Here is a 59,343-nt window from a genome sequence, read left to right as displayed (position 1 = left end):
GCTGGTGTCTTCAGACCGAGTTCAGGGGGGATCTACGTCGACTTCTCCCTCCTCACCTCGGTCGCTGACGCCTTGGGGTTCTACGGTGGAGTTGCCTCCCCTTTGTCCTCAGCCGACGCACCCTCCTCTGGTCCACCAGCCGGAGATGAGGAGGAGTGGGCATCATGCGATGGCTGCGGATGGGGCGGGGGCTACAGACGAGGATATGATGCAGAAGGCGATGCGCCGTAAGGCGGCAAAGAACCTGGATGCGTCAGGTACGAAGAGTTCCTCCACATCTTTTACTAGATTTTCTGATTCCAAAATTTCTTCCACGTTGGGTAGTATAGGCATTTCTTTGGGTCGCTCTTCGGAGGAGATTTCGGTTTCGGCCAATGTCTTGAGGCACTTGGAATATGACCACATCACAATAATTCCAAAGGCTTCGGCGGAGGCTGGACTATCTTCTCTAGAGGAGGAAGAAGATGATGTCATCTCAGATGGTCATCTTCTTTCTACTCTAATAGGAGGTATTTCGGATGTGGACTTAGAAGTTAGAATAGTCGGGGTTAGAGTCATTTTATGACCTAAAAGCCTCTCGACGGTCCTCTAAGTCTTCCGCTGAAAAGAAGAAGAAGCATAGGACATGTCTTTTTTTTAGGGTAAAACAGTGGGGAAAAAACCCCACTGCAATTTATTATTAAAAGAAAAAGAAAGTTTTACAAGTGTACAAGTTGTACAAGGTGTACAGGGAGAAAAAAAAGACAGAAAGAAAGAAAAAAGAAAGAGAAAGAAAGAAAGAAAGAAAAGAAAAGAAAGAAAACTAAGCTATTCTATTAAGAAAGAGTTGTAGCCAAGCTTTGAAAGGAGCATCCCATCTTTAATCCATTCTGTAAGACAATAATTGTAGCTCTTGTCGAAACACTGTCTTCCAAGCATTTATGGAGGGAACTTGATCTTCAAAAAAAATTCCTGTTTCTAATTATCCAAATGGCTCAGGCCGCAAGCATGATAATCTCCACTGCAAAGGGAAGATTTAGTGAATCTTTTATGTCATAAAAAGCCTCCAGGACCGATTGCTGATTCAAAACATGAGGGCAAACAAAAGCCCAACATTGCTGAGCAAATGGACAGCTCCAGAAAAGATGTGCCAGAGTCTCTTCCTGGTTGCATTGTAAGGTGACACAGTTGAATGATGGGAGGTGACAATTTTTCCTCTTAAGGAGATTCCTTGTATTGAGCCTGTCATGTAAAAGGAGCCAGAAAAAGAATTTGTGTTTTGGCTGACAGGAAGATTCCCATATCCATGTGAAAAACTTTGGTGCATGTTGAACTCTAATCATGAATTTATAAGCACTGGTTGTAGAAAATTTGTCTGACCCCCAAATGTAGCTCCAAGAATCAGGCTGCAGCTGCTGTGTCACAGTTTCTACATTATCACATAAGGTTTCCAACTACTCAAATTCAGCAAAGGCTTGTTGAGAAAGTGGTAGGTGAAAGAGGTCTTGGAGAAATTCCATGTGAAGAACTTTGCTTACGGAGACATCAGTCCTTTTAGCAAAAGAAAGAAGATGTGGAATTTTTGGTGTAAACCAGAATCTCCCCAGAGATCAGTCCAGAATAAAACAGACTTTCCATTCCCCAAATGACATCTTGCCATAGCTTTATATGTATCAATGAGCTTGAGGTGAGCTTTCCACCAGAATGATCCTTCCATTTTAATACCAGGTGGTCTGTCTTCATCATAGTAAGTATCCCTTATAAGATTCACCCAAGGAATATCTAAATTGTTGTAGAATTTGTCCAAATTTTTTAGGAGTAATGCTTTATTTTGAACATCAAAATTAAGGACTCCCAAACCTCCCTGATCCTTGGGTCTGCTAATTTTCTTCCAGGAAACTAGAGCACTTCCTTTTGGCTGAACATCTGCAGTCTTTTTTCTCCAAAGATAGTGCCTCATATATTTGACTACTTGGTCCGTGATTATGACAGGGACATCTAAACAACACATAAAGAAAATAGGCAGAGAGGCTAAAACAGATTTGACCATTTGTAGTTTCCCTCCATAATTGAGGAAATCTGCAATTCCACCAAGTCTTGATTGAACTCTTTGTACTATTGGTAGAAAATATTCCAGATATGGCTTTGTGATGCTAAGTGGAAGACCCAAATATGTGAAAGGAAGAGTCCCCACTTTACAGTTAAGTGTGGCAGCAAAGTGAGCCAATCTTTCTGGTGACATATTAATAGGCATCATGCTAGATTTCTGATAATTTACTTTAAGTCCAGTGGAGGCAGCAAAAGAGTGCAGAATAAATTTTAGGCAAAGCAATTGAGTTGCATCTGCCTTCATGACAAGAAGTGTGTCATCAGCATATTGGATCACTGGGAAATCAGGACATGGTGGGCAAGGAATTGGTTTTGAAAGGAGATTCTGACCCATAGCTTTGTTCAAGATAGATTGAAAAAAATCAGCTGCAAGCACAAATAACAGAGGAGATAGAGGATCACCCTGTCTTACTCCCCTTCTGCAGTAAAATTTCTTTCCAAGGACACCATTTAACATTACAGCAGAGTACCAATACTTAGAATCATAGATATCCAATTAATACACTTTTCACCAAAGCCTTTTGCCTTAAGGATTTGGATAATAGTTGCATGCTCAATCTTACCAAATGCTTTCTCAAAATCCAGCTTAAGAATTAAAATGTCCTCCTTTGACTGATGACATTGGAATAAATACTCAAAAGCCTAGCCTAGGCAGTCTTGTATGGATCTTTTCTTGAGGAAACCATATTGATTTTTGTGCACCAAAGAGAGGATAATCTCTTGAAGTCTATTAGCCAGTAGCTTTGTGATAATTTTTAGGACACAGTTTAACAGAGAGATAGGTCTGAAATCTCCAGGAGTGCTTGGATTGTCAAGTTTTGGAACCAAACTAATAAAGGAGGAATTTATACTCTTCGGATTAAGATTCCCAGCATGGAAGTCTCTTATTAATTGTTTGACATCTGTAGCAATGATGGACCAGCAATGCTTGACAAATTCATTGTTAACTACAAAATCTAAAATAGTTACAAAATGAATGGCATGTTTAAGAATAGCAGAGGTCTTCGCGACTTGGCTAAACACTCTCACATTGCCGACTGTTGTAAGGACTATAATTTAGATTTTATTGTTATTTCTGAGATGGGAAAGCGTGATTACTCTCAAAGTTTCTTAAACCGGCTATCCGGCGGATTAGACTTTGAATGGTTCTCGCCCACCTAGAGGTAGGTCCGGTGGCTTGCTCATTGGAGTCCGGACAAATTCCATGGAAGTACTGGCTAATTCTGATGGTGAGTATCATATCAAACTCACTATCCGGAATAGGGTTGATAACTTCATTTGGAGTCCGGTCTCCGTTTATGGTGCGAATCATGATAACTTTAAGGCGGACTTTTTACGTGAGCTTGTGAATCTTGCAAAGGATGATCCATATCCTATTCTCATAGGGGGTGATTTCAATTTGCTTAGGTTCCGCCATGAGAAAAGTAAAGGCCCCTTCAATAGACATTGGCCTTTCTTGTTTAATGATGTCATCGATAGCTTAGACTTGAGAGAGGTGGAGATGGCATGCCGACAATACACATGGTCTAACAGTTTACCTGACCCAACATACGAGAAATTAGACCGCGTGCTGATGGACACCAGTTGGGAGGATAAATACCTGATGGTGTCAGTGCGCGCTCTAGAACGTATTGAAAAACTGTCGGACCATGCTCCCATACTTTTAACTACTGGTTTAACAAGACCGCTGTCTAAGAAACCATTTAAGTTTGAACTTGGATGGTTACAGCGGGAATGTTTTCACGAGATGGTTAAAAATGTATGGGAAAGATCTCTATATGCCAACAATCCGGTTCTAAGGTGGAATAAAAAGATGCGAGCAGTTCGCAAACACCTTTCTGGATGGGCAAGTCATACAACTGGTATTCTTAAAAGGAAAAGCTTCGCTTATCAACTATCATTGATGAGTTAGAAGCGCTTGCCGAAGTGAGACCGCTTACGAGCATTGAATTGGAGTTGAAAATCAATCTAATACTAAAATAGCGGGTCTTCTTCGGGAAGAAGAGTTGAAATGGTACCAGTGTTCTAAAGCCCAATTCATTCTGGAAGGGGATTCAAATACGAGATATTTTCATGGGATTGCCAATGGCCGTCACAGGAAAAAGTGTATTCAATCCCTAGTACAAGATGAGGGTCTAATTGAAGGCCATGAATAACTCAAATCCTACATTACTAATTATTACAGGAGCTTATTTGGTCCTCCTGAAGAGAGTTCAATTCCTGCTCTCTCGACGAGTCCCAAGTAGCAGATATACCCCAAGTGTCTCAAGAGGAGAACGATCTTTTAATGGCCCCTTACTTGGAGGGGAGGTTAAAAAAAGCGGTTTTCCAAATGGAACATAACAAAGCCCCGGGTCCAGATGGTTTCCCTGCTGAATTTTATCAGACTTTCTGGGATACCATTAAAGAGGATCTTCTAGAAATGTTAAGTGTTTTACACGCTGGACAACTAGAATTATTCCATCTAAATTTTGGTGAGTTTATCTTGTTACCCAAAGTTAAAGAGGCAGAAAGGATCCAACAATATAGACCCATCTGCCTCTTAAACATAAGTTTCAAGAGTTTCACGAAAGTGGCCACCATTAGACTGAATTCAGTGGATGATCATGTGGTCAGACCGTCTCAAACCGCCTTCATGCAAGGACATAATATCCTAGACGGAGTTCTGGTTCTACATGAGGCGGTTCATGAGCTGCATACCAAAAAGATGTATGGGGTAATTTTAAAACTTGACTTCGAGAAGGCTTATGATAAAATTAATTGGTCTTTCCTTCATCAGACACTCACGATGAAAGGTCTTTCACCCGAGTGGAGAGCGTTGATCAATAATTTTGTGTATGGAGGAAGCGTTGCGATTCGTGTCAATGATGACACCGGACGCTTCTTTCACACACGAAAAGGCTTACGCCAGGGCGATCCTCTATCACCACTGTTATTCAACATTGTGGCTGATATGCTCGCTATCTTTATCGAACGAGCTAAATCTGATGGCCAAATTGAAGGTGTGATCCCACATCTTGTTGATGGGGGTTTATAAATTCTTCAATACGCCGATGATACAATCTTATTTATGGAACATGACATCGAAAAAGCTCGAAATTTAAAGCTAATATTGGCAGCTTTCGAACATTTATCGGGTCTCAAAATAAATTTCCATAAAAGATAATTGTTCTGCTTTGGCGAAGCTCAGGACTCAGTCACCGAATATTCGGAACTGCTTGGATGTGGACAGGGCCAGTTTCCTATCAACTATCTGGGTATCCCGATTCATTATCGAACATTAACTATAGCTGAGTGAAACTAGTCGAGAAAAGACTTCAGAAGAGACTTAGTAGTTGGAAAGGTAAAATGCTATCCCTCGAAGGAAGACTGGTTCTCGTTAATTAAGTACTCACTAACATCGTGTTGTATATGATATCCTTCTTCATCATGCCAAAAGGTGTGTTACACAAACTCAATTATTATAGATCGAGGTTTTTTTGGCAAGGGGATAGTGAAAAAAGAAATATCGACTGGTCAAGTGGTCTGTTGTATGCCGACCCAGAGATATGAGTGGGCTAGGGGTTCATGACCTTGAGGTCAAGAACTCGGCCTTGTTAGGTAAGTGGCTATTTAAGCTTCTCACAGAACATGGCGTATGGTAGACTATGGTTAAAAGAAAGTATATTGGCGAGAAAGAGTTATCCTAGATCCATTGGAAACCGGGAGATTCACATTTCTGGGCTGGCCTAATGGCAACGAAGAAATTTTTCTTCAGATCACTACAACAAAATAGCCATATAAAAACGTTTTACATAGGACGCTTTAACATTCATCTCTTAATTCGAAACCTATAAACATGTAGAGACGTTCTTTGAGACGGTGTACATGTCGTCTCATATGCTCACGTTCTTTGAAATAAACCATATTATGTATTAGGTCAGCAAGCCGCCCCATTAAAAACCTTCCAGCCTCCTTAGGTACCCTGGAACAAAAAGAATGCGTAAGAAACTTGCCGCCTTACTGTCACAGGAGAGTTACATCATCGAGGAGAGGTTGGAGAAGAAAGCTAGGGGGTTCATCGACCCAATTACAATCAGTCCGAGACTCAAGGCAAGACCTAGCAATATCATGAGCTACTTTGTTTCTTTCCCTCCTACAATGACTATATTCAACCGTACCAATACTTCCCGCCACAGAAAATATCTCAGTATAAATGGCTATTGCATCATTCCAAATTCTCTCCGCACCTGAGCAGTACTGAATAACCTCCAGAGAATCAGACTCCACTTCCACCATAGTAAAACTCATATTCATCGCTAATTTTAATCCGTGGAGCAAGGCCAAGGATTCAGCTATAGACGCTGATCCCACATGCGGTATAAAGGCCGCCGCAGCTGCAATGAAAAGACCTTGATCATTTCTTAGAACGGCCGCTGAAGCCCCTACATCCTCCTGTTCCAGGAACGCTGCATCCACATTAACTTTTATAAAACGGTGCCGGGACTTTGGCCATTTATTAGGCGTCATAAGATTACCCTGGGATTTTGCTTTAAAACCATTAGTTGTAATCGCCCGAATAGAGGTAACACACCTGTACATGGGTGGTATTTGTTCGTCATGAGAGCGCCGCCGCCTTAGCCACCAAATATACCATGCTGATACCGCAATAAGCTCTCTCATATGAATCGAGGTAAAACCTGGGACAAGACCTTGAGGCGCATTAAGTAGTGCCCCAAGGATTTCAGAACCTAAGCGTCCTGGCACCATAGCATAATTGATTGTATCCTCAATGCCTGGCCCCTTCCAAATTTGCTCAGCCGCATTACAAGTAAACAGCATATGTCTCACATCTTCACTTTCTAATTTGCAAACTGGACATAGCCCATCAGTACCAATATGCCGCCTAAACAAAATAGCTTTTAGTGGCAAGACACCATGGAGAATCCTCCAGCAGTATATTTTGAATTTTGCAGAAACATCAAGATTCCAAAGGATTTTCCACGTCGAATTGTTTAGAGGAGTACCCGCTATCAGCGATCTACAAGAAACCCCATTTAACTGATGCCTCCATTCTGTGTGATATGCAGACCTGACAGAAAAGGAGCCCGATCTAGTACCCCTCCAGGCAATGAAGTCCTCAAAACCATTGTCATACAAGGGAATCCGGAGGATTCTATTTGCATCAATGGGGTGAAATATGTTGAGAATCAACTCTTGATCCCACTGTCCCGTGTATGGATGGATTAGTTCAGAACCTCTTGTAAGAATGCAAGCACCCCTGGGGGATATAATTTTCCTGTTTGGGCTCGTTGGAACCCAGGGATCAGACCATATCTTAATGTTTTGACCACTTCCCACTCTCCAAATATAGCCTCTTTTAAAAGTTTGGATCCCAGCAACAATGCTCTGCCAGGTGAAAGAAGATCCATTCTTTGGCCCAGCCATTAGAACATCGCCATTGGGATAATATTTAGCTTTGAGGACTTCAGCACATCAAGAATCTGGGTTATCAATGAGTCTCCACACTTGTTTTGCTAGCATAGCCAAGTTAAAGGAATGAAGATCCCTGAAACCCATACCCCCCTCCTTTGGGAAACACATTTTCCACCAGGCATACCAATGCACCTTCTTTCCCTTGTCATCATCTCCCCACCAGAATTGAGAAATGATATCAGTAATTTTCTTGCATATATTCTTTGGAAGGAGAAACACAGACATAGCATATACAGGAATAGACTGAATAACTGCCTTGATCAGGATTTCTTTACCTCCAAGAGATAGCATTTTTTCCTTTCATCCCTTTATTCTCTGTAGAACTCTCTCAACAAAGTGCTGAAAACAATCACTCCTATCTGCACCTACCATTGCAGGGAGTCCCATGTATTTATCAGAGATAGCTTCTGTATTAATATTAAGAATATTGCACATATCAACTTTGACTTAAACATTGGCATTTAAATAGATGCTGGATTTATTCACACTAATCAATTGTCCCGAAATAGCACAGTAAGAGTCAAGAGCCTGCTACAACGAGATTGCATTGTTCATATCTGCCTTCAAGAGAATCAAGGAATCATTAGCGAAAAGTAAGTGAGAAACTGATGGTGCATTTCTGCACACCTTAACCCCTTCAATGCCACCAATCTTCTCGGCGTGCAACAACACACTTGATAGACCTTCTGCACATAAAAGGAACAAAGGGGACAAAGGATCCCCTTGCCGAATACCTCTAGTAGGAGAAAACCCATCTGTCAACTGGGAATTATAACGAATAGAGTATGAAACTGAAGTGACACAAGCCATAATCAGCTCAACCCAATGCTCATGAAAACCAAGCCTGGTCATCATATGCTTGAGGAAATTGCATTCCACTCTGTCATACACCTTATGCATGTCCAACTTCACCGCACAAAGCCCTGCTTTACCCTGTCTTTTATTCTTTATTTTATGCACACACTCATATGCAACCATGACATTATCAGTGATCAACCTACCGGGAACGAAAGCACTCTGAGTTGGAGAGATAATATCTGGAAGAATAACTTTCAATCTTGAGGCCAACATCTTCGATATAATTTTATAGACCACATTACATAGAGAGATAGGCCAAAACTGTGCAACTTCCTCCGGGTTATCAATTTTTGGAATAAGAACAACAATTGTTTCATTCCATCCATTCGGTATCACTTTATCGTTGATATCTTTAAGAACAGCCGCTGTGATCTCCTCCCCAATAACATGCCAGAACTTCTTATAAAATATCGCATGTAGTCCATCCGGTCCAGGGGCTTTAAGACCCCCTATACTGAAAACCGCCTTTTTCACATCATCAGCCGAGAAAGGAGCAATCAACATATCATTCATCTCCTGAGTAACCTTGGGGATAACCTTTTCCATAAATGTCGGATCAATAGCAGGATTGTCCGAAGAAAACAGGTTAGTAAAATAATCCACAATCATAGGATTTAATAAATCAATACCTTCCACAAAATGGCCTGTCGGATCCTTAAGTTGCTTAATCTGGTTTTTCTTTCGCCGAGCCGAAGCAAATCTGTGAGAAAAACCAGTATCCTGATCACCATTTTGTAACCAGTTGGCTCTAGATCGCTGTTGCCATTTAATCTCCTCTTGCTCCAGAATTTTTTTCAATCTGCTTAGCTAAATGGTGCTTCTTCTGATCAGTTTCGGTTGTGATTGGGCCTCTCATGAGCATTTCCAATTCCCTCTGGGCCTTACCAAGGGTCTGCTTGGGCCCCTTGAGCACCGTAGATCCCAGGCGTGCAGCCCACCATGCATGGATCTCAGGCGGCCATGCAAGTCGATCACGGCCGTCTGCGCTGCTTCCCATTGTTGAACAACAACATCATTGAAACCTTCTTCCTTTAACCACTTCTCTTCGAAGCTTCTCGTACTCTGATTTATCAATCCCGGAATAGGCACATAGTACTCTGTATCAAGCATAATAGGGCGATGGTCTGAATGATTGTACTCAAGGTGGATGATAGCTGCGGTATCATGTAGATTAATCCAACTCTGATTAGCTAATCCCCTATCCAACATTGCTCTCATAGCTCCTCTATGCCATGTAAAAGGAACACCAACAATACCAGCATCCTCCAGGTTGCATTCATCCAAGGCATCATGAAAAGCCTTAATGAACCTCTCTGGTCGGGCTCTTCCCCCTTGTTTTTCATGATTGTATAGTATCTCATTCAGATCACGCATAATTAGCCAAGGAAGATTGTTGTGTTGATGTATACTCTGAATCCTGTCCCATGTCATATATTTGTCTGCCCATTTAAATTCCCCATACATGCCAGTAAATCTCCAGGTTTTATTCGGTCCCTCATCAATTGTAACAGCAATATAATTAGGGCAAGCATAATTCTGACTCAATTTCACCTCCTTCTGCCAGAACATAATGATACCCCCTTTTCCGCCGTCACTTGGTTGAATAATAGATGAATCCATTCCCAATATTCTCCCCAAACACTCTGCCGGATATCTCTCGAGATGGGTTTCCAACAAGAATACCACCTCGGGGCAATGACGCCTCTTTACATCAAGAAGCGCTAAGACTGCCGCGGTATTACCCAACCCGCGACAGTTCCATACTAGGATCCTCACTGCAACCGGACATACCCGTCAAAGCGAGCCCGCCGATCCGAGCGAAGGGGAGTTAGCTCCATCCTTCTTTGGCCGTTTCTTCCTCTCTTTCTCCTTCTCTCCAGCCGCAACCTTAGCTAGAGATTTTCCACCAGTAGTATCAAGAACCTCCATGCCATTTTTTCCACGAAGCACTCCTGTATCCTGAGAGACCACCACATCCTTTCCATCAAAGCCTAATCCTCTTTTAGCTAGTGGATTTGTAGTATTTGTATTGTCCACTTCCATATCATTTATTTTCCCAGGACTTGTAGCCGTATCCTTCAACTCCGGATCATCTGAATTAGACACAGGTATGATTGCATTATGCCTCCATGGTGTTGCTTGGTAGCCACGGCCCCTCTGGTCCCTGCCACGTGCATGAGGGGGTTCAGCTCCACGACCAAATCTGCCACCGCCTCGTCCTCCACCTCTGCCAAAGTTCATACCCCAGCCATGCCAAGTTTCCCATTCAGCTTTAAGAAACTCCCCCCATTTCAGACTGGCTTCATCATGTTCCCCAGAACCACACTCAAGATGAGAATGGCTAAAGTAACCACAAGCACCACAAAACTTTGGTATTTTTTCATATTGCAGATGATAGATCTCTCTCTCTCCACCTCTGACAATTAAAACGAAACGGGCTAGGATATTTCTGACATCCAGTCTTGCACGTGTACGAACAAAGTTACCCATCCCCATAACATCAGTCTCAATTTTGGTGATTTGTCCAACCTTCTTTGTGAGGTTTTTGATTAGAGACTCATTCCGATACCCTATAGGAAGCTTATGAATCTACACCCAAGTTTCAGACTGATTTAGATCAATGAGATCTGGTGACATCAGCGCATCATACTCTTCAGTACAAACCGCGTTTTGCCGAAACAACCACGGTCCTCCTTCTTTGATTTTGATCCAATCTCCCAGACAGAAGCATTGGACAGTAAAGAGATTACCCTCAAGATGATTGAAAGCAATATTCTGTGCAGGAGCTCACACGTTTCTCATATGTTGCTCGAACGTAATAGGGCTAAACGGATTTGTAGTATGTACCTTAACCAGGGCGAGCCACTTCATCCCTTGCTTGGGGGCTGTCTCCTCATCTTCGAAGATTAAGTCATCGAATTCATCCTCCTCAATCCCCAGACGTTGCATCAGTTCACCGATCTTCTCCTCCTTCTTGCTTCCCGATCCACTCGCGTTGTTTGTTGAGTTTGCAGGCTCGCCATGGCCTCAACCCTAGCAGAGCCGAGCCGAACGAGAGAAACCCCACGAGGAAACAGACCTTCCGAGACCGCTCCGCCAATAGGAAAAACCTTGCCGACGTCTGGGCTCCTTCTCCTCCGGGCGCAGCCGGTGGCAAAGTCAGGGAACCCTAATCGCCCTGGGAGTCGCCTCTCAGGACGTTAGGTCGAAACGTTTTTAGACGTTAGGGCGGATTTCACACGTTCTTTCTTCTTACTCCATGCCTTCTTTTTTTGGGGGCAAAACTACTCCACGTCTTGAAAACCCTATGTGCTCTGCCCCACCTCGTGCGTTACAAAAAACAGATCACGAACCAGCATAGCCTACAGCCGCCGCCGGTCCCCAGGCTTGCGAACCTGCCGATCGATATCTTCTTTCGGCATTTTTTCTCTCTCCCTCTCTCTCCATGAACCATGAACGCCCAGAATAGGAGGTTGCACTCTTCGTCTCTGCAGCAGTGGTCACGGTGCTCCGGCGGTCTTCGTCTCCCCATCATTAGTCACGGCGCTGCGGCGGCCGCTTCAGATGAATGTCGTTCGCAGGCACCTTCTGAATTTTGCTGCCCACGATGTGCCTGGGATTTCTTGTTCACGCAGGTGTACATCATCAGGTTTGACTAAGGTTTCCATCTATCCTATATACAACATGCAGATAGGGTGTTTGATATATTTACCATGAGAGTTTTTCAGTCTTGTAAACTTGCATCAGGTTTGCCGAAACTGACTTATCCTAGTCTTTTGTTGTTACGAAGTTCAGTGACTATGCAAGGTTCCAAATAGCCTCCAAACCCTCACATAAACATAGATTCTAGCTGCATTACTGGCACTGATGTCATGGTTTTTTGATTAAATAGTTCTGAATTGGTTGATTATGAAATAGGCACTCGGCAAGATTGCAAGGTCTATTGTCCAACTAAGGTGCTATTCGGTATAGATGTACATGCTTAGATGCTCAATCTCTTGCATTGTTTCATGTTCTGCCACGACGCTAATTTCTAGAGCATGCCAACATGTTGTTTTATGTTCAGTATTTCTTTTCTGTAGGTGTGCACTATGGAAACAAGAAGCTGGAATTAGAAAGTGAGGAATTGGTGCTCTACTGCCGCTGATGGTAAAACACTGCAATATATATGTACTTCAGTTGTGCTGTTTTATGTTGATGGTTTAATAAGAGCCTATGGACATTAAATTTCGTCTTTATTTGATTAGAACATAGATGGCTCCAAAGTCTCAAAGTAAATTTCTATACAGATGTGGAAATGATAATCATTCGGTTCTAGGATGTCATATCATGCATGTTCAACATACTATTTACTCTTCAAATACACGTGCATATGAAAAAGTGAGATTTACTAGACATGTTTTTCTAGCTAATCTATTTATATTTCATTTGACTTTGTGTGCAGACTAGTTGTTATCGAGGAGTCGACACAACAAAATACCATGGATTTATAAAGTGGTTTGGACGGTGTCCTGCAAGTTTATGTGGCATTATCTGCTTTATGTCTAGGTATAGGTTCTAGCTAGTTTGGAACATAAAGTTTTTTTTTTGAAAAAGAGGCAAAAGCTTTGCCCCATATATAAATTAAGAAAAGGGTGCTCGGTTTTTAGGAGAAAACCGAGCGAAAACCTACAGCAACGGGCCAAGCCCACACAACCAACACACTCACACAAACCACAAAGCAACAATGACAAACACTTGAACTTGAGACTCCAATGCCGTGTCAAAAGACAAGCCACGACACTGGCGGGCACCCGTCAACCAATTGCGGATCCGGGGAAGGCAACTGACAAGGTGGCGAGAAAATCGCAAACCTCTCTGGCGACGACAGCTCCAGGCACCGTTCGTAATGGCCCAGACATAGCAACCCCATCACCAATAGAAACAACCTGACTGCCGGACTCAGACGAGAGAGAGACTGCAGCGTCACCAACACCACACTTCTCAAAGGCCACCGCCTGACATGGCGGAGAAACCACATCCAAGGACTCGTGCGAGTTGGGCCTCACTTCCTCGACGGAAGGGGCGAAAGCACACCACCACACAACTCTAGGAGCTCAGGCATGATCTGCATGACCGGAGTCGTGATCACCGAACTCGCCCTAGCACGAGGAGAGAAACAACCATGAAGGCTCGCTCCACTCGCGCCCACTTTGTCATCATCAGGCACAACCAAAGGATCGGCGGGCGTCAGGGAGAGCCTACTCAACGCCGCTTCTTCCCGCTCCAGAAAGCCCCCAATCGCTAGCATCCAACCATGCAAGGAGTCAACGGCCTCGTGAAGAGGACGGATGGCCTCCTGAAAAAACTCAGCTTGCTTCTCTAAAGCGGATTCCACATCCGCTGAGGCCAAAGAGCCAACAGGAGCAGAAACAACTAACGCCCAGGACCGACGATGAGGCACATGAAACGGCAGCGAGACCTCAAGTTGGGCCCGACGAGGAGCAGTCGCTTGGCAAGGCGATGACACGGCAAGGGCTGCCAACAAGCTGAGAGGACGTCAAGCGTTACCACAGTCACTTGCGCGATGACCGTTCTCAAGGCACCGAGAGCACCTGAAGGGGTCACAACAGACCGCGGCACGGTGACCAGGAACAAGGCACCTACAACATCTACCCTTGAGCCAAGCAGGGACAGGACAACGAGCAATTGGCGGGGCTGGCAGAGACGAGCGGCGTGAGCCACGCCGTGGCATCACCTCCTGCCATCCATCATGCTCGCCCCCCACACACTCCATGTCCTTGCCATCATCCTTCTCAACATCAGCACCAACATTGAAGGACTTGGTGGCTGGCGGCGTCCAGGGAACCAGCTCCTCTTTGTTGTCCTCGTCGTCGTTGTCCGCAGTGGACACCCAAGAAGCAGGCCATGGCGTGGCAGCGAGGGGCAGCGCTCCTGCACCGGCCTCACCATCATCAGCAGCAGACCGCAGCGACGAGGGGCCGAGCTCCACCGCGTCCTCCTCGGCGCCGATTGCATTGGAGGCCTTGGACGAGGGAGCGACGGGTGCCGCAGGTGCAGGTGGCACGGGGAGGGTCGCAGGTGCATCCTCCACAGGATGGCCACCAACTTGGACCGGACAGACTAGGAGGCGTGGCGGAGTCGAAGAAGGCGGCGACGTCTGGGGGGCAAGCTCCTCTTCGTCTTCCTCATCGTCGACACCAGCGGCATCAGCAGCGGAAGACCAAGACGGGACTCCACGAGGCAGCAGCAGCTCGCCGGCCGGCGACGGGGCGAACGCCGGGGCCGCAGCTGGCTCGGACGGGAGTGGCAGCGCGCGAGCACAACCCACACGCCTGCCCAACCTGCGGCGGGGGAGGAAAAAGCGCTGCCGTCGCAGGCCCGGAGACGGCCGCGCCCAAAACGACCATGCCACCATTCTCCTTGCGAAACCTCCCTGCAGGAGGCAGCCGGGACGAGCGGCGAGCGGTACCAGCAGCGAGCGCGGCAGCAGAGGGCGGCGAGGCCGCCGTCGCGGCCATTGGAGGGCGGAAGCTTCGGGAGCGGCCGCGGGGACAGCAGGCCGAGCCCCTACATGGCAGACCGAGGGAGTGGAAGAGGACTTCGAGGGGAATCCAGATCAGGTCTTGGAGCTCGAAGAAGATGCCCGAGGAGGGAGATCAGGCCGCCGGCGGCGGCAAGTCCATGGTCGCGCGGCACGTCGCGGTTTCTGTGTGATACCCACCTTTAACTCCGAACATAAAGTTTGTGTATAGATGTGGAGGACAAGTAGGGCGCTGAAGATGCTGCAGCAACAAATTTCGCGGGATCATGCGACATGGTAGCAGGGTGTTCGCAAGGGAGGACTAAATATCTCCCCAAAAATGTTGGGTTGATCGATAGTGTGCTAGGACGAGCATCAATACCACTACCAGTCCATTTTTTTAAACTTTCGTTGTAATGAATCTACAACCTGATTGTAAACTATTGTTGCTATGAATAAAAATGTTAATTTTTCTGAGAATAGCATAGTACGTATATTTATATGTTATCTGTGGTAGAAATATAGTCCTCTCTTATTATGAAGTGGTAATAATATGCTACATAACAACTAAAAACCATATTTATTGTGAAAAAATAAAAAATAATTACAATTACTTAATACGGGAAAAAAATCGTACAAATGATGTGACGTGATAGGCCATCTATCAAAGCGTCTGTACAACGATAGACATGCTTTGCGAACGTCTCATAACACGCTCCGGTCCGCGTCTCTACAAAACTTGAAACGGTGCATAAGAAGACGTTTCTAAAACGCTGTGCATGGCGGCTCTACAGTAGCTTAGAGATGATTTTAAGCGTCTTTAGCCCATACACTGGACGTCTCCACATGCCTTTTGTGTTGTAGTAGATATGGTACTTTCAATATTAAGGATGGATCGCAGATGAGGATACATGGCTAGGGAATAAGCCTCTCTCTAAACAATATCCAGCGTTATACAACATTGTTCGTCGTAAAAGTGATACCATTGCTTTAGTAATGACAACCTCACATCCGGCAGTGATGTTCAGACGAGATTTAATCGATCCGAGACTTATTGCATGGAATACCTTACTTCTACGTTTGGAATCCATTCAGTTGTCTGAAGGGCAGGATGAATTTCGTTGGAACTTACAGTCCAATGAAAAGTTCTCTGTCGATGTACAATGCAATTATCCAACCTGAAATACCAGTTGATAAAAGCAAGAAAATCTGAAAGATGAAAATACCTCTCAAAATTAAGGTTTTTGGTTGGTATTTGCGTCGAGGTGTAATCCTAACCAAAGATAATCTTGTGAAACACAATTGGCATGGGGAGTATACATCGACAATGATACAAGTAAACACTTGTTCTTCCAATGTCGCTTTGCCAGGTCTATATGGTCATGCATCCAAGTAGCTTCTGATTTGTATTCCCCGACTACTGTAGCCAATATATTTGGTAATTGGTTTCATGGTATCAATCATAGATTTAGAACGGTTATTAGGGTAGGGGAGCTTGCCATTATATGGTCGCTATGGCTGTGTAGAAATGACAAAATTTTAATGATAAGAATTGTTCTCTCTTACAGGTTATCTACAAATGTACCGCTACGCTCCGTTCGTGGTCTGCGCTGCAGAAGATGGAGAATCGCGACCTTTTTACGGAGGCCTGTACACGGTTGGAGGACACGGTAAGGGATACTTTTTCCCTACATGGGTGACAGCATAATCTACGGATTGGGCTCCACCTTCTTCTTAGGCGTTTTACAGTTGCTCATGTTTTGATATGTAATTCGCCTTATTAGCTTCCACTTCAGACTTTTAAGACTACTTAAACGGTTGTGTGCATCTTAGTTATGCAGAGATCGGGTGTAATTGCTTTCATAATAAGTAATAAAACGTCCGTTATAAAAAAATGATATCTCAAATGTGCAACGAAGGACTACCACGGCTCCCGCTAGCGTTGCCTGTGATTACTCCGTCCTCAATTCAGTCCCAGACCTAGGAATTTATCAAGGGAAAAGATAGGAAGAAGCGCCGCACGGTTCGCTCGGCGTGCGACGGTGCCTTAGGATTCGCGAAAGAAATCGTGATGACTTCAGCTTCCTACGCAATCCTTATCCCCTCGCTAGCTTCTCTAGACCACTCGTTTTTATCCCCACAAGATAATAGCATCCCGTCACGGACGAACTAGAGGAGAGGTGCGACGCATCGAGGGCTCAGACAAGGTAGCCGCCGCCGGTGTGGGCTTCCGTCCCAGCGCGGGGCCATCTCCGCCGACGAGCACGGGGAGGGGCTCCGTCAAGCCGTCGTGCACAAGCGCGTGGAGTGGGCTTCCGTCCCTAGCGCGGGGCGTCACCGCCGACGAGCACGCGGCGCAGACGAGCGCCGAGAGAGGGCTCCGGTCCTAAGCGCGGCGCCGCCGCCGCCGAGCACACAGCAGAGAGAGCACCACCGCCGTCGACCTCGAGCAGGCGCGACGCACGGAGGGTTCCGTGCGGCTGCTGCCGACGAGCCCGCCGCCGAGAGGGCTTCCATCCCTAGCACGGGGACGACGCCGGTGAGCCTCGTCTTCTTGCGGCCGCGGCAGCCTCGCCCTTGCTCTTGGCCGCCACGCTGCGGCCCTTCCTCGACGTTGTGCGCTCCGAGGAGGCCGACTCCGTCGTCACCTCCGCCTCCCTCGCCGCGCTCCACAAGGTCATGGCTCTCACGGGGCAGTCCCTATCGGGATCCGGGCTAAGGGAGGTCGTCGACGCCGTCGCCAGCTGCCGATTCGAGGCCGGGCAGAGGCCAACGCCAAGGAGGCCGTGCTGATGCAGATGCTGTAGGCGCTGCTCGCCTTCCTGCGCGCCTCGGCCGCCCCGCGCTGTGAGACCAGCACGTCTGCACCGTCGTATGCACCTGCTTCCGCGTCGTTCACCAATGCATGAATCCAGCTGCCGGCATGATTTTTTCCTGAGTTTTATCTCTCTCCCTACATCCCCATCTGTTGTTTTATTAGTGAAGATTTAGTGGATTTTTTCATGTGAACTATCTGGCGACTATCCCCTGAATTGCATATGTCTCCCACTTTTTGGAGGACAAGGAATTCATCGCATCTTTTCAGTAGACAATCCGCTAGCAACTATGGATTGGAAATTTGGCAGCTAGGAATGTTGAATTTGACATTTAGAGCTAGCATTTTGAGTATAGTTTTTGTGTCAATTATTATGGTTGTTATTGCTAATTAATCTTGTAGGTATTGCAAAATAATCTGGTAGCTAATATACTTTTGGCATTTTATAGCTGGCTTTTGAGGATTTAGTCACAACCAAGTGAACCAATACCGTATAGTTCTTGTCAATTAATCTGGTAGTTATTGCTAATTAATCTTGTAGGTATTGCAAAATAATCTGGTAGCTGGAGTATAATTTTGGTAGTTGTTAAATAACACTGCTAACTTGGTAGTCATTGAAAATTAATCTGATAGCTACTACTAAATAATTTGAAAACCATTGAAAATTAATCTGGTAGCTACTACTAAATAATTATAAAACATTAGAGAGCGTGGCCCCTTTGTTTCAAAAATCTGGTAGCTTCTCCCAAAATAATCTGAAAACTGTCATATAAAACGGTAGCTGCCTTAATCTAAAATCCTAGATTTTGTTTTGAAAAGTTTTGTGAAAATTGCTCCTAAAATCTTAGCTCATGAAAAAATTTTGCAAGAAAGAGGGGTGGTGCTAATTTTTATGGTGCTAACAACAACATGCAAGATTTTGTTCGATATTTAATGTGAATGCTCGCATGACTTTTTTTTTTTTTTTGAAACAACTGCTCGCATGACTGATTTGTTGACTAGCGGGAACAAGAGATGCATGGGCTAGCTGATTACTGCATGCGTTTGCTGTCCCTGCGGGACCGGGCAAGCCACATGGGACGCGCTCAACGGGAAAGCAACATTTCACGTGGTGGGGCTGCAAAATCCGCCGCACGAATTAGGCGCTCGTGCGGCGCCGCCGGGTAGCGCTGTCCTTTTTTTATAAAATATGTTTACTAATTCAATAAATAACTATTTATTTTGCATTCTAAAAAGTAAAGAAACAAATTACCACACAAAAAGTTCAAACATAACAAATTAATAGTCCCTGTTTAATTTGTCTGGCCTACGCTTTCTTAAGGACATGAAAGTGTGTACTATATTTCACATCGAAGAAAATATACGGCTCAAGCAGCGTGCCAACCGGGTAATGTAATTCAGAAATTGAAATACAAAATCCGCACAATGGAAGTATGTATTACTAGTTTCTTCCTGATACGACGAGCTGGTCAATCGTAACCAAGTACTCCTACAATTCATCAAATACTCCTATATACGCACGGCGCAGGTTAATTATGTTCACTTAGGTCAACCGATCGATCTACAATTCTAAAGTATGGCGGCATCGCCGTCAAAATCTATGCCCACGTCGCCGTACGACGGCGGGTCGCGGCTGCACGGCGCGCTGTTGGTGGACGAGATCCTGACGCGCCTGCCGGCCGCCGCCGCCGTGCGCTTCCGATCCGTCTGTCGGGCGTGGAAAGAGGCCCTCACATCTGACCACTTCGTCACTACGCACGCCGCGAGAGCTGCCGCCGCGCGCCAGCCAGAGATCCTCTTCTTCCCGCCGGCCGAGGGGTCCTCCACGTCCTTCTACACGTGCTCGCTCCCGCCCGAGGGCGAGGGTTCGCCGCCCGCCGCCGCCCGCAGGCTCCTCACCGTGCGCAACCTCGCGGCGGAGTACGTCGTTCTGTCCCGAAAGCCATGCCGCGGCCTGACGCTCGTCATGGAAGCCAGCTCGTCCGAGTACTACGTCTTCAACCTCTCCACCGGCGACCATGTCGCCCTGCCACCATGCGAACCCGCACAAGCATGTGGTAATTTATATGGCCGATTCCTCCCTTTGAGTACACCATGGACCCCCTTCGAGTTCTCCAGCGCCGGCCTCGGCTTCGATCCGGCCACCGGCGAGCACAAGGCGGTCAGACTCTTCCTGATCAGCGGCAAGCAGCGGCAGTTCAAGTGCGACGTGTACACCATGGGATCTGCCGGCGGGTGGCGGCCCTGCGCTGGCGACGTGCCACCCGACGTCCACGGGTATTTCCTTGCTGGTCTGCCTCCGGTCACCGTTGACGGGTCCTTCTACTGGCTGCTGACGCCGTCTAGGGATGAAAGCGTCGAGTTCAAGAACACTCCCATCCTGTCCTTCTCCGTGGGAGCCGAGCAGTTCGGTTGGGTCCACATGCCGCCGGGCCTGCGGAAACGCGTCCGCCACCTCGCCGAGCTCGACGGTTCCCTGTGCGCCGTCGTCCATGGCCTCCACCACCGGTTCCGCAGTCGCAACGCGGATCGCGTGATCAAGGTCCTGACATGGAACGGCGGCACGACATCGTCGTGGCGGACGCGCTGCCGCATCGAGCTCGATAGCCTGCCACGGCCCATCAGCAAGGAGCTGGACGAGGAGAAGCTCACCATCATCCCGCTCTGCACCACCGCCGGCGGCAAGATCCTGCTCGCGACAGGCCGTCACAAGGTCTTCGCGTACGACGCGGAGCGCAACAGCGTGCACAAGGTCTTCTCGATGTACGACTACGTCGACTTCCCTGTGTGCCACACGGATGCCCGGCTGCTCATCAACATTTTCCTCCACGAAGAGCGCATCGTCGGCGTCCCCAAGCCACCCGTCAAGCCGCCGGCGGAGAGGCTTCATGGCATACCTAAAGACCTCATAAAGCCTGGGCAAACGTGCCTAAGGTGCCACTTATTTGGAGAAAACCATTGTAGAAAATCACTAACGCAAGCAGCTGCGGCGCCGTCGACAAGCCTCGCCGGCCGTCCGCGCTCGAGGGGACTTATTAGCCCCGCCGGCCTACATGTGACCTTGGGCGGACACACGGTTGGCAGGCGGGAGAAGCATCGCTCCGACGAAAGCTACGCCTATTTTATCAGAGAAAGATGGACGAAGCAGTGGACTCCAGCGCTCAGAAATTGCCTACCGAATGTCATGAGCTTGGAATAAGGCCAGCGCTAGCCATCAGCCGGCTGTAAATATGCCACCCATCAGCCACCTTCTGAATCGTCTGATCAATTTAAGTGAGCGGATTTTACGCGTCAGATCGCGGTATAAAAATGGTTCGTATGTAACAAAAAATTTCATAGTATATGTAATATCGGTCTCCAACATTTTTATTTAGTCACAAAATAATGGTAAAATTCTTTTTGCCAATGGTACAGAAAAATCTAAATGTAGCATTTTTCTCTCCGCATATAACAGTTTAAAAAATGCGATATTAAGAAAAATTTCGCACATACATCTTCATGTGCTACGCGCTCACAAAGTCGTTTCATGAAAAATCGACTTGTCATGTGGCGTGTGTAAAAAGGACAAAATTCGGTGCTAAAACAAAAACTTGTTACAAGATAAATTTTCTATTTTTCAAGTAGACTACAAAAAACATCATTTTTTCATAAAACATGACGAACACACGTATAATTTGAAGATGTACACGTAAACATGTAAAATTGAATAGGAAAATAGGAAAAAGAGTGAAAAGACATTTGTGGTGGAATGTGCAAAATAAACAAATATACTTGGAGATCTCAGTTAATTTAGATTTAACTAAATCTCAGTTAGGCAGCTGTGTTGGTGCTTTTCTTTTGAGAATAAACTTTTCTATGATATACCTGCCGGCCATAAATGTAAAATAGGGCAGTTGTTGCGTTGCAGTAGATGATGCAAAATAAGGTACCGCTGCCGCTCACCGCACCTTATTTTGTATCTTATTTGCTATTGACGATGGTCGAAAGCTAGGTCTTCAAAGTTCAGACATAATTCATCCCTGCATGAAGTAATTAGCTACATATTTTCGTAAGGGTGACAGGAGCAGCATCGCGGCGGTTGATCAGGAGGAGATGCCGGGATGCGTGGGTGATGATGTTCTGATGCTATGTACCACAGAATGTTCAACTTAGAAGGAGGCCAGATCCATCACGATTCGCGACAAACAAATTAATAATTGCACGATTTCATAACCGTTTTTCGCGAAAACGCAAAAAACTTTGCGTTTAGATGCATTGATAGAAAAAAAAGTTGTATTTACAAGTCCAAAGAGTGGACTGACACCCACGGCCATACAACTCAACCCAGGAAAACTAAGGGAGAAATTGACGTAGCCCTCGTGCTCCCGCGTCCGCCCATAATCTTGCCTCAGCTTTAATCGTGTCGACTAGAGAGGCCACCGAAGGCAGCTCGTTGTTGAAGACAATTGCGTTCCTATGCTTCCGGAGCCACCATGCCGTGAGCATAACTAGCGACGAGGTTCCTTTGCGCATATGACGTGGGTTGGATCGCACCACTAGCGACCACCACTCCGCGAAATCCCCTTCAACAACGGGAGGTCCGGCAGTAGATTGAATCCATGATAGGACCTCATGACAGATTGTTCGTGAGAACGGACACCCAGTAAGAATGTGTGACATAGTCTCCTCTGCCTGGTCACAGAATATGCAACGCGGCCGATGAGGTAACCGGCGGCGTGAAAGCCTTTCACCCGTCCAACACCTGTCTTGGCAAGCAAGCCAGATGAAGAACCTCACCTTGGGTGGCGCCCAAGATTTCCAGTTCAACTCCCAAGACCCTGACACTAACGACCCTTGGAAGAGGGTGTAGTAGCAAGACTTGGAAGAATACTTGGCCATCGGTCGTCCACCGCCAGACAAGCTTGTTTGGCACATCCATCAACTGCACTCTCTGCACCCTGGACCAAAGCTGAACGTACTGCCAGAGTGCCAAAGGGCTCACAGCTCCCATAATGTCTGTGATCCAACTACGTTCGGTAAGCGCCTGTTCCACCGTACGATGCTTCCTAGGATGTCGTGGAATCAACGCCAACAAGTCAGGCGCTACTTCCCCAACTGACTTCCCATCCAGCCACCTATCCTCCCAGAACAGAGCGGAGGACCCATCACCTACCACCATGACGGTGGAGGCGAAGAAGATGTCACGCTCGCTCCTAGAGAACTGTATATCGAGCCCGCGCCAAGGTCGCAAGGGGTCTGTACGCATCCTCCACACCCAATGGGTCCTAAGACTGATGGCCGTGTGTGCGAGGTCAGGGATACCGAGACCGCTGTAACACAGTGGCCTACACACCCTGTCCCAGTTGACATGGCAATGCCCACCATTCACCTCCTTCCTGCCCACCCATAGGAAACCGCGGAAAATCTTGTACACCTGCTTAAGGGCCTTCTTGTTTAGAGAAAGCACCATAAGTTGGTGAAGAGGGATTGCAGCGAGCACCGAGCGGATTAGGGTGAGGCGTCTCGCTTTGGGCATCATGGATGCCTTCCACGTCGGCAACTTATCCCCAATCCGATCGACCATCGGTTGGACTGCATCAGCCGTGAGCCGCCGAATAGCAAGGGATATGCCCAAGTACTTCACGGGGAAGGGTGCCAACTGGCACTCCATGATAGCCGTTGCACCCGCAGCTACCTCCTCTGTGCATGCAATAGGGGATACCGAGCATTTAGCAAAGTTGGTGCGCATCCCGGAGGCTTCGCCAAAAACCTCGAGGATGCCACGAACCGCTCGCAGATCCGCCTCATCTGGGTGACCGAAGATCACCACATCATCCGCGTAGAGCGAGACCGCGGTCGTCAGCTCCCTACGGGATAGGCGCTTCAGCAAGCCCAACTCCATGGCTTTCGCCAGCACCCTACTAAGTGTGTTCATCATCAACACGAACAACGATGACGACGTGAATATCTTGCATAATGTATTCATCCATCACGGTTATGAATATCTTGCATAAGGCGCACGTTTTGTACATTTTAATGGATGACTGCATCGAGGTATGAATTTATCTTCTTCTGTTTCATCAGAATTGCACAATAGCGTGAGAACTGAGCTAGGACAAGGCAAGCGAGTGATCAACCAGTTCACCTGGGTTCAAATCCCCATCTCGCGGTAATTTTTGCAGGGAGGAGTGAACTTTAAACTAGGTTATCATCCTAGCGTCCATCCACTGGAAGAGTCTTATCCTACCTAACAACGTATAGCTAAGAAAGAAATCATTCCTCCGTTGGTCAACTTATTTTTTTTTTGGTTTTGGAACTGTTGTTCCTGCTGATCCCTAATGTCCTGCCGTGCTCTGAGGATGGCAACACTGAGGTGTGCAGCTGGAAGGATGTAACCGGATTGGTGGCGATCCATGGCTCCATGCAAGAGCTCTTTCTCATGGTGTAATCTGCAATTAGTTCATTGTCATAGTGTGTGGAATATTACATGTCTTGTTTAGTTTCTCTGTTGCTTGCTGTTTATAGATGTTAATTTTTACCAAATGCACGCAGGAGTGGTAGCGGTACCCACTGTATACGAAGGAGAAAATAAATGCAATATGCGATAATAATAATAATAATAATAAAACCTAATAGTAGATCAAATACTAATTATTAGTTATTAAAGATTATATACTTTTACTTCTAAATTATAATATAAATTGTTATTATGTGGCTGTGGATAATTGTGACGTATCGTTTTGGTAAGGCTAAGCTTACACGGGTCAATACATTTTTGTAAAATTTGGGTTGTGCCAACATTTTACATCTAAAATCTTAGGCCACGAGCCATCGTTTAGCACTAAAAGAGAGCGGTCATTGGTATCACGAAAAGGAATACATGATCCTGAGTAGTAAATATGAACAAATAAACACAAATAGTACTTAATTATTACATCATATCACAAATAGTTTACCAAATAATTCATCAAAGTACCACACGAATCAACACACAAACAACATGACATAGAGAATTAACTAGTTGTTTTGTTGCCCATTACACTTCCACCACTCTTCCATGAGATCGGTTTGAAGCTTGTCGTGCACATCCGAATCATGAATGTCATGGTAGGCTTCAAGAAAGCGCTCAATGCATGTAGGACCGGGAAAAGGGTAATGAAGGCGGTAGAGAGGACCGACGGGAAGGGGCAAAGCTCGTCGGAGCTTGTCGGCGTCGATCAAGGTCGAAGCTGTGCGGAGAGGACCGACGGCCAAGGCGGCAATCAGATCGAAGCCGTGGCCATCACGACCATCGTAAGCGGCAGAGAGGACCAACGGAAGGGCGGCAAAGCGGCAGAGATGACCGGTGGGAAGGGGTGGAGGTGCGGCAGAGCTCGTCGGCATCGATTGACGTCGGACGCAGCGATTCAGATCAAAGCCATGACAGCCACGACCATCGTACGCGGTGGAAAGGAACAACAGAAGGGTGACAAAACAACAGAGAGGGACTGACGTGAAGGGATGGAGGTGAGAGGAGCTCCTTGGCTTCAATTTAGGTTGCGGTGGTTGATTTGTTGCCGCGGCTGGTCATGGGTAGGTGGAAGGGCGAGCGGCAGGAGAGGGAAAGGAAATTTTAGCGCAGATGTTGGCCACTTGTGTGTGTGTGTGTGTTTTTTTTTGAAATGGGGGAAATATCACCCCAGCTTCTGCATCCAAAGGATGCACACGACTTTTTTTACTAGATTATTCACGAAACCTTACAAGAAACAATACAAAAGATCAATCTCGAAGACACCTTACTATACCTACAGTGGGATGAAGAGGGTGACAATACACCAACTCACATCATCCAAAACTAAATGCCTTCCTAAACCGCCCAATAGCAGGTGAGAAGCACATCCAGTCAAGCAGACTCTCAGCGCACGCCAACGCACAAGCCACAGGAGTTGCTCCCGCTGTCTTCCTCGACTCCATCTTCAAGAGAAATCATCGCATTAACCTTGCAAGACCTGCCGTCGATGCCACCATGAAGCCAGACAGCTCCACCATCCTGCACGTATACAGCATCCCGCATCTGTCGTCGATACCCTGCAGCACCATGCCACTGAGACTCAGTGCCAACAATGTGGTAGATGAACACCACTCCACCGAAATCCACCAACATCCAGCAGCTGCTCCAAAAACGATGCTCCAAGAGGTAGAACGACGCAGGGCGCGTCGCCATCGTCCGATCCGGGAGACCCGGACCTAGTGTTTCCCCCGGAGCAGCACGAGTGAGAAACTGCGGACTGCGATGACGATGCCTTCAAGAAGGTAGCGGCGCGACACGTCACCATCGTCCGCCAACCGATGTCGGAGCACAGTTTTCACCGGCAGCCGCGCATCCCCAACTCGCCGAGTGTAGTGCCAAGACAAGCAAAGATGACGTCTTCGACAAGGTAACGACGTCAACCGACGCCGCCATCATCCGCCAAGACCGAGGTCGAGGCTCAGTTTTCACCGGCCGTCGTGACACCTCGAACTAGATCACCATTGCCGGAAACCTGTGTGAGATCCACCCACACAGGACTACCAGCCTGGCCGACCACCTTCGATGAAGAAGAAGGCCGCCTCCTCTGTTGAACCCGAGGCTGCTGCCCCGGGCGACCTCGAACTGCTGGAGAAACCCAAGGTCACCACCCCGCACCAGCGAGAAGCGGGGGGGCGGCATGGCGCAAACCGTCCCACCACCAGCCACCACCGGTGTGCCCCCGACGGGAGGCAGGAGATCCACCGCCGCAACATCGAGGGGAGCACCTTGCCGCCGTCCCCGCCGCAGCAAGAGGGAAGCCCGCCGCCGCCGCCACGCCCCGCGGCCTTTGCCCGGCGGCGGCGGCGGCGGCGGGAGGAGACTAGGGTTTGGGTGCGGGAGGGGGGGTCGATAGGGCATAGTTACTAAAAAATATATGGGGCTGCCCTAAAAAAATTGACGTCGCCAATATTCTAATGACTTTGACATCACCTCCATTATTATGCTCCTATGGTTCGGCTGGGCTGCGTGTTGTGTACGGGGGACAGTAAGGTTTTTATTCATTGGTAGCATACATGGGTAGAACATATGGACTCTGGAGATTCCATCAGCCACAAACGGCGACCAAACGGATGCACAATCGCATTCCTAGCTACCAGGGTGAGCATAGACATTTAATTCACTATTCTCATACTGAAATCTAACATCTTCAAACAGGTCAGATCGAATCTCGATCTCCCTTAGGATGCTACTTGTTGTGGGTATACTTTATGGATATATCAACGGCATGGCCTAGATCCGGCAAGCCCGGGTGGCCCATAGTTGGTGGTGAGGCATGTGGCCCATCGGGCGGCCCAGTTGCTGTAGATCATGAAGGATGAAGTCCAGCCCAGGAACAGGAAGCCGGATCTCAACCGACCTACGAAGGAGGCCGGATCCGTAACAGCCCATGAAGTATCCGGATCCAGCGCGTATTTGGAGGAAGGCGGATCCTTGACGTACACGGCAAGACATTGTACCGTAGTTAGGCAACTTGTATTCCGGCTAGGACTCTCCATGTAAACCCTAGATCTGTGCGCCTTTATAAGCCGGATCCTGGGAGCCCTAGAGGCACAACCACAACTCATTGTAACAACGCGAAAGCGCCCAGATAATTCCAGACAAGCAGCAGTAGGCCTTGTCATCGTGCAGGTGTTCCGAAGCTGGGTAAATCGCGTACCACCATCCCGTGTGCACTCCGCCCTATGGCCCCTACTTCTTCTCCCCCTCGTGAGGATCCCTCCTCCGAGGTATCGTCGATTAGGCAACGACAGTTGGCGCCCACCGTGGGGCCTGTGGCGTCTGGAGGCCGAAACCGGGAGGGTTCCGCCATGGGAAGCTACGACGACACCATCGCTGTGGGGCGCATCCTCTACGCCGGAAATCTGCCGATCGTCCCTCCGGATGAGTGTTGGATTCCGGCTAGGACAAACCCCGTCAAGCTCTCCATCGTCCCAATTGGTGGCATACACATCTTCATCGGGGAAACCGTCGATTCCGACGGAAACCCACTGGTAAGTAACGCAGACGCGACCGCCGCAGAGCTGGACGCTGTCGCGAAGATCCGATCTGAGATGCAGGAGCTTCCCAAGGAAGATTCCGCCTCGGATCTGGAATTTTCAAAGCCCACCCAATCCGCCCGAGCAGAAACAACGGTGGAAGACCAATGCAGATCCGCCCGGGTCTCCTGTGTGTTAGAAAAGCAGTGGTTCCTATTCGTACACTTCTTGGCCCATACCGCCGGAACCGCCCCTCAAGAAGACGGAGCTGGTCCTGAGCAGGTAGAGGCACCGGAAAACGACGCGGATCCGGATCAGGCTGAGCCTGTCGGAGAAAGCGAAACTCCGGTTGAAGAGTCAATTTTGGGCAATCTGAGCCCAATCTCCGGAGATACCCCCTCCATGGATACTGACGAGTTTAACCGCAAGCTAGGTGAGTACGGTTTCGGTGATCAGCCTGAAGTCGACTCCGCCCAGCCTAAGCAGGTTCTCGCAACCGTAGCAGCGCTGGGACAACCTGGATCAGAAGAGCCAACCAACCAATCTGACCCTCAGCCATCCCGCCAAGGATCTCCAATGTCACGGGACCGACCCCGCAGGGATTCTTCCTCGGAGGAACTCCTGTCACCTGAAGAGATGGTTGCACGAGCAGTTCTTAACAAACCTATAACCTCGGGCGACGCCGCAGATCCGGAGGCTCTAGAGGCCACTAGAAAGGAAATGCTGGCCACAGCCAAGAAGCTCGCCAATACCGCAGCCGCATTAAGGGATGAAAGGGCAGAAGCTGCAAGTTTGATGGACCACTTCGACAGACAGGATCGCGAAATTGCTGACACACTCGAGCATGTCAAGAGCATGAGGCAAGAGTGGGAAGTAAAGATGACTTATGCGCAGGCGGAGGCTGATCGAATCGTTAGAGAAGCAATTCCGCCTCGTAGAATCAACTTCGCCACGCCCGCAGAGCAGCAGCCGCTGGAAACCCCAAAGGACAACATGCTAAAAGCTGCGGAGCTATTGAAGAAGAAAGACGAAGAGGTTGATATCAACTACCTTCGCAAACTTGTCGCTTCAGCAATGCAGCAGCAAAGCAAGGCGGATACCTCACGCAGGTTAGAATCCAATCCGGATAACTGTGTATCTACCGCGCAGAAGGACGCTCGCGCCGATCGACATCCCGACGATGAATCACACACCGGATCCTCGGAGCGCAGAAGAAAAACCAGGGAACACCCAAATCCGATCCCCGTTCCGTCAAAAACGCCTTCGTCAGATCCAAGAAAGGGAAAGGATGCAATGTACTCTGGACGAGATAAATATCGCAACCCTTCTCCTCCGCCTAATGGTTACCCGCGACCCCATCGCCGCCGTAGTCCAGCCGGAAACACCAGGCCCCCAGGGCATGGTGGGATTGTTATCCGCGACAACGTGCTGCCAAGAAGCAGAAACAGGGAGCGCTCGCCGGAACCTCGCCGGAATCAGAACAACGATCGTGAGCCCGAGCCCAGGAGGAGTCGGAATGAGGAACGCGACCCAGAGCCTCGCCGGAGCCGCGACCCAGAGCCTCGCCGGAGCCACGACCCGGAGCCTCGCCGGAGCCGGAACGACCAGGGCAGCCAGCGCCATGGCGAAGGCAACCACAGAAGCCGGAGCCAGCACCGGGAAGGCCGAGGAGAATCGGAAGGCGGAAGCAAGAAATCGGACCGACCACCTCGCAGGTCTCCCTCACCACCACCTAGCGGTGGCGGCGGAGGTGGAGGCGGAGGCGACGGCCGGAGATCTCGCTCCCGCTCACAATCTCCTCGCCACGGCCCGCGCGACGCGCGGGAACGCCTTAACGAATACAGAACCGACTACATTGGTCCGAAGTGCTTTGGCAGGATGATTCGAGAGGAACCAAAGCCAAGGATGAACCTCAAGCTACCCGGAAACCTGAAGCATTATGATGGCACCGAAAGGCCGGATACCTGGATTGAGGATTACTATAATGCAGTAACCTTTGCCGGAGGAACCCCTAACATCGCCTGCCGCATGCTCCAGTTGTACCTTGTAGGTCCAGCCCGGATCTGGCTCAGTGACCTCGAGAAGAACTCCATCTTTTGCTGGTTCGACCTGAAGACCGCTTTCGAGAAACACTTCAGAGGCACCTACAAAAGACCTGCCACGGCAAGCGACCTGCAAGCCTGCATCCAGAAGAAGGGAGAAACCTCAAGAAACTACCTCACACGATGGTTGGCATGCAGGAACGAGTGCGAAAACGTCGACCACACCACCGCCATGTACGCCTTTATTGGTGGACTGCAGAGGGGAGGATTGCTGAGGCATACGCTCACTCGTTTGGCTAACTCAAACAAGCTGACTTTGGATGAAATGATCTCCATTGCCAGTGATCATACTGCCGCCGATGATGATGCAAAGTGTGATCTCGCAGCTACAAAAGAATCCCCCTACATCAACAAAAGAAGAACCGTGATAACAAAGAACAGCAGCCATAAGCGCAAGAACCCTGATGACCAGAAGAGTGGCGGATCCGAGATGGTCGCCATGGCGTTTCAACGCGGAGGTTCAGGAGGCGGAAGAGGACGCGGCCGTGGAGGCGGAGCCGGCAGGGGTCAGCAGCATGCCACTGAGGTCACAGCTGGCGGACCCCGCGCCCCGCAAACCTACGAGGAGTACAGAGACATGCCCTGCCTGGCCCACCTGGATTCGGTTACAGGGAAGTCCACTCACACCAACCGCAACTGCAAGTGGGTCAATGATCTAAAGAACGACCCGGAGGCAGGATACAAGCGAGCCCGGAAGCACCGCCCACGCGGCAAGGGAGGCAAGGGCAAGAACAAGGACAAAGAGGAAGATAGTTCCGAGGCGATGGATGAGGATGATAACTCGCCGGATCCCAAGGTAGGATCCGCAGGTAAATCCAACCCATTCGAGAAAAAGAGCGTGGAGGCTTACCACACTTTCCTCGGAACCCCAACAGTCCGCGCTGCCAAGTCAGCTACCCGGATCCTGAACGCCACAGTTCCGGCTGTGCCGCAGTATGTCAGGTGGTCGGAAATCCCGTGCACATTTGATAGGGAGGATCACCCTGCCATTGTGCCAAAAGAATGCTACGCCTTGGTTGTAAGTCCCCGCATAGACGGGTATGACTTCTCCAAGTGCCTCATGGATGGTGGAGCCAGCTTGAACATCATGTACCTGGAGACTCTAGAGCGGATGAACCTCACCAAGGAACAGCTCAAACACAGCAACACTGAGTTTCATGGCGTGGTTCCGGGTAAGAAGGCGAATTCCCTCGGCAGCATCACACTTCCCGTGGCTTTTGGCGATGTTCACAATTTCTGCGAAGAGAAGATCACGTTTGAAGTTGTGCCCTTTAAGAGCTCCTACCACGTCATCTTCAGCAGGCCCACCTACCACAAGTTCCACGCAAGAGCATGCTACATCTACAACAAGCTCAAGATTCCGGGTCCTAAGGGTATGATTACCGTATCCGGAGACTACAAAAAGGCTCATGAGTGCGAGTTAGGCGAAGCCGCCTTCGCAGAGTCTGTGATATCTGGAGAGGAGCTGCAAGGCTACAGAGCCGCGGTGGATCCGACTGAGATGCAGACCACCAAGAAGCAGATCTCCGAACAGAAGACCTCCTTCAAGGCCGCGATAGAAACCAAGAAGCACGACCTCATCAAAGGCGACCCTTCCAAGCAGGTTTCAGTCGGAGCCAACATGGACCCCAAATAGGAAGACGCGCTCGTCGAGTTCCTCCGCGCTAACATGGATATCTTCGCATGGCAACCTTCTGACATGTCCGGAGTACCTAGGGAACTCGCCGAGCACTACCTCAACATAAATCCGGGGGCTAAACCGGTGAAGCAAGCTATGCGACGCTTTGGAGATAAGAAGCGCCGCGCCATAGGAATGGAACTAGCTAAGTTACTAGAGGCAGGTTTTGTAATAGAAGTTATCCACACCGATTGGGTCGCAAATCCCGTCCTTGTACCCAAAAAGAACACTGAAATACTAAGAATGTGCATCGATTACTCAGGCTTGAACAAGCATTGCCCGAAGGATCCGTTCCCCTTGCCGCGCATTGACCAAGTCATTGATTCGACGGCGGGGGCGGAACTTCTGTGTTTTCTTGATGCGTATTTCGGGTATCATCAGATCCGGATGAAGGAGTCCGACCAAAAGGCGACTTCATTCATTACCCCGTTTGGTACTTACTGCTATGTTACTATGCCTTTTGGCTTGAAAAACGCAGGTGCCACCTACCAACGTACGATGCAGCGGTGCCTGAAGGACCAAATCGGCCGGAACGTACACGCCTACGTCGACGACATCGCGGTCATGACCCGGAAAGGATCCGACTTGATCAGCGACCTCACAGAAACCTTTGACAACCTCCGCAGGTACAAGATGATGTTGAATCCGCTGAAGTGCGTCTTTGGCGTGCCAGCCGGAAAACTCCTTGGCTTCATAGTCTCTCACAGAGGCATTGAGGTTAACCCGGAAAAAATCAAGGCAATCCTGTGTATCAAACGGCCAACTTGTCTTAAAGATGTGCAACGACTAACTGGTTGCGTCGCAGCAATCAGTAGGTTTGTTAGCCGTCTTGGCGAGAAGGCGCTACCTTTGTACAAGCTGCTGAAGAAAATGCACAAATTGCCTGGGACGACGCAGCCGACGCAGCTCTTCGGGGGTTGAAGGAAATACTCACCTCCCCACCTATCTTGGCAGCCCCAGCAGAGTCAGAGCCAATGCTCCTTTATCTGGCAGCTACCAACAAAGTCATCAGCCTCGTCATCGTGGTGGAGCGAAAGGAAGAAGGTCATGAATATGACGTCCAAAGACCTGTCTATTACATTAGCGAGGTACTGACGGAGTCAAAGCAAAGATACCCTCACTTTCAGAAGCTAGCTTATGGAATGTTCCTAGGCAGCCGGAAGCTGAGACATTACTTCCAAGAGCACCCAGTAACAGTTGTGAGCAAGGCTCCACTGTCAACAATTCTCAACAACACTGACGCAACAGGACGTACGGCTAAATGGGGCATCGAATTATCCGCCTTCGACATCGCTTACAAGCCTAGGACTGCGGTTAAATCCCAAGTCTTGGCAGATTTCGTCGCAGATTGGACAGAAGCTCCGGATGCAAGTCTGGAGCCGGAACCAGAAACATGGGTCATGCACTTCGATGGATCCAAGCAGCATCAAGGCTCAGGAGCCGGAGTCACCCTGAAGTCCCCTACCGGAGAAGAACTGCAGTATGTTCTACAGATCCACTTCGAAGCTACAAACAACATGGCGGAATACGAGGCCCTACTACATGGTCTGCGCATCGCTAAGGAAATCGGGATCAAGTACATTATATGCTGTGGAGATTCCGACCTGGTGGCACAACAAGTAGCCGGAACCTGGAACGCCAGAAACTCCGTCATGGCGGCCTACAGAGACGAAGTTGATGAGATTGCCAAGTGCTTCCTCGGATACGAAGTCAAGTACGTCAGGAGAGACGATAACACAGCGGCAGACATGCTATCCAAACTCGGATCCGGCAGGAAGCAAATTCCGCCTGGTATTTTCCTGGAGCACCTACGGATACCCTCAGTTAAGGGCGCTAACCCGGAAAACCCAGAGGTGGCAGTGTCTCCGGCAAAGGAAGTGATGGTTATCATTCCGGCTTGGACCCAGCCTTTCCTGGACTACCTCATCGATCAGAAGTTGCCAGAGGACGAGGTCTTTGCGCGACAGATCGTCAGACGAGCAAGATCCTATACAATTGTTGATGGACAGCTCTACAAACGCAGTGCAACAGGGGTATTTCTCAAATGCGTCTCCAATCAAGATGGCATTGAAATCCTCAGAGAGATCCATGCAGGGGACTGCGGGCATCATGCCGCCCTGTGTCACTCGTTGCAAAAGCTTTTCGGCTAGGTTTTTACCGGCTCACAGCTAAAGAAGATGCTGACAAAATAGTCAAGACCTGCCGAGGTTGTCGATTACGCTACTCAACCAAACGCTCCAGCCCAAGAGCTGAAGACCATACCTATCACCTGGCCATTTGCGGTCTGGGGGCTCGATATGGTTGGTAAGTTAAAAAGATCATCTCCTGGCGGTTTTGAATACCTTATGGTCGCTGTTGATAAATTCAGCAAGTGGATCGAGGCAAAGCCAGTGAGGAAAGCCGATGGTGCTACGGCACTAAAATTTGTCTGCAGCCTCGTGATGAGATTCGGCATCCCACACAGCATAATCACAGATAATGGCACAAACTTCGCTCAAGGAGAGTTGAGGGATTATTGTGAGACAGTAGGGATTCGGCTGGACCTTGCCTCTGTGGCTCACCCACAATCCAATGGTCAGGTTGAAAGGGCTAACGGCCTAATATTATCAGGAATTAAACCGCGCCTTGAAGAACCGCTGCGACGAGCAGCTGGAGCTTGGGCTGATGAGTTGGAAGCTGTTTTGTGGAGTTTAAGAACTACCCCTAACAGATCAACAGGGTTTACCCCATTTTTCCTGGTATACGGATCCGAAGCCGTGCTCCCCTCCGACATCATCCACGATTCACCGTGAGTTTCCGCCTACAACGAAGAAACAGCTGACGAGGCCAGACAGCTATCTGTGGACCTGATCGAGGAAGCTCGGAACTTAGCTGACCAGCGCTCCGCCATCTACCAGCAGAAGCTCCGACGTTATCACAGTCGTCGAGTTCGGAATCGCTCCTTCATGGCAGGAGACCTGGTCCTCCGCCTTCGACAGGTGAAAGACCATAAGCTGCAATCTCCATGGGAAGGACCCTTCGTCGTTAGCAAAGTGCTTCATAACGGGTCGTACTACCTTGTTGATTTCCGCGAGCTGAAGGATAGACCTGCTAATTGGCACCGAAAACGCAAGCGTGAGGATCCGGATGACATCTACGACGAGACAGATCGCCCTTGGAACATCGCACAGCTACGTCCTTTCTACACTTAGCATATTTTTTCCGAGTTACAAACTCTGTAATAGTTATACATGATCAATGAAATAAAGCTTATGGTTCACTCTTTGAGTCTTTTACCTCCTTTATTTGTTCATTTTAGATCGTGTATGTTTTTCCAACTAAAACCGCAGAGCTGGATGTTTCCGCCTAGGCGTGTATGAAAGTTGTGATTTTCAAAATCGTCCTTTAGGACGTAAGCATAAAGTTTTCTGGTGGAAAATTTTTTTGTTGCGAACTCGTGGATTCCTGGTAGCGACTTCCGGCACCTAGGCTGGGGGCTTGTTTCCGCGGCTATGGACGGACGCCATTGGGTTTCGTCACCGCAGGCGAGCGTTTCCGGCCAAAGGTTTTCCGGCTCGTGGAAGGTCAAACGAGTAAGCCGGAAAATTAACAAACCAGCACTTGCTTTTAACAAACGAAACATGCAAATAATTCTAACGGATAGCAGGATAAGTTTTCCGCCCACGCATAATTGTTTCGTCCCTAGATACTTAAGAATTAAAGTTATATTACAAACCCTCGCTGGGGCCAAAATGATGCATTGTTTTTTCCGCAGGACTAAGTTTTTACTTCTCCTTAACCGGAGAAGTTTCCACGTTGGCATCAGCTCCCTCTGCGTCAGTCGGAGTTTCTTTCTCTGCGTCCTTGGCAGGCGAAGAGACATCTTCATCCTCTTCCGCTCCAGCTGCAGTCGGAGAGGCAGCGCCACCTTGGTCCTTTGAGCTTGTCCATGTATACTGGCTTCCAGATTGGGCAGGCCTGTTTTCCGCTTCGCGACCCTCCAAATGCTCAGCTTCGAGAGGTTCGTCAGCAGGAAGAACCACCTTCTCATAAAATTCATCATGGCGGATCCTCCGAGCAATGCGTGTATCATAGCCGCTAACCGCGTCAAGCAGCGCATTGACATTGCATTCCGGAGGAACGCCAGAAGTCACCCGGTCCAGGTCTAAACTCGGATTATGCGCTAAGCACATAGCCAAGGACATGGCAGCTGCACCCCGTGCTGAAGAGGATTGCAGGTCCACAACCAGCTCCGGAAGCAAATCCATCCTCTTGATGAGCTTGCGCACATCGCAGAATCGGCTCTTCTTAATGTTGAGGTTGTGACATATTTTCCTGGAGGCGGAGATGAGATCCTTGCAGTCTTCTCCGGCCAGCTGAAGCAGGTCATCGCGCGGGAACTGACTCCGACGTTCCTCGTCATATCCGAGTGGATCTGGAAGATGCAAATTTTGTTAAATACAACAAGTTGCACACATACTGTCGTACAAGTTTCGAGGACATACCCATGACGTCGGAGTTGAGCAGGTCCCAGCAGCTCTCTGCTGTTTCCATGTATTTGCGAAGACCTCCAATTTCTTTTTGCTGCTTCTGGATGATGTCGCTGTCAGTCTGTCTTTTCAGCTCAAACTCACCAGTTTTCCGAATAAGCTCCGAGTTCTTCTCAGAAAGTTTCTGTTCTGCCACTGCGAGTTTGGCTTCGAGATTCTTGTGTGCAGCACGTAGAGTCTCCAACTCGGAGGAAGCTGCAGCGAGAGAAGAGGAGGCACCTGCTCATAGTTTTATAAAGCATCAATGTCGGAAAGTACGGGACATAACCCACAATCGTCAGATGATCGGAAACCAACCTTGAGCTTCTGAAAGTTGTTTCTTCAGAGCCGCATTCTCCGCCTGAAAGTGCTGGATTTTCTCCGCCTGGCTGATGGTCACACGACGCTGCAGCGCAATGTTTTTGTGCAACTCGTAATGCAGGGCTTTTTGTTCCTGCAAACACAGTCAGAAATGGAGTGAGTTCCGCCATCATGGTTTAAGTCTTTCTAAAGCATTGTCGCTGGAAATTTTTCCGCCATCATGCTTGGGGGCTACCACGACATTTAAAACTTTGCTTTCAAATTAAGTTCTCTAAAAGTATTCAGACGCTAACTGATAAAGTTTCCGCCTAAATACTTGGGGGCTACTGGGGAGTTACTTTTTGCTTGCAAACAAGCTTGTCGAAGAATTCGCCAATGTTTTTCTTGGCGTCCTGGATCTCCGACGTCTCAACGTCTGGTTTGCCCCAGGCATTGTTCAGCATAGCATTGAGCAAATCTTGCTCCAGCTCCCACTTCTCTGCCTCCGTTAGTTTGTTAAAAAACTTCGTGGCATAGGCTTTTGGGGTGGAAGTAAGATCAGCCGGATCTCCAAAGTTTTTGGGGAAAACGACCATATCACCTGTGGTAGCTTCAGCTTTGCCAGATGAATTAACTTCTGCATCCCCTTGTTTTCGTCCTTCAGTTTCGTCGTTGATGGGACCCTTGCCGCCGGAACCATCTCCGCTCACTCTGTCGCTGCTAACCGGAATTACTTTCGGTGGAGTGGGTGCGGCAGGAGTCGGAGACTGGTCCGCGGGAGGAGGAGAAGGCTGCAGGGGGGCTTGTGGAGCGCTTGGCGGAACTGGTGTCGAAGGACCAACGGCGGGAGATTTCTTCTGCATATACTTAGTGATATGCTCCTGAACATTGGTCCGCGCGGTGGTTGGGTTCGGATTCCTGTGAGCAAGTAAAAGGAAAATATACATAACACATCTTACTAAGATAAACAACGCATGTTACTCGGAAGCTTACGCTGCGCCCGGAATGTTGGGACGTGAGGGTCTCCCTGCTGTCGAAAGCATCTTCAGGCGCTGGCGCTCCGCTTTCCTGGAGTCAAGCGGAGGTGGTTTGACCACCTTGGGTTTCTTGGCGGAAGCCTCACCGCTGCCTCCGGCGTCGGAGCCAGAGACTTTGGCGCGGGGACGCTTTGAAGGTCGAGGAGCAGCCTTTCGGGGCACTCGTTCTTCTTCCTCCTCAGGGTCTTCCGGATCCTCTTCCACCAAGTCACCGCTAACGGGAACTCGGAGTATGGTGCGTAGGTTTTCTTCCGCCAAAGAGTCAAGCTGCGAAAAGGGTGAGCAGAACAAGTTAAACACTTAGAAAATTGTGAAAGGATAAAGGAATGCGAAGGATTAAGTGCTTACCGGAGGACATTTGTCGTGTGTGCTAATATCCTTGATCAGTTCCGGGACCTGTTGGCCCCTAGGAATTTTCACCAACGTCTTGAACATTCTCTTGAGGGAGTCGGCCGGAAGATCGTGGCGAGTGACTCGGAGGAGATCGTCCGCCCCAGAGTAAGCGCACATCAGGCGTGCGTTGTAGCGCAGGGGCTGGATCCTCCGGGAAAACCAGCTGAGGGTGAGCTGAGCCCCGGTCAGTCCATCATGAACTAACCAGGAAATCCTCCGCGCGGCCTTCTCCAGTATGGGTGTTTGGGCAAGCGTGGGGACGAAGCTCCAGCTCGCCAATTCTTCCGGAGGCGTGTTGCTGAAGGGCAGGAGTCCATCGTGGACGTTCGGAACTGACGCGTTCTTCACATAAAACCATCCGGCGTTCCAGTACCGGATGGACTCGTGGGAATCGTGAGGCGGATACATACGGCCAGGTCGGAGCATGAACGTCATACTTCCGCAGTTTAACATGGCCTTGTCCTTCGTCTCTTTCTTCACCCGAAAAAAGAATTGCCATAGCTTGATGTCGGGTCGGATTCCGAGATGCCCCTCGCAAAGAGTTGCGAAGTTCGAGAGCAGGAGGTAGGAGTTGGGGCAGATGTTGTGGGGCTGGAGCCCGTACGTGTCGAGGACGGAGAGGAAGAACTCCGAGCAAGGGAGTGATAATCCGCACTCGACCCACGCCTTTGTCATGACGCGTTCGTCCGCGTCGGGATTGGGAATGTCGGAGTCGCGCGTGAAACTCCAATGCTCGGAGATCATGCCTTCGTTTTGAAGCTCCCGGAGCTCCGCGTCAGTTGTCTCGCAGGGCCACCATTGACCCCGCACCCCCTCACGGCTCCGGGCCTTGGAAGCTTTCTTGTTTTTTACCTCTTGTACCTTGGCTGCCATTCTAGCTTGGCCTTGTAGCTCCTCTTCGAGCTCTTGGGCTGTTGGGATCCGGCCTAGTAAAGTACTGGAAGAGGCGGAGAACGGTTGAGCAAGCCTAACGTCGGAAACATATGGTGGTAGATACGCAATGGGATCCGGGCAAAATGGTTCCACGGCACTGGGATCCGGGCTACTCGGAGAACTACCAGTGCAGTGAGGAGAACCGTGAGACATGCTTCCGGCTGCACCCATGCGAGCTAAGTTGAGTAACCGGAAAATCTACGCTACAGCTACTTCTTCTTCTACAAGACCGGTGCACGTACCGGCAATGGCGCGACAGTCCGGCGAAGTTCCGGCGAAGTAGAGGTCGACGAACTGGCGGTTTTGAGCCTCCGATGACCACGAATCGGCGGCGGAGTTGATTTCTTGGTCAACCGTGGCAATCTTGGTTGGAGGAGAGGCTTGAGGCGGCGGCGCGTGAAGCTCCCGTGAGGAAGGTTCGCCGGAGTTGAGATCCGTCGGGCGGCGCGGCGCGAGGAAGAAGATGAAGTGGTGAGATGCGGTGAAACAATGAAGAATTACCGAGCCGTGGGGTATTTATAGGCCACTCGCGGAGATTCGGGATTCGGATCCAATGGTGGAAACGGAACGGTCGCACCGTTGGATGGATGACACGTGTCTTAGGTCAAGTGCGGTAAAACGACGTGGAGGTAACTTAACCATGCACTCCCGAAAGTTCCGGCTAAAGATTTGCATCTGCGAAAATTTAGCGCGGGAAATAAGGAGGTTGTACGCGGGAAAAGCGGAATCTCCGTTGCAATACCCAATCTGAAGATGAAGGATTTTCGAGTGAATGAACCCGGAATCAAGTAAAAGTTTTGAAGCTCTTCAAGATTCTCTTCGGATCCGAACTGAATGAAGTCGGAGGAATGATGAATCTCGGAGAACTTCGGGGGCTACTGTTGTGGGTATACTTTATGGATATATCAACGGCATGGCCTAGATCCGGCAAGCCCGGGTGGCCCATAGTTGGTGGTGAGGCATGTGGCCCATCGGGCGGCCCGATTCTTTGTAGATCATGAAGGATGAAGTCCAGCCCAGGAACAGGAAGCCGGATCTCAACCGACCTACGAAGGAGGCCGGATCCGTAACAGCCCATGAAGTATCCGGATCCAGCGCGTATTTGGAGGAAGGCGGATCCTTGACGTACACGGCAAGACATTGTACCGTAGTTAGGCAACTTGTATTCCGACTAGGACTCTCCATGTAAACCCTAGATCTGTGCGCCTTTATAAGCCGGATCCTGGGAGCCCTAGAGGCACAACCACAACTCATTGTAACAACGCGAAAGCGCCCAGATAATTCCAGACAAGCAGCAGTAGGCCATGTCATCGTGCAGGTGTTCCGAAGCTGGGTAAATCGCGTACCACCGTCCCGTGTGCACTCCCCCTCGTGAGGATCCCTCCTCCGAGGTATCGTCGAGTAGGCAACGACACTACTGTAGCAAGACTATTAGGAATAAGCCACGCTACAGTGTCGACCAGCGCGTGTGTATCTAGGTCGAGTTGACTGCGGTGTGTTGCCGCGTCTGTGTTCTTGTCCGTGGCAGATGTGACATGTGTGCTTGCCGCGTGCGGGCATGGTTAAAGCGGCAGGTGCGTGAAGGAATGGAGTTGATCCGTTGAGTCGTGCCCATGAACGTCCGAATGAATTAGTCTAGGTAGTTAGTTCCATGCGAGGTGTGGCAGCTAGAACCCCGCGCGTGTGTGTGCATTTGCTGGCCTGGTCAAGTTAGTGCCATGGATTAGTGTTTAGCGGAGTGCATGGTGATCAGATTGTTAGAGTGCGAGTGTTGGCTAACAACCGTGTGTGCACGTTTAAGGTACTGTAATCTGCATGTTTATTTGATATGAGAGAGTAAAAAAAAGAGAACTTGTTCATCGGCGAGGTGTTTTTTGTTGACCCTGGCTACGGCGGGCTTATGCTAGCTTAAACACTTTATAAAACAAACCTCTCAAGAGAGTACAGGGGGAGCATAACCAGTTTTTAGAGGACAGAGAGTAGGGGGGCGAAGAGACCTTAGGACGGGTCATAGCCATTACACCGATTATTAAAAGCGAAGGAGGAGGAAGGGTGGTACATCGATGAGCCCAAAGTCTAACATCCGCAATGCACCAGCAGACAACTAAGGAAATGTCTCCTTCAATGCCATTGAAAGTCCGTGTATTTCTTCTCTTCCAGATATTCCAAGCTATGGTTTTCTCCTTCAATGCCATTGATTGTGGTTTTCTCATAGCTTCGGCATCGCAAGGTCCAAAGCTCTGTGAGGCTGGATAGCCTCAACCCATCAAAGTCTTGGTTAAATAATAACTCCAAGTTTCCTGAGCCTTGTGGCACAGGAGGAGAAGGTGATCCGTATCTTCGTCAAGGGGGCAGGAGAGGCAGGTAGAGGCAGTGGCGATATAGTCTGAAGCGTCGTTCATTGGTGGGTAGGCTCCCCTTCTCAGCTAGCCAGCAGAAGATCTTGCACTTTAGTGAGGCAGCACTCATCCAGACCTTGCACGCCATTTCATCAATTTGCTGTTGCCTGAAAGAATTGGAATAGAAACTTTTGGTCGAGAGCCTTTTGTTAGTGAGGCGGCACACGCAGAGTAGGTGAGGTGTTCATTGGCGTAAATACTCATGCGCTCGAGTTCGTGTCGAGTTGCTCGGCGTGTATCACCAAAGGGTAGCCCCAACAAAGACAATGTCTTATCCGTCAACAAATTACCTACCTCTGAAAAATCCGAAGAGACAATAAATTTTGAGATTCCGGTTTCTTGTTCAAGAGAAAGAGCCTATGCACATGTCATTACCTACAAAGTCGCCGGGTGTGAGATCCCTTCAATAGTCCTCGACAACGCTCCCAGAAAATTTGATTTGTTCATCCCTGCACACGGCACTAATAGCTATATGATCCTTGTTGCGAGAGATAGCTCCATCAACATTCATCTTCACTAAACCTGAAGGGGGTTTAGTCCAACTTGCAGATCTTCTAGTATTTAGCAGGTTATTTGCTAGCACAACAGGCTTGATTTCTTCCGGATCATGCATAAAACGCCTAACAAAATCAAAGGTGCTAATTGGGATTTGAAACAAACCTTCGTGATTAGTCTTTCTCTTAGCTGTCCAGATTTTCCAAAGTGTAGTCAGAATCAGCACAAACTTTGCATGATCAAGAGCACACATAAAGAATAACAATCGCCGAGCATCAATACTACTATTCATTGACATATGTTCAATAACATCCACATCTACAAGCGTCCAAACACACCTTGCCATATTGGAATCAATCAATGAGTGGAGCCACGAATCATTTGTCGCATTGAATATTTCACATCGTGAGTATAACGTCATATTCCTCGACTGAAGAACATAAGCTAAAGGGAGACTATTATGACCTAATCTCTATACAAAGAGCTGCAATTTTGAGGGTACATTTACCTTCCAAAGCATCGTCCAGTTTTTAGAATCATCAGCTGTGGCAGATGATGCCGGTCATGATCTAGCCAACCCTTCCATTCATTTTTAGTCGATTCTAGCATCCTATATGCCAAATGAACACTGAATATCCCAGTACATTTCTGACACCATGCCCATCGATCATCTCAGAGGGATCTTCATAATTTCCTGCACATCCATAGGAAGAAATGTAGCAGCAAGTCTATCCATTCTCGATCTTAACAATGTTGGATCAATAAGTAAACAAGAGCACACCAAATTTGGGAAGGGGAGCTCCTAAGTTGCGCCTCCAAGAATTCAGAATTAGAAAAATATATTGCTTCAAGCACTCTTTCACTCAAATCCTATATTCCCCTCAGTGCGGTGCGGAATGCGGTCCGTGATTCCATTCCAGGCATAGTGGCCTGACCCAATAGGACTATTCTTGGGGATTTTTCTATTCATTTTGTCCTTTTTTCTCATTTTGTTGTTTTCTTTCTTTTGTCCTTCCATTTTATATTATATTATATTTTTTCATTTACCTTTTTATTTTCCATCTTTTTTCTTTTATTTGTTGTTTCTGTTTTCTTTTCTATATCAGCCAAATGTTTTATGTTGTAGAAAAATATTAGTAGTTTTTTGTTGTTCAAATACGATAAGTATTATATATGAATTTTTTTTCATAAAGATGTATCCATATTGAAAAATCATGCAAATAAGATGAATGTTCTATTTGAAAAATCATTCAAATGATATAAATGTTCTTATTGAAAAGTTGTTCAAATAAGATAAATGGTCTTTATTTTAAAATGATCACCATTTTAAAAAGTAGTTTATAGAGATTAAAAAAAATCTTCATGTTTTTAAAAAGGGACTTTCATATGATTCAAAAATATTTAACCGTTCAAAAAGAATGTTCATGGTGGTTTGAATGATTTTTTCACGGGGTTCAAAAGATATATTGGCGCAGTGTTAACAGAAATTTTCATGAAATTTAAAAATATTAGCCAGTTCAACAAATATTCAACGCATTTCTGAAAAATGTTCATGGCTTCGAAATATTATTTAATCAATAAACTAAGTGTTATAAAAACATATAATCTAGATACGATTTTTAAAAGTTTGTTGGAAAAGTAAAATGAAAAGGAGTGCCTTTTCCCCAAACAAAAAATAAGTAGTACTCCCTCTATTTCATAATTCTTATCATTGTTTAAGTTCAAATTTAAACTAAAGTCATAACAAAAATAATGGAACGGAGGAACCGAGGAAATAGCTTTTATTAGGCCGCATAGTGAGCGGCCCATGAAGAGGCACCTTCGGGCATAGCGGAAATCACTACTGCTAGGGTATCACACCCTAGTGAGCCAGCTAACTTTCACATGATCAAGTACAAAAAGCGATGCACCTAGCTCACTACATACAAGTGTATATCTTCGTTTTTTTTTTCTTATCAAAACATAGGTACAGTCGTGCACAAGAGCAGGTACAGCCGCACACACGAGCAGGTACAGTCGCGCGTGAGCAAGTACATGTATAAAACTACAGTTGCGCACATGGATACAGTTGTGTACAACACACGAGTACAGTTATGTATAACACACAAGTACAGTTGTATACAACACACGAGTACAGTTAAAAGTGCACACGAGTAGGTACAGTCACGCAACCGATGAAGTATATATACATAAGTACAGTAGCGCACACGAGCAGGTACAGTCGCACATACGAGCAGGTACAGTCACGCACACGATCAAGTACAGTCGTGCACACGAGCAGGTACATGTACAGAAGTACAATCACGTACATGAGCAAGTACAGTCGCGCACATGAGCAGATACAGTTGTGAACACGAGCAAGTACATGTATAGAAGTACAGTCGCACACACGAGCGAGTACAGTCGCGCACACGAGCGAGTACATGTAACACAAGGACAGGTACAGTTACCGAGTAAAGGGAAAAACTGTACCAAACACACTAAAAACAGAAGTACTTATCAGTTGAAACAGGAGTACAGTTAGGTACACACCACATGTACAATCATACTACTGTTGGAAGTACGGAAAAAAATATCTCCAAACCTATCAACATGGGATCTAGTTTCGAAGATCTCGACGCGAGGATCTCAAAAGTGAAAACGGTTCGTAATTTGGACTTACGGTTCTCAAAATATTTCATTTTGAAAAAAACGAATCTAGAAAAAAAGGGAAAAACTGGTCTTCTCTCCTCCCTCATTGCTCCCCCTTGCGACACGTGGCGAGCAGGGAGACCACTTCCCACGGATTTTATGGCACCACAGCGCGCCACTTGTCGCGTGCGGAGCGAGTTGTCTTCCCTTTGCGAAGGTCAACCTTTTTTTAACGATTTCGCTACTGCTAACAATGGAAAATAGGCGCTCCCTTGTGCAGGTCTGGGTATGCAAGCATGAAGGTGCGTGGCCTTGAGGGCAATATGAATGGGCCTGATGCACTACTCCTGGCCTAACCTAGTGCATTAGATCCTCATTAGATGGAAAACCCTCATTAGAAAAATAAAGGACCCGTATTCATATGCATCAATGGCAGCCCATTGGGTAACACAACTAACATGTCTTCGGTGTGATGAGATCATGATTTTGGCCGAGGTGACTAACATGTCTTCGGTATGATGAGATCATGATTTTGGCCGAGGTGACAACCTGCTTGCTGGATTCTGATGTTGACCATGGCAATGCTTGCATGTGTCGCTTCCTCCTTGGAGGCATGGTCATGAGCTTGATCATTCATTCCCCTCGAAAACCCTAGGTCCAGTTTGATGGACCGAGCGGCGACGCCATGACATCTTCCTAGGCTGCCAGCGAAGCCCCAAATGTGGTGAGATGATGATCTCATTGGTTCCTCCAAGCGAAGATTGGTGGTGACGTGTCACCTATGTTGGCTTCTTCTCAAGGTGTGACCTTCGAAGGACAATGTCGCCGACTCTCTAGGCACATGAATAGGGTACGTTGGTCTCAGCATCCTCGGAGTCATGGTCGTGCTACAGTGGTGTTTTGGTTGTGACATGGTCTTGGGGTTTGCTCGGCAGGAAATTAGATGCTCGTTATTTTTCCTTCTCAGAGAGTGTTGTTCCGGTCGAAACAATAGTTTATTCTGACACGGACGATGATGCTGGAAGTTTGGGAGAGAAGCGGGCAAGCGGCAGTAGTATGACCATGTTGGCGGCAACCTCGCTTGAGATGTCCACCGTGATAGAGACACCGCCATGGTGTTGTTGTAGGCGGTCACGTAGGCAGTGCCGCAGTGGTGGGCACGGTGCTAACCTTCGTGGCTGCAATAGAGGACTTACTGGGCCGGGTATCGCCCTTCAGTGTATCCAAGTACTCAGCGGTGGTACTGACGGACACGGCGTGCCGGACTTAGAGCATCTCCAGTCGCGTCCCCCAAAGCGTCCCCCAAAGGGATTTGGGGCGCGCCGGACAAAAAAAGCGTTCCAGCCGCGTCCCCCAAAGCCCATTTTTGTCCGGCGCGGCCCCATACGGTGTCCGGCGCCCCGAGCCCGTCCCCGTCCCACAGGGGACGCTCCGGGGACGCCGGACACAACGAAATGAGAGGCGAGGAGGCGCGGGGCCGACGCGTCAGCGGCACAGGGAAAATTCGTCTCACACTCCCGCCAAATCCCGCCGCTCCCGCCAAATCGCGCCTATACCGCCGCGCACAGGCCTCCCAAAACACATCCCGCCGCCGATTCATTTCTCCTATCCCGCCGATTTCTTTCTCCCTCCCGCCGTCCACCCGCCGCCGCTACCCTCTCCCCATTCCATGGCGCCGCCGACAGCCCCCAAAAAGATGGCGAAGAAAGCGGCCAAGAAGCCGCCGGGCAATGCGACGATAGGGGCGAAAGCGCCGTTCGCGAAGCCGCGGAAGGCGCCGGCTGCGAAGAAGAAGCCTGAAGGAATGACCGACGATGAATGGCAGCAAGATTGCCTGCGCCGGAAGCTATCGACGGCGGAGCGGAAAGGACGGAGGGCGGTGGAGCTGGAGAAGAAGGCTCAGGCGGCGCGCCAGCACCAGCACGTAATGGCCGGGTGTATCGCCGCCACCAACGCGAGCCCATGGAGTACGTCCATGCCGGTGTACGTTCCCGGAGTGATCTCTCCGTCGCAAGCCGCCTTCTACAACGACGGCCCCTCCGCCACTCCCGGGTGCGTGACGCCTAACTTGTCGCCGCACTACCAGGATGCGCTGCCGCACGGCGGCTTCAACCCCAACAACCTCTACTCCCCGGCGTACGAGCAGCGCGAGCCAGGCCCCGGTCCGGACGGCGACCCTTTCACCGGCCGCAGGGGTCCGCTCGAATACGACGGCGCCGGTGCTGAGGAGGACGACGGGGTTGAGGAGGACGACGAGGAAGAGGAGGGGGTGGAGGACGACGAGGAGGACGACGATGAGGACGAAGAGGGCGGCGACGAAGAGGACGACGAGGGTGCCGGTGACGATGATCTCGTGGAGGTAGACGCGGACGGCGTGAGGACGAAGAAGAAGAAGAAGGCGTCGGGCACACGAGGCCCGAAGTGGACGCCTCTGGAAGATCTTTGCCTGTGCGAGTCGTGGGCGACGGTGAGCCATGACTCCATCATCGGCGCCAACCAAAAAGGCGGGAAGTATTGGGCGAGGATCAAGACCGAGTTCGATGAGCGCAAGCTCATCAACAGCGACTACCAGAAAGTGACAATGAAGAGGAGCCAAAAGGCAATGTCGACGCGATGGGCCATCATCCAGGCGTCGGTGAACTCCTTCCATGGGTACCATCAGGACTTAGAGACCAGAGGCGGCAAGCGCGCCGACGTCGCCCAACTGGTACGACTGTTTCTTCCATAATCCGTAGCGCCCACATTGTGTTCGATGAAATGACTCTGCTTCCTTTGGTTAGTTTGATCGGGCCATGGAAATGTACGCCAAGAACTCGGAAGGTCACAAGCCGTTCGCGCTGATGCATTGCTATGGCAAGCTCAAAGTGAATGAGAAATGGCGGCTGACGCGCCTGTCGCTGTCCAAGGGGAAGGACGCCATTGATCTGGACGCGCCGCTGGCAACTTCGACAGGGCGTCCTACTGGCAACAAGGCTGCCAAGGCCGCCTTGGCCGACGCTGCGTCGTCTGAGAAGACGCAGGCGTCGATCACGAGATGCCTCGCCGACGTCTCCTCGACCTTTATCTCCCGCGACAAGAAGGCCGACCAAAGGTGGGCCGAGCTGCTCAAGAGGCAAGAGGAGAAGCTGGAGCTCAAGAAACGCAGGGACGACATGTCCCTGCTGAGAACGTCGACAGAGGGAATGTCTCCCCGGACGCGAGCGGCGCACAACTTCTTCAAAGGCCAGATCCTCGACGAGATCGAAGCCAAAATGGCGGCGGCGGACGCGGCGGCCCTGGCAGCGGCATCGGCATCGGCGGCAGCGGGAGCGCAGCAAGAGCAGGCTGACGCGTCTTCTACTGCTACACCTGCGTCGGCCTCCGCGTCGGCGACGGAGCAGACGCACCATGCACAGGAACAGGCAGATCGCGACGAGGTCGTCGTGCTCGACGGGCCTGCGTCGACTCAGGACACGACGCCGTCGACCAACCCCTTCTTCTAATATGATCGCGCGCCCAGTACTTTGATCGATCGCCGCTACTCTGATCGCGACGAATCGGCGGGAACGATCTCTTTTGAATGCATCTATTTGAATTTCTGATTGGGGCCGGCGTTTGGGGGACGTGGCTGGGGAGCGACGTCCCCCAAACGCGGCACGAACAAAACACGTCCCCCAAACGGTCGATCCGGCGCCCTTTGGGGGACGGTTTGGGGGACGCGACTGGAGATGCTCTTAGACTCGCCAGCGTCGCCATGTCTCTCATGGCGTGCATTCGTAGTGTGTGTGTGCTGCGTGCACACTTGATGATGGCAAACAATGTACGATCAAATCTTCTCATTCATGCCACCTCTGATCCGCAACACTTGCATGCCCTAAATTGTTGTTCAGTTTAACATCTCAGCCAGTCATCTCTTACTTCCTGCATATAATTTCCTCTTTTTTATGCCGCTCTTTTTAAATTGGTTTCGGGAGTTTGTGATGGCAACACTGGATGTCCAAGTGGATGAAAGGCTCGTGCACGATGAGGAGGCAACATGCACAGACGCACACATGGACTTCCACGTGGTCATGAGGGTCCCTCATCGTGACATACGCACGTTGAGGAAAGCTGCACCTACGCGGACATACGCACCAACGGCTACTTGACGTGGTAATGAGGTCGGTCGGGCGGACAAGTGACCCGGCAATGCAAGGTGATGCACGCTGCACGCGTCAAGCAGGTCACTTGTGGCTGCATGCATGAACGGAATGGAAGGAGCGTTCTCGGCATGTTGGCGGATCAGATGGGATCCAGAGAACACAAACCCATACTCATCGACAATATTATTCTGATGTTACTGCAATATCACATGTCCTCGACACACACGACCACTGAAATTAAGTAGTGCTGGAGTCACTACAGAAACATGTTGTGCAATGGTACATAGTTTTTTAGACTTTTTCTGCAGTTATTTTGCTCTGGATTGCTAGGACTATAACAATCTAAATTGAATTTTTAATGTTTGGAATATAGTTGAACTATAAGCACATATACATAAGTTTAATTAGACAATAAAAACGGTGAGGCACTGTAGCAACCACACGGACATTCAACTAGCCTGCGTGTTAGAGGATGCCACCGCCGGCCAGCAAAGCCTGCGTGTCAGACAGCGGGGACGACGATATCTCTGTGTTTGCAACACAAACCTGCCTAACATGAACAAACTGATGGACTACCTTGACGACGAGTAGCAACATGACAAAGTAGAAATGCCTCCATTTTCTCTGAACACCGAACGAAATGAAAAAAAACTGGTCACCGAACCGAATCAGACGTACGTTTTGGGCTGAATCGGAACCATCCTAATTTCTTACAACTTCTCCATGCATGTGAAGCACGAAAACGATGGCAAGAAGTTCAAATGGGCTGCGCTGGATAGATAGCTAGTCAATTCCACACCTACTACCCAGATAATTGATTTCATGTGGCCGGACTTGAGGATCTGAACGTCATTTTCTGTAGGAACAAGTCTGTGAGAAATACAATTTGTCAAACATGCATATACTGTAGTGAAGTTGACCGTGTGCATGTCTTCATACCGAGGACGTCAGCATACTCTTCCGTTGTCTGAAAATGGACAATGGCAAAACTGTGTTTTATCAAGGTGACATGTAAGTGATTAGAGTAGACCACATCTGGTATATAGTATTTAACCCCTACCAACTACAGTATATAGTATTATATTAATTAAATACGTTTCACTATTGGTTGACTGAGATCCACCAACAATATCCTTGCTACCAAAATGATACTAGTATTCTTGATGCTAGAGGTTCCAAAAAAAACCCAGCTTATCTACAAGGCCAGACACCAGCACGTGTTTCTCGCTTCAGGGTGCAGAATGCAGGGTATGGGTGCAACCTGTCGAAATAAATATATTGGCTAGTCTTTTTCTATCAGTTTAGATTTTTAGTTAAAATAGCTAGTGAATCAATTTTTCTGTGCCAACGGCTTGCCTGCTGGCCAGGTCAGATCGAACGGACCCTATACTGGCAACCCTGATATTTAGTTGTTGGCACAGAGGATGGCCGTCGGCACCTTGTGCGTTTCCCGTGGTGCATGAGATCCCAAATTTAAAACTCTGATCAAGCATTATTAAAAAAAAATGTGGCCTACATCAAACTCATGCTAAGAACTAAAATAACTTAGAATGATGTGAAGTGTTTGAATAAATATATTGGCTAGTCTCTATCCATCAGTTCGTAATTTTGGTTGAGATGACTAGTGCACTTAATTCTATAGCGCAGTCATTGTTCAACTGCTTGGGATGGCAGTTTAGCATTAGAGTTAGCGATATAAAAGTGGCACATGTAATTTTATTTACGTGCAATGGAGCCTGTGTTTATCCTTTTATCACCTTCTCCTTCTGTAATAACTTTAAAATTCAAAATAAAATGGCTACGTGCATCGATTAAAGGAATGATCTTTCCTGGGATATTTACTAGTTTTAGTACGTTTTTGTATAAAATAATCTTTCAAACAAATTTTCAGATCTAAAATAGGAAAATGATTCTTTTGAAAGCAATGGCAATGCCATACACAGCCTAAATACAAGGCATGTCTTTGTTAATTTAGATGCATCTATAAACCAACAAAGAAGTATAATTTAAATTTAATTAGAAGATAAAATTATATGTATGATATAACATAGGTATATATGTCCCTCTACATGTTAACATGTGTATGGACAAGTACCACAAGATATCACCACACTGCGTACTGATCATATGGTGAGACCAAGAGTACTTGTCCTCATTGTAGCATGCTGATTTCCTCTCTCTTAATATCCACACTGACATCTATTACTGTACTGCTACTATTCATCTTCCGAAGAGCATCCCCAGGAGAGAACAAGGAGAGAGATATACTGATCTCATCCATCTCTTCTTCATGGGAAACATTCTTATCAGCGTCTTCTTTCACCCAACTGCAGCCTGATCTCTTCTCCTTCTTCATTTTGCTACGTGGTGTGGCGATTCCGAGGGAGAGATCGAGATCAAGAGGAGCATGGATATCATCATTGTTGCGCACCGTACCTTCCTTCACTCGTTTATGTTGGTGGTTCATGGCATGCTGATCATCTCGAGATGGGTAGTGTTGAATCATCAATTCTGAAATGGTAGATGAAGCTCTAGCTACATGTTGTGCTTGGGTCAGAAGGAAAGCTGCATCTGCTTCAGCTGCTGACGAATTGCACGGTTTTGATCCGAGAAATGGGCGACTATGGACCCAATATGGTCCATGACAGCTGCTCCATGGAGGCTGTGTAGTAGTGCCGAACCTAGTTCGTAATGATCAAGGAGATCACTTAGATAAGGCTAAGCTATGATCGATTACTTGAATGATTCGCTAGCTAGGCAACAAACTGAAGGTGTAGATCTGATTAATGGCCCCACTACCTTGGCAATATGGTGCCGGCGCCCATCTGGCGATGATTGAAGACACGAGGCAAGGGAACATGGCCTATGACTGCACAAATTTGATCTGCCATATCAGGAGACAAAATAAACATACCAACAACCAGGAAAGAAAAACCATCCATTGTCAGTCTCATACCTTGCCCTGAGTCGCCAATCTTCTTGCTCCTGTACATCTGAAGACGATAGAATTCAAATCATGCAAGAAGACATATGTTAGTTTAATAACCAAGCGAGGCAGGGAAAGATCATAGTCAGAAAAAAAAGAAAGATGTCACAGATGTTTTAAAAGATAATGTAAACCTGGAGGTGGCTCTTGACATGGCCTATGCTGAGCCCTCTAACGTTCATCAACTGAAGAAGGAGCTTCGGAGTAGCACCTACACACAAAACATGAAGTAAAAAAATCTCCATCGGTTTAGCATATAACTAGCTAGCTAGCTAGGATCATGGAAATCTGAATGAAGTCTTACGGTCTTGGCCGCCGAGCCTATGAATGGCGCGGATGAAGCAGTGGTGAAGCTCCGGCGTCCAGCGGAGGCGCGGGTTCTTGGAACGGACGTAGGAGCGCACAGACGAAGATGACGAAGAATTCCCCCTGAGGGTGTCCTCCTGCTGATGGCCAGAGCCTTCCTCCTCCACGGTGCTGTCATCGTTGCTCGCCGAGGCGGCGGAGCTCCCATAGCTTCCCTTGTTTGTTTCCATGGGAGGCTAATGGATGGCCGGTTGTGTCTCGGATGATCTAGCTAGTTGATGACCTTGCTGCTGCTCTGGTCATGTGTCGTCAGTGGTGCCATGAGTTGTGTAGAGAAAGACAGAGATGCCAAATTAAAGGTGAGGTCATCACTCAATTCTATCTGTCTATCTATCTACAAAGGTTTGTCAAGACGCATATGGGAATTTAAGCTGGTGTGGCGTGTGTGAGACGATATAGCAAGTGATGATCTCACTCTCACACATATTTATGTGGGTGGCTGGCTCTTGGAAGGAAGCATACAGTTGCATGGGAAGATAGATCGGATATCTGGAGAAGGTGAATTAACCCTTAAACTTTACAGTACTAGCTAGTACCGCCGGTTCCTTTCGAAAAGAAAACTGACCAGTACGTGCGCTGCTGGTCGATCACTAACTAGCCAACCAAGGAGATGGACAATTATTCCTGGGGAAAAGGAGGCACAACTAATAAGCTACTGTTTAAAGTTAAGTACTCTAAAGTCTTTGGTTCCTAACTAGCATTTTTGGCCTGTAGCTTTCTGCAGTCTCCGGCTAGGCAGTAGGTGTGAAAATGAGAGATCCTGAGACAAGTACCCAAGGCTAACAAACTTCTAGCATGTCCAACAAAGTCACTGCACATGGATGCACAAATATGTACGTGTCAGTGCATGCACATGAGTTTCCATGCACTAATATCTTAATTTGGTGTAAGATGTATCCATCATACCTGATACAGATCTATATATGTACATGAATGCTCGTACATACTATATGCATATCAGCTGTGCTGCATGTTTTGAGAGGAGCAACGAATTGATGAAGCAGCTTATTTTGTCTCGTTCCTTGTGTTTAGACAATGTATGTCTTCTTTTTTACTTTTCATATTCTCCCATGCAAGACTTGACTACAACTTCTGACTGATGTAATATGTATTGAAAAGAAAAGAAAAATGTATATCACAAAAAGGATTTTTCAAGAGGGATCTGTTGACTTGGTCAAACTTCCAAAAGCTTGACCACACATCCCATGGGGACATACATTTCAGAATGGGGATAGTAGGTTCGAGAGGAGAGAACTTCCAAACAAAGAAAAAGGAAAGCTACAGGCTTTGAGGTTAGGTTGAACGCCTAGCTCATGGCTCAATTAATTATTCATGGATATCATCGTCATATATATAGGGGACCAGTACTGCAAGAGTTTGGTCACTTGTAAGCTATACTAGTAGGAAGTACTTTAAACCATATATCATATACTCTAATTACTCCGTAACTATTATGTTTGTGCAGAAGTGTATAGTGGACCAGAACAAGAAGCTCTACAGAAGCTACATAGATGGATGTATGCATTGGTTCTAAAATTGACTAAACCAGAAAGGTAGGTTGGATGAAAAACTCGCAGTGACCCGTGATAAACTACTGTGGTTTGAGCAAATCAGTCTATTTGCCAATCTCTGCCAGTACAGGCCTGTGAGGGTTATATTGGCCCAAATCAAACTGAATGCACTTACGGGCTCCAGATGTATTAGACATAAATAAAGGACAATCATTGTACATATATATAGTAGTAACCATGACACACATTAGACACATTAACCAAACTTTAGACTGGCTGATGTTCACTGAACTGATCGCACTTTAACTTTTGGGTACTCGTACACAATTGAATTCTTCTTTTTGACTCTCTTTTTACATCTTCCCCAACAAAATTTAAGAAAGTGACATCTCCGGCAGGTATACTACATTTGGCAGTGCAAACAGTACTGGTTGTCCAGTGGAGGTCATTATGCTCCTTAACTAAACCTTTTTAGTTTTTCTTCTAAGTTTCATGCATTTCAATCTCTAAGCAAAATGAACTTATTGGCCAGCTGGCACCATCATATGCATATTCTCTAACCATGTGTACTGAAAAGAAACAAAATATGCATGATTAGAGAATATAGAGCTACATTTTTTCCCCAGAGATTGAATATGGCTTTATATGCATAACATACCAATGCAGGTCCAAATTCCCCTTTTACATTATTGAGACATGCATGGTGCAATGCAATTCCTTAATTCCACTCATGTTGAATTCGTTTCAAAGCAAATCAGAGCTAGCCTTTTCGATCTGCATTAAAGAATCCACTTTTTTCTTCATTGTCCCTGTTTCAAAGACTAACTAACTTGGACAGCTCATCATCCTAGCTGCAATAGTAGTCCATTTCTTCATTTTTTCTATTTATTTTGTGATTAGATAGATCATCAAACAGAATCATAAATAAATCTGTTTCATGCAGGTTGATAATGCAAAGAAACTGGAAGCTAGGAAGACTGAAGCAGAATCTGCAAGAGAATCTCCACAACGAAAGCATATGACAGCAATAAGAAATTAGATAGAGCACAGGTACTGACTGAAAAAAAAATGAATTGTATGAATAGTAAGCCAAACATAATCAACAATTTTTAGGTTCACCAACTAGGCAACCTTGGCAGATTATGTCCAACAGTGCGGCTGCTGTCTTACCTGCAACTGCAGAAAAAGAGACATGTACATAACACCTGGATAGACAAGTCGCCATCCTCTTAGAAATCTGAATCTACCCCTGATATCTATGTCTATGCATCAGCAATAGAATTGTTCGGACTTCGGAGATAGCAAAGGCCTGCGTGTTTCTATTCTACTCTAAACAAAAGACTTTTGTCTGATGATTTACATGTCACTTGTAGTAGCTGTCAACTTCTGTCAATGCAATCAGAGGTAAGATAATCAACAGCCAATTCCTAAGAATTTTCAAAATTTAATTCCAGGAAAATATTTACACAGTGAAGTGTATAATATTTCTTTGTACATCATTATTTCTCACTTCCAGAAGATGCTGGTCGGCATTGAAAACAAAAGCTCTTTGTCTCTTATTTTCATTCAGATTCGAGACTTTACAGGCCACAGCAATTAATCGACTAGCCAGGCCAGGAATTCATCATCTACAGTTTGTGAAGTATCTATGATAGGCTCGCAAGTTCTTGAAGGAAAAAAGAATAACAAGTGGGGCCATATTAAGAAAAATAATACAAATATTAAATAAGGTGTCACAAAAGAAATTAGGGCGAAGAAAAGTTAAACTGTATGCCTGTCTTCGCCTCGTCATGGTCAAACTGTTTTAGGATGTGGCAATAATTCATCTGGAAAAGAGGGTAAACACTTATTCAGTAAAAGCAACTCGTATTTTTTATATCCTTGAGAAAATAATGTAATTTCACAAGTTACTTCAATGATGCAGATGAGGGATGACAATGACAAACCTCTATGCGAAACAGTCTGGTTGGCACAACTACACCAAATCCTGCAGAACTCCTGAACGTTTTTAGGAACTCGGTAAGGGGAAATTTTCTGATATCACGCTCTGTGAGCTTAGCATGATTGCCAGCTGAGACAAATGCATGGCCATGAATACCAAGCTCCCTGAGCGGCTTCAGAGGTAGATCAAATGACAGATCAGCAAAAGCTGTGAGTGCTATGTCACCACCCACTGCATCTAGCTCAGGGGAGATGGAAGAACCATTCTCAGAATTCTTGGGGGCACAGGTTTGCGATCCTGTCGTCCCCAGCCCTCTAGACTTGAAGCCCAGTAGTGATGATGGCCCACCCAAGCGGCAAACAAGAGACTTATTGCCGCCCAAGTAGAAACGTTCTGGAAGTGGTGAGACAGAGCCTGTTGATCCTCTTGCTAATGGATTGATGACCCCTGCAGCCACTCCGGCATTCAGAGCACCATTCCAAACACCCAGCGGCATAGATACCCGAAGATCAAATTCCTAATACAGGATGAATAAAAATGAGTTATGCTAACAAGAAATGGATAGGTATGTTTTCTGCTACTTCTAGATGTTTCCGTTTGAATAGGTTCAGATGGTAAATATTTTATTCCTCACTGATGTATATCACATTATATTCTAGAAAATAAAGATGGAGACTATGTCATTCAAAGTCGAAGTTGCTGATTTGTCAAGTAGGAGCAGAGATTGAAATGACAGGATAAGAATCTGCATTCTGAAATTGTATAAAGTACAACTACAAACATGAAGATTTTCAACATACCTGTCTAACAAAACGTGCGGTTTTGCTGTCTGGGGCAAGACCTCCAACCTGAGAAGACGAAAGAAAAGCATATCCACGTGTCGGTCTTATCCTTGAATCTCTCTGATCAATTTTGTATGTATATTTCATAGAGGATAGTAGACTATGCTCTAACTGCTCCCTTATGGAACTGGATGACATCCGCGCTGGGTCAGTTATAGTTCTCCATGAGAGATTGTAAGCAAGGTTATGGTTCATCGTGGAGAGTAAACCAACAGAAACACCCATCAGGTGTTCTTTGATTGAGGACTTTAACCAGTCCTCGGAGAGAAATGACACTCGAGCCATCAATGGAGTTGGTATTGCTCCAATTCTTGGTATTGTTGCCCCAACACCGAGCTCCATTGTCTGATCTAGACCAAAAGTACCAGATGCATCCCAGGTCTCACAGTATCCAAAAAGATTCTTGAACCTCAGTGAACCATCAACTGAGCATGATCTAGTCTGCAAGAGATTTAAAGGAAAAACAAAAGTGGATGACATGAGTGACTTTGGAGAATCCATTTGAATAGTACAGCCGATAATAACCACCATGGCATTCTTTATCAGAAGGTATTATCAAGCTTGGTTGTTGCATTGCTAAGAGAACCTATAATTTGGTTGAAGAAAAGCAAGAGGAAAACTAATATAGTATAAGACTATGAAATGTTAGCAAAACTACTGTACAAAACCAGAGAACGCATGTAACAGGTTGATGCAAGAACAATCATAGTCCATTCCGCAGTGCAAAATAAGAGAATATATTTCTCCAGACTTTTGAGACAAACGACATCTGCAGACAACTAAATTTGCCTCAATCCTTTCCATCATCCAAGACATTGCATATAACTTCTGCATAAAGGCTACTGTACATACGAAGGCAACACATTCTCTAATCGTTGTGAAAGAACAAGGGATAAACAAAAACCAGTTTAAAGTACTATAAGCAGTACTCCATTCTCTAATGTTTTAGCTGAATGCCTGAATTGGGTATTAAATTCTCGTCCTTAAATTGAAGCTAGAATGTGTGGTCTAATCTTAATAATTGAAGCAATCGCAACAGGAATGTGCAAGCGAGCTCAGTTCTACAAAAGGAAGACGGTTTTGGCTGAGATCGGTGTGGACCTCCGTGTTGGCGAAGATACCGAGTCCGCCGGCAGCGGCGCCTCGAGCCTCGGTAACATCGACAAGGACGACGACAACGCCACCTCTCCCGTCGGCAGGGACCCCCGGCGGCGCGGCGTCGAGGGTGATGGAGACGGATTCGAAGGCGCCGAGGCGACGGAGCCGCTCGCCGGCCGCTGCGGCGGCGCGCAGGAGCTCCGGCACGGTGGCGGCGCGCGAGAGGTCCGACCCCACCGCCGCCTCCGCCGCGGCGCGGCGCGTGCGGGCGCAGCCCCGGATCGCGACGTCGTGCACCCGGATCCGGACCTCGTCCGCCGTGAGCCGACGAAGAACGGACTCGAGGCGATCCTCCTCGCTGCCAGCTGAGAGTGGCGGGGAGGGCTCATCGTCGTCGTCATCGCCGTCGAATTCATCGTCATCCTCGTCGTCGTTATCGTAGTGCTCCTCGAGGTAGTTGGATGTGGTAGCCATTGGAGGAAGGGAGAAGAACAAAGCTAGGGATCACTCACGCTTGTCGACTGAAGCAAAGGACAAAAATGTCTAAATCCAACCTGGACTGATTGGCAATTTGGCATTCCGTTTCTTTTTCACTTATTCCTGTTCTACAAAGTTGCAACAGTTTTTTTTTTAAAAAAAAAATCATGGGTGTAGTGTATGTACACTAACAAGATTTGGTGCAAACATATGGGACTGATTGATTGTCAACAATTTTTTTACGTTTCTGCCCATTTTGTGGGAGATTTGCACAAAAATAACCCAAAAGTGAAAGAAAAACGCAGACTGACCCTCCGGCGAAACTATTTCACCCATCTAACCCTTTTGTGTGGCGCTTCTCCCATCGGCGCCACACATGCCAGTGTGGCGCCCCTCCTGCCGGCGCCACTCTCCCAGCCGACGTGGCGCCCTCGACGCTGAGCTGGTCCGCCGATCCGACGTGGCAGCATGTGTGGCGCCCCTCCCATCGGCGCCACACATGCACTTATAATTGCGCCGATGGTAGGGGCGCCACACATGCTGCCACGTCGGATGGTCCGACGTCGTCATGGAAATGCCCAACCTTGATAGGTCTCCCCCTAGCTCTCTTGGCAGAGTTGGATTCTCCAGCTGCTTTGTTGGAGGTGCCCTCGCCAAAAGGGATGTTAGGTACATCCACCATCAGCTTGGAGCACTACAATATGAAGAAACAATTTTAATGAGCACAACAAGATGAAGGCCCACCCTCATATGATCATATGGTTGAGAGACCTAATGAGAACAAGACACAGAAGGCCTCATACCTATGAACACCACAGGTAAAGGGACTGTTCGCAAACTAAGTCTATTGTACAAACAATGTTCTTGCACAAAAGACTAGGTTTACGGCCAACCCTTTGCCTATGATTGTGCCACATTTTAAATCATTAGCCAAATGAGAAACAAGATTGCAAGAATGATGTAAGCAAAACAATAAAGCCCCATGCCTATGAACACCACAGGCAAAGGTATTGTCCACAAACTAAGTCTAGTGTACAAGCAATGTTCTTGCATAAAGGACTAGGTTTATGGCCAGCCCCTTGCCTATGATTGTGCCACATCTTAATCATTGGCCAAAGGAGCAACATGATTCGAACAATGATGCATGCAAAATAATAAGGTCTCAAATCTACAATCACCACAATTGATGCTATTCAACCTAGGACAAGGCACAAGGAGGAGTGTTTATGCTTTTATACAAGGTTGGATAGCATTAAATGTGGTGTAATTTGGTTGACATGTTCATATCATGGGTCATAGCATTGAACATATGACATAACAGTTGGGATCATTGAACAAAGATCAGCACATGAAGTTACATCAAGTATTACAGTACAAACATTGGCTAATTATGGTGCATTACAAGTCATGTTATCTTACATCACAAATAGCCCTAATCCTCTTAAATTTGTCCCTGTTATCAGAACCTACTTTTAGCAGGTAATACCCGACATACTCTAGCTTTTTCCTGTCTTGTTTTAGTGCATCATTTTCTGCGCTCAATGCCTCTCTTTCTCCCTCCCACTCCTCCTTCATAGCCCTCACTGCCTCTCTTTCCCTTCCCCTACTCCTTCCTAGATCTCGGGATTTGTGCTTGCGTTATGTGCATGTTCTTCAGCATTGATATCTCGTTCTTCAAACCCTCTAGTTCATCTTGGCCTCGGTTCTGAACAAACTAGGGTACAGTCATGCCTCATAAATTGTAGCACTAGCTACTTGAA

At 47.8% G+C, this 59,343-nt stretch overlaps 4 protein-coding genes across 5 annotated transcripts; 1 reads left to right on the top strand and 3 right to left on the bottom strand.

The window, feature by feature from the left end:
- The first annotated feature begins 19,335 nt into the window (after positions 1-19,335).
- On the top strand, positions 19,336-20,958 carry LOC127303625 (F-box/kelch-repeat protein At3g44120-like). The gene has a single exon (XM_051334337.2). The coding sequence runs from the start codon at positions 19,336-19,338 to the stop codon at positions 20,956-20,958; it is 1,623 nt and encodes a 540-aa protein (XP_051190297.1).
- Positions 20,959-22,485: 1,527 nt separating this feature from the next.
- LOC139831620 (uncharacterized) lies at positions 22,486-23,640 on the bottom strand. The gene has a single exon (XM_071820924.1). It carries the CDS (start codon positions 23,638-23,640, stop codon positions 22,486-22,488), a length of 1,155 nt encoding a protein of 384 aa, XP_071677025.1.
- A 26,717-nt stretch (positions 23,641-50,357) lies between these two features.
- Positions 50,358-52,586, bottom strand: LOC127300136 (uncharacterized). 2 transcript variants are annotated; one of them, XM_051330214.2, is made up of 5 exons: positions 51,652-52,586; positions 51,482-51,558; positions 51,318-51,354; positions 51,161-51,245; positions 50,358-51,042 (listed from the first exon to the last, which is right to left on the bottom strand). In XM_051330214.2, exons 1-5 carry the CDS (start codon positions 51,881-51,883, stop codon positions 50,514-50,516), a joined length of 960 nt encoding a protein of 319 aa, XP_051186174.1. In that variant the 5' UTR covers positions 51,884-52,586; the 3' UTR covers positions 50,358-50,513. The 2 variants fall into 2 exon arrangements, with proteins under 2 accessions (XP_051186174.1, XP_051186175.1); XM_051330215.2 differs by having other exon boundaries at positions 51,161-51,230; positions 51,652-52,570.
- A 2,170-nt stretch (positions 52,587-54,756) lies between these two features.
- LOC127300135 (uncharacterized) lies at positions 54,757-57,659 on the bottom strand. The gene is made up of 4 exons (XM_051330213.2): positions 57,110-57,659; positions 55,967-56,449; positions 55,171-55,683; positions 54,757-55,050 (listed from the first exon to the last, which is right to left on the bottom strand). Exons 1-4 carry the CDS (start codon positions 57,578-57,580, stop codon positions 54,970-54,972), a joined length of 1,548 nt encoding a protein of 515 aa, XP_051186173.1. The 5' UTR covers positions 57,581-57,659; the 3' UTR covers positions 54,757-54,969.
- Positions 57,660-59,343: the final 1,684 nt, after the last annotated feature.

The sequence above is a fragment of the Lolium perenne genome, chromosome 5 (genome assembly GCF_019359855.2).
Source record: "Lolium perenne isolate Kyuss_39 chromosome 5, Kyuss_2.0, whole genome shotgun sequence".
NCBI classification, from domain to species: Eukaryota; Viridiplantae; Streptophyta; class Magnoliopsida; order Poales; family Poaceae; genus Lolium; species Lolium perenne.
The sequence above is the reverse complement of the archived record's forward strand: the minus strand, read 5'-3'. Positions and strand labels throughout refer to the sequence as shown.

Coding starts and splice junctions, on each gene's coding strand:
- LOC127303625 (XM_051334337.2), top strand. CDS start 19,336: ATGGCGGCATCGCCGTCAAAATCTATGCCCACGTCGCCGTACGACGGC.
- LOC139831620 (XM_071820924.1), bottom strand. CDS start 23,640: ATGGAGTTGGGCTTGCTGAAGCGCCTATCCCGTAGGGAGCTGACGACC.
- LOC127300136 (XM_051330214.2), bottom strand. CDS start 51,883: ATGGAAACAAACAAGGGAAGCTATGGGAGCTCCGCCGCCTCGGCGAGC. Junction 51,559..51,651: donor TAGGCTCGGCGGCCAAGACC/GTAAGACTTCAT, acceptor TTTTGTGTGTAG/GTGCTACTCCGAAGCTCCTT. Junction 51,246..51,317: donor GATTGGCGACTCAGGGCAAG/GTATGAGACTGA, acceptor CTGATATGGCAG/ATCAAATTTGTGCAGTCATA.
- LOC127300135 (XM_051330213.2), bottom strand. CDS start 57,580: ATGGCTACCACATCCAACTACCTCGAGGAGCACTACGATAACGACGAC. Junction 56,450..57,109: donor GTATCTTCGCCAACACGGAG/GTCCACACCGAT, acceptor AATCTCTTGCAG/ACTAGATCATGCTCAGTTGA. Junction 55,051..55,170: donor CCAGACTGTTTCGCATAGAG/GTTTGTCATTGT, acceptor CCTCTTTTCCAG/ATGAATTATTGCCACATCCT.